General features: G+C 36.8%; 1 pseudogene; it reads left to right on the forward strand.

Annotated features, from left to right (window-relative positions):
* The first annotated feature begins 851 nt into the window (after positions 1-851).
* On the forward strand, positions 852-33903 carry LOC119234717 (inorganic pyrophosphatase-like; annotated as a pseudogene).
* The last annotated feature ends 38186 nt before the right edge of the window (positions 33904-72089 follow it).

Raw genomic sequence — 72089 nt, forward strand, 5'->3', positions numbered from 1 at the left:
TTGTGGTGGTCCAGCAGTCTCACCCCTTGGGGCCACAGGTCACTGCCACTTTATCTTCTGAGTCACCACTGGGCAGGCTTGAAGCATGGGACCAGCCTTCTCCTCCTCTCCTGAGGAGGAACCTGGCATCTCCGGAGTCGCAGGTTGGTTTGCCACCACCGGCTGTGACTTGGGCAAAGGGCCAGCCTCCCGCTCCTCCTCTCCTGGGAAGGAGTCTGGCATCTCTGGAATGGTGGGTTGGTTTCGCCAAACTTCTTACTCCAGAATCCTCAAACAGTGTCGTAGTATCCACATCTCTTCCTGCATCTCATCACGTACTTGCTGGATTCTGGATCGCTCCTTCTGCCTACACTCCCACAGAGCTGTGAGAAACCCATCCCATGGCCCCTGCTGCATCGCGGGCACTGTATCTCCCCTGGGTCTCTTCTATTTTGTATAGGGCCTGTAGCAACTGCACCAGGGATCCATCTACCTCTGGCCATTCCTGGGGAGGTGCCCACTGGAAGAGAAGATAGGCCATCAGGTACCATCTGCTCATGGCTGGCCACCCGGAATCCCTCTCCAGGTTTCTAAGGGTTCCATACCCATTTGCATCCAGCCATCCTGCTTTGAACCATCCTGCCGTCTACGCCAAATGTTGCGCAACCAACCCATCCCAGATAGGTCCATTACCGGTTCTAGCAGGCATGTTGGTGTCTTCATGCTCCCCGCTTTTAGTCGACGTTGTACTCTGCAGCGCTCTGCCACTCCACTCCCCTCCTCCGTCCTCGGCACCGCACCACACTGTACTGCACTGCGCCACGCAACGCCACCCACACATGCCCGCCATGCATGCCACGCCACACGGCGCCATGCCGTTTGGCTGAGTGCACATGCGCAGTGGGAGGGTAGAAAAGCCTGACGCTTTCTCCCCTACTTATCCTACAACCTGGTTGCTACATGTAGGGTAAATGGTTTTTCAGACTTTTCTGCCCTCCCCCCATTAAGATTTCCCTGCCTGATGGGGCACCTGCAGTTGTTACATTGCTGCAAACTATCTTGTTTACTTCTGTGGGCCATGGGAGGAGCATTGAGAGAGAGTCACGAAGAGAAGCAGAAGCAGGAGAAGAAGAAGAGAGAGATACAGGAGAGAGAAGGAGAGAAAGAGACCAGAGAAGCCCAGAGTGAAGACTTGCCTGGGGCCTGGAGGCCTCCCAGCCTCCGAGAAAGCCACCGAGAGTTTTAGGATGAGCTTCCATTACTGAAAAAGAAAGCTAACTGAATTATTTTTATTGTGGGTAAATTAGGGAGTATTGTGGTCTCAACAATACACTCTTGTGATCTTTGGACCTGCCATACATTTCCATTTATTTTAGGTCTTCCTTAATTTCTTTCAACAATATTTTGTAGTTTTCACTGTAAAAGTGTTGTATTTCTTTTTAAAATTTTATTCCTAAGTATTTAATTCCACTTTTTTTAAACTTCAACTTCATTGGAAAATGATCATGCTCATTTGCTCACCTGCTTTCTGCGCTGCTCTTGCTCTTATCAGAAGCCAGTGGAAACAGACAGGGTTTGCATACCCCTTGTCTAGAAGAGGCCTCCTGAAGATATTCTTTGCGTATTGTAGAAATTATTTTTCCATGAACATTTTGAGAAATTTAAATTTTGTTTGAAGTTACAATTGAGCAGTCTTTGTAGTACATAGTTCTCCTTTTTTATTTTTGGGTCATTAGTCTCTGCAATTCTAGTAAAACTTTTGTTCAATTCTAGTTAAATTTTTTCTTGGACTCAAAAACCCATAAACTGCTAACCTCTGGCTGTTGAGAATTTTAACCCCTGAATGACACAGTTATATGTGAGAAAAGTTGTAGCACTGGAATCCTGATATTATTAGCCTCATAAAACAGTGATAGTAATCACCACCTTTTGACCCAATACCACAGAATGCAATGTGAGGGATGTCAAATAATCAGAAAACAATATTTTGTTAGGAATTCCACTCAATATCCATGAATTTTTTTAACTATTTGCTGCTTCTGCTGGCTTGGAAGTCATTCAACACATGGAAATCCAGATGGTGATTAAAGACCTGACCAAATTAACAAAAATCTCCTTCAGCTCATTATCCAAGCTTGTTATTTCCCTAAGTGCTTGCTATGTTTATGACTGTTACATTAAATGTCGCTATGGGTACAGGAAAAGGAAATGTTCCTTCTGTTAAATAATAGGAAACAAATAATAGTAATGAAGACAAACAAAAATGATATTATTTTTTTATTTTAAAATATGTTTTAGCAACAATACATATAGATTTCAAGAAGATTGACTTATTTTTCGTGAACATTTTGAGAAATTTAAATTTTGTTTAAAATTGACTACCTTTAAGAGGTAGTCAATCAGCAATATGTATGAGGGATAAAATATATGAAAAAATGTGGAACTGAAACAGATGTTGAACTACAAATTAAGTTTGGCAAAAGCACTGATTGTTGAGAATTTTAAAATTTAAAGACTAGGCTGGAAAAGGATCTCAAAATATGCATATTTTGGAATATATTAATAATTTGGTTTGAGAATTGTTTTGTGATAGCACCATCTTGTGGCCAGAGTTGAAATAGCTTTCCATTGTAAACTCAGGTTTCATTTTTTTTTTTTCTTCAAAGATTTATTTATTTATGCATACAAGTACTGGGGTACATACAGGGCAGAGGTTTGGGCGTTGAGAAGATTCACCAGAGACAGAGTGGGGAACAAATCAGGCAGATGTATTGAAATACACTGCTGCGGGGGGCAGTGGGTAAGTCAGGAGGGTCTGCTGCGCCATGTGGGTAGCTCCCTGGCCAGGGATCAAACCCGCGCTGCAGTGGCTGAGGATTGCTTCATAGGTTGCATCTTAACCCCTTGAGCCACCAGGGAGATCCTCGTTTTATTTTAAATATAAAATTTCCTATGAATAGCCTATCACATTACACTTACACTATGTTTTAATTGATATTACTATCAATTTTAAAGCTGGTTTTTGTATTGCACTTTTTAAAGCAAAGCTATTAAACTAAAATTAACTGAATTGTAGTTAATTAACTGAATTAACTGAATTTTAAAATTAACTGAAATTACAATACATTGAACAAAGAAAATGCTACTTATGAGGTATTACATCTAAAAACACATTTGCAAACAGAGAGTTTTATTATGGGGCCTCCCTGGTGGCACAGGGGTTAAGTCTCAGCGTTACCACCTCTACTGCCTGAATTCCATCCTCAGGCACAAAGCTAACCCACATATGGCACAACAGACCTCTTCTGTCTCACCTGCTGCTCCCCTCAGCAGTGCATTTCAGTACATCTGCCTGTTCTGCTTCCCACTCTTTCTGTGGTGAATCCTCTCACCACCCTGCCCACCCCCACACACTTTTGGCCTACATGCCAGCTGTTCTATGCAGAAATAAATAAATAAATCTTTTTTAAAAAATAGAAAAATTTTACTATAAATTTTTTTAAGATTCTAGAATCTAGAATGAGTCAAGATTCATTTAAACATTCCAGATGCTAGAATAATTCCAGAATCTAGAACCCTTCTAGGATCTAGGTCTATAAAGATTCTAGAAGAAAATATATTATCATTAAACTTAAAATATTTTAAATCTTAAGGGCTTCATAAGATAAAGAAAATATTTAGATTACAGGAAACATGGCATAACTATAAAATTATAATAGGAAAAATGATGTCAAGATTTGTGTTATTCATATTAAGTGTGGCTGTGAGGGACAATTCCTTCCTACTCCTGAGCTCTTCTTGGGCTGACCATGCAATCAGATTAGTTTATACAGGTTAATAACAGAAAACAATAAATTTAATTACATATGTGTAGGGTAAATGGTTTTTCAGGTTTTTTTGCCCTCCCACCATTAGGATTGCCCTGCCAGATGGGGCCTGCAGTTGTTACATTATTGCAAACTGTCTTATTTACTTCTGTGGACCAGGAGAGGAGTATTGAGACAGTCACTGAGAAAAGCAGCAGGAGAGAGAGCCAGGAGAGAGGAAAGAAAGAAGCCAGAGAAGCACAGAGTGAAGATTTGCCAGGGGCTGGCCTCCTGGCCCTCTGGCACCCCTGCTTGCCGTGTACCTGGTTGCTGCAATGCATGTACAGCTCAATAAAAGCCTGAGAAAGCCATCGAGGGCTACAGGACTCTGCTTTACCAGCCTGCTGGATCAGAAAACCTGCACAGTGCCCATCCAGCCCCTATAGTATGAAAATCTACAAGAATGTGGATTATAAAGTTAGTGAAGCAAAATGGAAGTGTATATCCTGAGCTAGGGTCTAGGATAGGGGCCTGGGCCTTTAAGGAGACAGGAGAGGGACTCGCATGGTAAAGAGTGGTGACTCATATGAAGAGCAGCACATGCTCTGTAATTAGATGATTTCCCTGAAGCACAGATAAATATCAGATGGAAAGGCTGTTTCTGGTAATAACCCAAATTCTGTGTAATATTGCACATTTTGATTATAAGAGGTAGTTAAGGGAATAGTGAAAGTTTTAGTGAGCCTGCATGGCCTAGGGTGATCTCAACTCCAAATAATCCACTTGCCAAAGTGATACATAATAGGAAGGACCTTTCTGAACTTCTTGGGGGTGGTTTAGTCTTCAGTGTTAATAAGTATGCAGCAAATGTCTGCCATTTTAGGCTCCTATAGTCTACTCCTTTTGCTAGAAAAGGGGAAATTCAATTTATTTTTTCTCAGGAAAAATATCATAGTACTTAATTCCTATTATTCACAACATTATAAATCCAATGTGAATTTTTCTCAGTAATATAAAAATTTCTAATTATTGATGATGGGCTTGTCTGCAGGAATATGCCTCATTTCACTCTTCTTCCCCAGGAGGTAATGCCTGTGGCTGTTTAATTTAAATTATGAAGTTCCTTTATTAAGGATCATATCCAGTCTCTGTCTTAAGGTACAAAGTAAGCTAAGAATAAAACTTTGAATTGTTGCTCTGAAAGACAATGTAGTTATTCCACTTGCAACCAGTTGGTTGCCTAGGAGAAATTTTAGACCCCAAAAGTGTCAAACATTTTCTAAAATCAATAATGTTAGGCTGATTAACCAAGGGATAAATACTTTATCTACTGAGGTATCAATATTCCTAGCTAAATTATAATTTATTAAAGTTTAATATACATATATACACATACACACACATGATATGGACCAATCTTCTGATAAAATGTTTAACAGTTGGGCTTTCTCAATGTGATGCATCGCTAATGAAAATAAATTACATAGGTGCTTTACATTTTACACATCCCAGAAATTTCAAAAATTTGAAAATTCTGCTTGAGACTTCTACCTTGACTTATGGGTCAGCAGAAATGTGTTATTTCGTTTCCCAATGCAAGGGATTGTTCACATATGTTTTCACTATTGTTTCTAGTTAAATTCTGTTACAAAATCTGAATGCATTTTCTGTGATTCTATACTTATATTTCACTAAGGTAAGCTTGATGGTCCAGAATGTAGTATATTAGTGTATCATGGTGAATGTTCCATGTGCACTTGAGAAGTAGATGTATTAGGCTGTTTGGGATTGGAAAAGTCTATAAATAGCAGTTAGGTGATGTTGGTCAACAGCATTATCCAGATCATCTGCATTCTTAACTGATTTTCTTCCTACTTGTTTTATCAATTACAGTGTAAGCACCGCTGAATTTTCCAACTGTAACTGTGGCTAAGTTTTTTTTTCCTTTTCAGTTATCCATTCAGTTGTCTCATCTAGTTTCCCTGTGGATGCCTGGTAATGTTCCTGGAGGAAAATTTACAAAAAGTGTGAATTACCCCTTTGCTGCAGCCACCAAGGCTTCATACTCTCAGCATGGCTATACTCAGTCTTTAGCCAGCCATGAAATGTTTTTAGCTTAATCTGTTCACCAATTTACAGCAACACCCAGTGGCATCTGTCCCAGGTGGCTAATACTGTAGGTTTCTGTCTACAGGCCCTCTCTCCAAATATTAGCTTTTTCATCCTTCTATGAGTGAATTAAAAAATATATTCCTTCCATATTTAAATGTTTTCCTCCTATGTTTCCTCATCAAAATCTCTGATACCAGAGTTAATTTAGCCTCTTCAGTAGCATATTTTATTACAGTGCCCAATAGGCGCCTCAGAAAATGTCTTTTCAAGGGTGAATAGCAAATTTCTGTATCAGATCTATCCAAAACCTATCCAAAACCGGTGAGTGATGCTGTTGGATTTCTCTGACTTCTGTTGAGGCGGCGCGTGGTTTGGGTCTCAGTAGCCACTTTTGCAACATCAGAGGGGCAGGATTCTCACAAGGGCCTGGGATGGCCTTCTAGGTTCAATACTTTTGAATTTCATTCAGTGCCTGTTGACTCCTACTTGTTCAAAAACACCCTTTTAAAAGTGTTCACTGGCATATGGGCCCCAAGTGTGCATCTTCAAGTAGGATTCTTCCAAAATCCAAATAAGCAAACCACTGCCAGAAATGCACACAGCTCTCCTGTCAAAAGTTTGTTGCACTGATGGGAAGAGCAGGCTCAGACTCAGCATTCAAGGGCAGTGGTTCTGTTGGCACGACTGGTGGAGAGATTAGCAATGCTGGTCATATTACATGTGATTGCAGCCTTTTGATTTGAAGCGTCTTACCAGAGTTGTTACAGGTTCAGAGGATATCACCTGAGTGGGGGCCATTCCAGACTGCCTTTGGTCTCGATATTTTTTTACTAAAGCTTGAGTAATTCAACATGCAGCTTGATGAGCAGGTGAATCTCATCAAGCTTGCATTATTTGATTCTAAAGTATAAGGTATCAGACTTTGCTATATTAAGAACCGCATGTAATTTATTCAGTGCATTCATAATCTGTTTTTCAAAGTTGACTATTAGGCTGTAGGTCAAAAATTTCTCTGTTTTGGAGCCTTCTTGGTGGCGCAAGGGGTTATGTTTCAGCACGATCAAGCTATTGCCAGCCACTGTGGCCTGAGTTCGATCCCTGGCCAGGGAGCTGACCCATATGGCACAGCAGACCTCTCCTTTCTTGCTGTCTGCTCCCCTCAGCATCGTTTTTCAGTAGAGCCACCTGTTCTGCTCCCCACTCTGTCTCTGGTGAATCCTCTCACCCCCCACATCTCTGAACTACACCCCAGTTCTTTTTTTTTTAAATAATAAATTTTATTTTTATATTCCCCCATACAACTGCACATGCCCCATTCTGACCCCAATCCCGCCCCTCCCGGCCCCCACCCCCCAAAAAGTGTCTCTGGTTCATAGTTTTTTGTTGATTTTGATTTTCACTTTCTTATAGTTATTCATTTTCCTGGTCCCTTATTTAAGTTTTCTAGATTCCTGCTATGAGTGAGACCATCCGGTATTTTTCTTTTTCTTTTTGGCTTATTTCGCTGAGCATGATCCCTTCCAGCGTCATCCATGTTGCTGCAAATTGCATGTGTTTATTTTTTTGAATGCTGAGTAATATTCCATGGTATACATGTACCACATCTTCTTGATCCAGTCATCTATTTTTGGGCATTTGGGCTGTTTCCAAAGCTTAGCTATTGTAAATAGTGCTGCTATAAACATAGGGGTGCAGTACACCCCAGTTCTTATATGCATAAAAAATAAAAATAAATCTTTTTTAAAAAAGTTCACACACACACACAGAGTCAACTCAAAATAATCTTTAATATGACAAAACATATTTCATCGAAGACAAAGCAGCAGACAAGTTAAACAATGCAAACAAGCACATAACCTGTTTTAGATGTTTCCAGGGGAATTTGGTTGGGATTTAGGTTTAAAGGTAGGAGACGGGTTGATGGTAGGTGACTAACTTTTCTCCTGTGTATTTTTTCAACCATTTTCTTTATTATAGTTAGGAAAATATTTGTATTTTTTAAGATTCATTTTCATTTATTTATGCATACAAGAACTGGGGTGTATGCCAGAGGTTCAGGGGGTGAAAGAATTCACCAAAGATGGAGTAGGGAGCAGAAGTGGCAAATCTACTGAAATACACTGCTGAGGGGAGCAGCAGAGAGACAGGAGGGGTCTGCTGCGCCATATGGGTTAGCTCTCTGGCCAAGGATCGAACTGATGCCACAGTGGCTGACAATAGCTTGATAGTGCTGAGACTTTAACCCCTGTGTCAGCAGGGAAGCACCGTCAGGGCAACATTTGTAAGATTCAATTAAATAATGTTTTTCTCTGGAACAACAGATCCTTGTCACCTTTGGATAAAGCACCATGAAAGGCTTTGTAAGATTTGCCATTGCCCACTCCTGAAGACTTTTTTTTTTAAAGATTTATTTATTTATGCATACAAGAGCTGGGGTATAGGCCAGAGATGCCGGGGGTGGGGTGGGGGGGTGAGAGAATTCACCAGAGACAGAGTGGGAAGCAGAACAGGCAGACTGACCAAAATACACTGCTGAGGGGAGCAGCGGGCAAGCAGTTTGCTGCGCCATGTGGGTTTCTCTCTGTCCAACCAGGGATTGAACTCATGCTGCAGAGGCTGTGGATTGCTTCATAGTGTGGTGCTTAACCCCTTGTGCCACCAGGGAGGCCCCACTCCTGAAGACTTTTTCATAGGCTCCCCTCCCTTCACTCTTCATGCTAGTTTTATGTAAGTTCAACTTTTTCTTGTTTTTTTTTTTTTTTACTCACCTCTAGGCCTCATAGCATGCAGTTCCTCTTTGTTCCACTGTCTATTTGGCTCGCATTCTCTCTTCAAATCTCAGCTTAATTGTTGGCTCTGTCTCAGCTCTCAATAATAAGCAAGCCCACTAGTAGACACCCCCACACAACCTTGTGCAGCAATTGGCACAGTTTGAATTACACAGTTAATTGTCATATCTGTATGTTTTCTACTAAACTAAATGCTCCAAGAGGTAGGTATTATGATTAGTTATTTGCCCCTGGCATTGAATACAGTGCTTAGAAGATGTGCAATATTTGGGACTGATTAAGTGACTAGAATTGTGCTTTTGAATGTGATACTAAAAATCCCAATTAATGATACAGTGTTACCTTTCTTGGTTCATTCTTATGTATAAATTTCCCTTTAGGGATTGCTGAAGGAGCTTGCAGGGCAGAACACTTACTTTTCCCCAGCCAAATAGTATCATGATTTAAAGTTAATTGTGCACCATTCATCACCATCACTTAAAATTCTGCTCATTTTTCCTTCTATATATGAATTTTTTGCCCATAATTAAAATCCATTTCACTAATGCCAAAATACTCAATATTTTGTAAAGAAATAAAGAAGACAATTTTTCTTCAGGTTTTCTCATAAAATGGGTTCAAAGAAATTCAAAATATGTACATTAGGAACAGAATATTTTAACTGTTTTCAACATATTAAGAATTTATTGTGTGAAGTTTGAATCCATACCTCATTAGGTTTTTTTTCATGTTTTATTAAAATCATCCATGTTTTAAAAGTTGCATTGCAGATAAAACAAGATGCATTTTAGGTTGAATTTCAATGAGCAACTCAAGTGTGCCATTAGAAATTGCAGTTTGAGCTCAATCTGTGTCTAAATCCAGGATATACCACTGATTCACATAAGAAATTTTGAAACAGAGGCAAATTTTGCAGATATGATGTGGAGTAATTTTTCTTAGTAATTTTTACTGTTAGTAGCTGATTTAGACATATTTATAACAAAATGATAGAAATGTTGATTTTTAACCCATACAGGAAACAAAAAAGGAACTTTCAAATTATTACCTTACCACACTTATAGACAACTCTATAGATATATTTTCTTTATTGTTAGAAAAGAAAAGTGAAAATCATTTCTCTAAACCTTGAAAATAAATGCTTCAGTATGTCAGTACAATCAATGCATGCTTTAAAACTTGAAACTAAGTGTATAGTTAATATATAGCACTTTTTTTTAGTAAATTTTGGAATAATCAAATGTTTCTCTAATGAACATTTCTATATTTAAAGGCTCTTATAATTCATATATCTAGGTAGAAGGAAGAGTTAGATCTAAAAACACCCCATACTTATTTGCTCAGAAGGGGATGGGTATTGGGCCTCCCCGGTGGCGCAGCGGTTGAGCGCTGGCTTGCGAAACTGCCCGCGGCCTCTGCAGCGCTGGCCACCGGAGGAGGGTCCCACATGGCGTGCAGACCTCTCCTGCGGCCTGCTGCTCCCCTCAGCAGTGTACTTCGGTCCTTCTGCCTGCTCTGCTCCCCGCTCTGGCTCTGGTGAATTCTCTCACCCTCCCGCACTTCTGACTGTACCCAGTGCATGTATAAACAAAACAAACAAATAAATAAAACATGCCTCTAAAAAAAAAAGAAGGGGATGGGTATTATTCAGATTTCAATTAGGAGTCTGTTATTTGAAATCATTTCTTTTCTTTTTATGCCCTTGAACTTCACACTAACTAAAGATACCTGAGCACACTAAGAGTTTGCTCTCTTTGTCTTTGCATGCAATGATGGCCTCACCCTTTTTGAATAGGCAAAACAGGTTTTACCTCTCTTAACAGTTTGGGGTCCTTGGGTAACCCCTGCTCTTATGAGGTTTTACTAAGTGGAACCTAGTGTATATTTTACTCCCTGCAGCAGTCTGATACCTGCTTGGGTCTTATGCCTTGTGAGAAGGCACTGGCGCCTAAGGATCTTGATTTCTATAGCTGGGTTAATGATCATGTTATTTCCCTCTACCCCCTCTTCCCCCTGTGTGAGTCAGGTTCTGGTCTTGTGATGCTTCCTTTTGGTTTTCTATTCTTTCCCCGATCAATAACAACAGCATACTATTCTTTATAACTGTAGCCTTATACTATAGTTTGAAGTCTGGGGGTAAGACACATGCACTGCTTTTCTTTTGTTGTCAGGATAGTTGTGGCTGTTTGGAGTCTTTTGTGGTTCCAGGTAAATTTTAGTAATATTTGCTTCATTTCTTTGAGGAATTCCATTGAAACCTTGATGGGGATGGCACTAAATCCATGTACTGCTTTAGGTAAGATGGACATATTAACAATGTTAGTTCTTCCAATACCTGAGTGTGCAGTATCTTTTCATTTCCTTATGTCTACTTCTAATTCTTTTAACAATGGAAGACAGCTAAATTCTCATTTGCCTCTTTCTTTACTCCAATGCAATAATGACATCATACAGCTCCTGAAAATCTCCACTGCACACTTGTAAGAGTGTGGGAGTAAAACTGGCAAATGCCATTGCAGCATTATTTTGAAAGTATTTTTTACTTCATGGAGCTCAAAGGATCTTCTAAGATCTATGAATCACACTTTGAGACTGGCAAGGCTAAAGTTTGGGTTCTTGTAGTTGTTGCTGGAGAAGATAGAACCAAAGATAAACACAGTGTTCACTTGTTTGGCTAGAGATTGCCCTGTTCAAGATAACAATATCTTTAGACAATGATATTGCTTTTGTTAATATTAGATGTTTTCATATACTTCATTTCCTCTGAACATTTTCAATGTTCTTTCTTCTAGTAGACATTGTTAATATCTACATTTACGAAGAAGTGTAATGAAATTCAAGATGGTATGTACTTATTTTGCATGCATAACAAAAGAGCAGCAGAAATTATCTCCCACGTCTGTATGTTTTTTCCATAACGTTCATGCTCTTTCCTTAATCAATAATTAATAAATACAGATATAATTAGGAATTATGGGAAAAGGAAAATTAGCTGTGAATATAGCACATATAAACAACTGAAAAGATTTGTTAAAAGACTTTTGTAAGGAAGATGCAAATGAATGGAGGTCATAGGTGGGTTGTAAGGAAAACAGAATTTTGTTTAATCTACTGAACAGTAATTATAACACAAATGCTGATGTTTACTGAGTAAAATTAAAATTATATGGGGAGCAACTTCTGGAATGGGTAATTAAATTACACAACAATTAAGGGGGTGACAGACACAAGATAATAATGTATGGTATAAATAAGCTTTGTTTTAGAGGAACCAAAAGAAAGGAGAACTCAGATAGTAAGATGAGCGATAAATATTAGATTATAAGAGAGTTGGGGCCTCCCTGGTGGTGCAGGGGTTAAAATCTCATCACAATCAAGCTATCACCAGCCACTGAAGCATGAGTTCGATCCCCAGCCAGGGAGCTGACCCACATAGCACAGCAGACCTCACCTGTCTTGCCTGCTGCTCCCCTCAACAGTGTATTTCAGTCAGTCTGCCTGCTCTGCTCCCCACTCTTTCTCTGGTGAATCTTCTCACCCCACACACACACGTTAGGCCCACACCCCAGTTTTTGTATGCATAAATAAATAAAAATAAATCTTTAAAAAAAAGAAGATGGAGTATACAGACATTTGGGGGAGCAGTGGTTGGAGTCATTACAAGACTTTAATGATTTGTGCAATTTATTTAAATTCTGTTGAAGTAAAAATATATATGTATATATATATATATCTAAATATGTACATATATGTATGTATCTATACATACCTAAATATGTACATACATATTTAGAAATACTTTTTATGAAGTTTTTTTTTAGGTGAAATATAAGATTTCAAGTGTGTGGCTTATCTCATTTCATTATTTTTGCTGCCAGATTCACTTTATTTCTGCATAAAATGGTGACACCTTGGGTTATTGGGTTAGTTTTTCCTTTGTAAATAACTCCAATACTTTCCTCTGATAGGCAATTCCGGTTATTACTTATGAGGGCCCATCAAGCTGTAGATGCATTTAGCTACATCAAAAATAAAATACCCATTGCCTTACAATTCATGATATGTCCAGAAAGTTTAAATATTTTCATGCGTATAATACATATTGTCACTGTAAGTCACTTTCACAACTGACTGTGCAAAAAGTTATTAGCTGGTTGCCAATATTTTCTGAAATTTGAATTCACTTGCATGTCACTTGCCAAACAGTTTCTGAGGCTAAAGCAATTTCTACCATGTGTGTAAGAATGGAAATAAATGTTGTCTACAACTAAAATGAAACATGTCTGTAATTCTGGGGCTTATTTTTTTTAATCATTTTATTACCACACATGGCATGAAGACAATAGTTTCACACTTATCTATGACCATAATGAAATTCATTTAATTCTTCTTCTTGAAGATGAACTGATGGGGTATTAGAAGGGAGAAGATAGCAATCTCAGTGTTTGTGGGAATAGATAAAATTTCATCTCTTGGGACAATTATCTTCTGGTCCTGATTGTTACAATCCCTTTATAGAGGTAGAGAGTATACTGTTTACTGTCCAACAGAATATTTAATTTAATAACCATGTCCATTAATTCCCTCCTGGTGCTGTAAAAAATTACCATAAGTTTATTGACTAAAACAACACAACTTATTACTTTATAATTTTGGAAGTCAGAAGTCCAAAATGAGTCTCGAGAGGTCAAAATAAAGTTGTATGTTTTTTTCTATAGCCTCGAGGGAAGAATTCTTTTCTTTGCCTTTTCTACTTGCTAGCGGTTGCTGCATTTCCTGGCTTAGTGCCTTTCCCTCTGTTATGGAGTGCATCACTGTAACTCATCTTTTCGCACAGATCCTCTTGCTTCTCTCTTATGAGGACTTTGATTTTACAGGATCCATTCTGATAATTCAAAAAAATCTCAATAGTCAAATTTAACCAAATCTAAAAGGTCCCTTTTGCCATGGAAGGTAACATAATCACTGGTTCTAGTAATTAGGATGTGGACTTCTTTGGAGACTGTTATTTTGTCTGCCATACCAAGGGACTTGAATTTCCTCAAATATTTTCATGTGCCACAAAACATTTTTTTTAAAAGATTTATTTATTCATGTATACAAGTACCGGTGTACAGGCCAGATGTGTGGGAGGGTGAGAGGATTCACCAGAGACAGAGCAGGGAACAGAATAGGCAGATCAACCGAAGTACACTGCTGTGGGGAGCAGCGGGCGAGGCAGGAGAGGTCTGCGACGCCATGTGGGTATCTTGCTGGCTGGCTAGGATGGAACCTGTGGTGCAGAGGCTGTGGACAGCTTCACAGAGCTGCACTCAACCACCTGTGCCACCAGGGGAGGGCCCAAAACATTTTTTTCCCCAAAACATTTTTTGAATGCTTACTTCCTGCTAAGGTTTTTGCCAAGATTAAGACATAGAGTTAGTCCTCAAGTACCTTACAATCAAGCCTGTTGTGACAAGTCTGATGCCTAATTCAATTACTTTAATGGCTCATGAATAATGAGCATAGTGTGTTCTAGAGCATACAGTAGTTAATTTAATCTATGGTGCATGGGAAGGTTTCTGGAGGTGACAGTGAACTGGATGTTGTGGCACAAAGAGAAACTGGGATGCAGAGGCTAACAAGAAGCAGATCTATTGTACTGGTACTGGCTTAGCAGATTCACATTCCAAAGCTGAGCCCCATTTACAAGAAATCATGGCTTTATATATACTTTTAGTTTCTATAAGGTTCCGGGTGTATTTGCATTGGCAGTTGTACATGGTCAGACAAGTTGTGGCTAAATACCAAGAGGTGAGTTGCATACGTGAGTAGCATACCAGGAATTGAGCAAAAGGTCAGTTGTCATGGAACTCTCTAGTCCATTTTGCTTAAAGAACAGCTGAAGGATGAGTGCTCTGTAGCCATTTACATTGTAAATGGTGTGAAGAGAGGAAAGTGATGCATGGATTCTAGAACTTACACTCACATGTCTATCTGGCTTTAGATCCTATGGGAGCTATAATCCATAGATCCTACTCCATGTTTATTCTCCCTCATTCCTTCATGCAATGACTGACCTAATCCATCTTAAAAGCAACAGTTCACCATTATAACCAGTCTTTTTGTATCTACTCACAACATATATCTCTCACCTACAAGATACTGATTTATTTCAACTCTGTGACACTTCTGGACCTGCATTTGTGCTGCTGAGTGAAGCAGGAGAAAACCACACACATCCATTGGCTGTTAAAATCAAGGTTAAATTAATAATCTTGAATTTTGTGTTGCTTGTGATGCCACTTGGCAATTCTAATATAGTCCCTTAGTTTACTTACTCTTGTTTCTCCAGGCACCTATTTCACATCTCCAGTTCTCCCCTCAAATCCCCACCAACTCGTCTCTCTTAAGCTGATGATTTGGTCTTTCTTCTCTCTCTGAAAACCAAAACAATTGGAAATGAATTTCTGTGAACTGTCTCCAGCACTACTATTCCTATGCCTAAAATGTTCAAAAATCATAAACTCTGCTTTCTTTTACTTAAGTTGAACTGTTTGCATTTCTAAGTCTAATATTTCTACCTCTACAGCAATTCCCACATTTTCTTTACCTCCTCAAGGACATAATTTCAGTTCTATTAACTTTCTCCTGCACTGAAAAATTTCCCTACTAAAATGTTCCATTAGCATAAAAGCATGTTGTTATTTCTCTTGCTTTAAAAATAAAAACTCTTGGTTTAATATTGTTCTCTATTAACTCATAATGCTATTTTCCATTATGTTAATATAACTCAAAAGAAAACATATAGTCCTTTCTTGGTAAATTTTCATTAAATTTATTCCAATTAAGCTTTTATTTGCTATAAAACTGGTTATGTAAAAATATTACCGTTAACAGGCCACACTAGTATGTTGCTAGTTGACATAATTTACTAGACACTATAAGAACTATTCTAATCCTCACACAAGCTGCACTGTCACTAGTAAAATGTGGAAATGGGATTAAAATCCAGACAAATGTCTCTGAAGTATACACTCAGTCACTGCACTAAATTACCTCTCTAGCTCACAAATCTCCATATTGCTAAATCTCATTATCAATCATTGGTCTTTATTTCCTTTTAACTTTAAGCAGCATTAACAAATTGATTCTTTACCAAAATTGCCTTCTGGGACTCTACAGTCCACTGATTTCCTTCCTACCTTATCATTATAGTTCTCAAGAGAGTAGGTAAACAAAAAAAATACCTGATTTCTTGCCCTTAAGAGTGTGATATTTAATTATGCAGGGGATAGACTGGTGATCAAGTATCTTACTGCAATGCTTTAAGAGAGTTAAAAAGTGCTATGATGTTTAGAATTAGAAATTGTTCAAAATCCTACAGAATGTGGGCATTTTCATGGAGAGGTACATTGTGAAGCAAAAATAGTGCTGCTGAATTGAGAAGGTGCATAAAATTGTCCCATACAGACTGGAAGTGCACGTGACCAGCACATAGAGAAGTATGGATGTTAGAGAAATAATAAGAAACACAGTACAGCTATTTTTACATGCCCCCCGCCCCACCACTTTTATTTGATTTGGAATTAGTGCACTAGAAAAGTAGGTTAAACTGTGGACAAAAACAACACGAGGTAGAAGTACTTTTCTAACTCTTTTCAGTCTCAAGCACATTAGACTAACCTAGTGCACTGCACAAGCATATTCACAATGATTCTAGTCTAATTTTTCTCAGATGGGACCTGGATATTGGCATATTTCCCTCTTGGGAGTCCAATGTGTAGCCAGAGTTGAGAACCATCATGCTAGAATAACACTGTTGGGGAAGACGAGCTAGAAACCAAGTCTGGAGGTCAAAGCCAAGACTTCAAGGCCTTTTAACCTGTGCTAGAGAAGTGAAAATTCATCCCCTAAACAAAGTGAGGACAAAGATGGTTTTAGGCAAGATCATAATGTGATTAAATCAGTGTACTCAGAACAAAAATAACTTTAGAAAATAGTATGAGTTGAATGAATTTCAGAACTTTCTCAGTTATCTTTAAATAGCAAAATTTCTTTGAGGACTTCTAGTCACAAAACTGCGGAAACTGTTCAGTAATTCATGTTATCAATTCTACTATAATAATATTTTTTAAAGAAATTTATATTAAAGGCTCAGACATTTTCTCTATCTGTTTGGGGCACTGTTTCCCTTGTTTTGAGAGAAGGGCCCCTTATCAGTTTCTTCTCTTTCCCCATCTTGATTTTCCATGCTTCATCTCCTAACTTATTACCTACAGGATTTTTTTTTCCCTCACAGGGACTGAATTGCAGGCCAGGAGAGGCAATAAAAGGACTGGTAAAGTCCTTTTATAACAGATTGGTGCTCTTTTGATCATGTGGCATCCATCTTCCTGAACAGAGCAGATGTTTAATTTTATTTTCTTTGCTTCTTTCATGGGATCCATTCTTGGCAGCATCTCACCTTACTTTGGATTCTGGCTTCATTTGTGTTAGTGCCGTCACTGAAAATGAGATAAAAATAGTTCATAGAGAATCCTGCTCTCCTTACCACTATTTATTACCCATGACACCCATGAATAATTTTACTTGTGTAAAAGGGATGAATTTTATGCTGAAGGATGGAATTGGACTTTTAGTGATGAACTTAATGTGTGTGTGTGTGTGTGTGTGTAGATAGATAGATAGATAGATAGATAGATAGATAGATAGATAGATGTTGATTTTTGATCCTCCACACTTGTGATGCAGTTACAAAGGACCGGTCTCTCTTCTTGCCCTACCAGATAAGCATTCTACTTCTCCTCCAGTCCTGTCAGATAAACATTAACAAGTTTGTCTCCCTCCTATCTCTTGCATTTTCCTTTCTTGCTTAACAGGTTTGTCTTCTTGCATTCTAGAGAAAAGGAAGTTAAACATCAGGAGTTGACAAATTTCCATGTGCCTGCCTCAAAAGGACATGCTGACCTTTCCTATCTCCCTTTTGCAGACCCTTGCCCATCTCCCCTCATTTTTCCCCCTTTGTATAAATATCCCTGTACTCTGCCAAAGAGCAAGATGGTGGTCTTTCAGACAGGAGTCTGCGGCCCTCCTCATATATCGACAAATTAAACCACTTTCCTTTTCCTCAAACTCTGTTTCCTTTTATTGGCTAAGGAAAACTGAGACTGGTGTTGGGTGTCACCTGAAATGCATATAATGTTATAATATAATGTTGCTTCAATAAATTGTATTAAAAATAAAAAACAACACATTTGGAAAATAACTGTATTCGATAGGAACAATTATCTCTTACTGTATATAACATCCCAGCGCCTGTATATGTTAGGTGCTGCAGGGATGTGTGCATGAACTAAAGCTCCGCTGTAGATGCAGTTAGGTGTTTATGGTGCCTTCTTTGCAACACTGAATGTGGATTTGTTTGTCGTCTAATTCTGTTAGGGGGAAAAGGATGTCCCTATAACAATTCTATATTGTAAAGGAATGCACATCTGATTTTGTCAGTCTAATTGGTATAGGACTTAGGACTATAGGTGATCCTGTACCTCTCAATCATATACAGAGTTTAAAGCAATATTACCGCAATTAAAAAAAAGGCCACAGCTACGAGAAGACCTATTGGCGTTGCAGGCACCACTTCCTAAATGGCTCACACTCATAGCTGTTGGCAAGAGGTCTTAGTCTCTTCTCAGCAACTGCTGGAATGTGTCTGTTCCTTACCGATTTGACCCCACCGTATGTCTTCTTGAGTGTCTCCCTGACATGACTTAAGAGCGTGCCAAGACAGAAACATAACACAAACATGTGTTAAGACCTATCCTCAGAAATAACACCCAATATTTCCACAATATCCCATTGTCTACATAGGTCAGATACATTTGATATGTGAAAGGATGACAAACAATGAATGCAAAGAAATGGGGGTCATTTTGAGCTTGGCTACCACAACATATGTACCAGCTTAGAGTCCTTTTATAATTCTTCAAAAAATTAAGAAAAATATTAAGATCAATGTCAATAATATCTCTGTGCACCTCAAGTGTTTGGGGGAAATTTAAAAGTCTGTTATTTCTAATTTAAATCGACTGTCTATTATTGTGATAATATAGTCTCTTATTTTTTTTTTTTAAGATTTATTTTTATTCATTTATACAAGCACTGGGTACAGTCAGAAGCGCGGGAGGGTGAGAGAATTCACCAGAGCCAGAGCGGGGAGCAGAGCAGGCAGAAGGACGAAGCACACTGCTGAGGGGAGCAGCGGACGGCAGGAGAGGACTGCGCGCCATGTGGGACCCTCCTCTGGTGGCCGGGAAGCAGTGGGGATTGAACCGGCGCTGCAGAGACTGCGGGCAGTGTCGCAACCCAGTGCTCAACCGCTGCGCCACCGGGGAGGCCCTAGTCTCATATCTTAAATGGTATTTAGAATAAATATTACAAAAATAGTTTTCAGACTGTGAAGCTTTGTTTACATAAATTAACTTTTCTCCCTACCCACAACCAGGTTTTCTCTTCTAAGTGAAAAAGCAAACTGGGTCCTCCTTGTTGGCACAGGGGTGAAAGTCTCAGCGCTATTAAGCTATCACCAGCAACTGTGGCATGAGTTTGAACCCCGGCCAGGGATCAACCCACATGGCTCCGCAGACCTCTTCTGCCTCGCCTGCTGCAGCCCTCAGCAGTGTATTACAGTAGATCTGCCAGTTCTGTTCCCCACTCTGTCTGGTGAATCCTCTCATCCACTGCACATCTGGCTTATACCCCAGTTCTTGTATGCATAAATAAATAAATCTTTTTTAAAAGATTTATCTATTTATTTATTTATACAAGAACTGGAGTACAGGCCAGATGCGTGGGAGGGTGAGAGGATTCACCAGAGACAGAGTAGGAAGCAGAACAGGCAGACTGATGAAATGCACTGCTGAGGGGAGCAGCAGGCGAGACAGGAGAGGTCTGCGGCGTCAAGTGAGACTCTCTCCAGCCGGCCGGGATCCAACCAGCGCTGCAGAGGCTGCGGACAGCTCAACCGCCTGTGCCACCAGGGGAGGCCCATAAATACATAAATCTTCAAAAAAAAAAAATCATTATCTTTTTTTTTGCAAATAATTATTTTATTATTGTGCACAGGCATATAAAATAAATTTTTATTGATGTAATATTATATAAGCCTCAGATGTACAATTTTGTAATTCTACATCTGTAAATATTACATCATTATCACCTTCAAAAATCTAGTTTTAAATCCATCATCATGAACTTGACCCCCCCTTATGCATTTTACATGACCTCCAATTCCCTTTAATAACCACCCATCAGTTTTCTGTATCTAAGAGTTTGTTTCTGTTTTATTTGTTCATTTGCTTTGTTTCTTAATCACCCACATGAGTAAAATTATATAGCCAGATCATCTTTGAGCTCAAGTAACACATTGTGTTTCCCCTAAAATAATTTTATATTACTTAATTTTGTGCTACCAATATTTTGAATGTGCTATCCTTCTGTTTCAGACCTAATCTTAATTCATATGATTTTTTTTATTTTCTATAGTCACAGTTTTATGATAGGATTCATTAATGATTAATACAAACTACCCAGGTTACATGAATATGAACTCCCAATCTTATAATACCCCCAATATTGGAACATTAGTGGTGGGTGTGAGATGGAGACATATGCCGAAACAGCTGCGAACACCTTTATCATAAACAGTATCGTAGAACAATGCTACCTGAATAAAAACTGATATGATTAAAAAATAAATCTTAAAAAAATGATGCGAACTAATATATAAGTTCTAAAATGTTTACTCAAGACTTTTATGTACTAAAGATTTTAGTGAAATAGGTATACTTTAATTTTATCCTTTCTGCTAGCCAATTCCCATAAAAGTAAGACTTAATGAATAAATACTCTGAAGTGGTTTTGTCCACAAAATAAACATCTTAAAAAGATATTCTTTATAATCATTTTTTTAAAGATTTAATTTTTATTCATACAATAGCTGGGATACAGGCCAGAGGTGCTGGAGGGTGAGAGGATTCACCAGAGACAGAGTGGCGAGTAGAACAGGCAGACGGACTGAAAGCACTACTGAGGGGAGCAGTGGGTGTGATAGGAGAGGTCTGCCACACCATGTGAGTTCTCCCAGGCTGCTGGGAATCCAACCCGTGCTGCAAAGGCTGCGGACAGCTTCACAGCACTGTGCTCAACCAGCTGCGCCACTGGGGAGGCCCTCATTTACTTATTTTTAATTATTTCTTGTTTTTCCTTTGTTTGGGCAAACTTTCAAGAGAATTCAAACTGGGTTAACGACATTTACAAGCTCAAACTTTTCAGAAGTAATAAAGCTCAAGTAACTTAGGTATATATTAATTTTCTTTTGTGACTCTACCTATGACTTTATTATATGCACATAAATATTTACATCTTATTTCAGTTTCAGAGAATGAAAATATAATTTCAATAAACAGGAATGCTTATTTAAGATTGATGAAAAGTGCACAGTAGAAGATTAAAAAGAAATGTTTGCATGATTTATGATATCCAGATAAACATATTTCCAAAACAAGGTCTGGCAGAATATGTTTATGTGTATTCAATCCACAGGTGAAGTAGCAGGAGTAGAAAGAGTCCGTACCAGGAAAATGCTGACAGATGGCAGATTTGCTGTTTCCTTTCTCTCATAATGAAGCAGGATGTTCAGCTAGAGTAGCAAGCCAGACAATTCATTTTTCATTTACTAAGGCCAATAAGGTTGCAATGTGTAATATTTCTGGCTGTTGTAAGATAGCAGACACTTTATTCAAATATTAGATTACTAAAGGTGTAGAAAATGACAGAAAAACAAAATTAATATAAATCCGCAGTACAACATTAAAAAAAATCATGTCAAAGATAGTTAAAAGATACAAGTTTTTTTAACCACACCCTAAGGAGAGCCTCTGTAGTAAATACATTTCATATATATGTATCTACAAATATATACATGCAAAAGTTACACGCCACACAAACAATTTTATATAAGAAGAGTTTTTATGAGTCAAGTATACTATAAGCATTGTACATAATGCAGGTTGTGCTGGTTATTAAGTCCAATAACCAGATGTCTCTCAGATGTAACTGTATCCTTTTGTACTTGGCTTTGTGAAACCGGGCTGGAACTCTGCAAACCCCATTTCAGCTTTGCCAGATGTTTTCCTGGTAAATTCCAACAACAGAAGATGCTAGAAAGAAACTGGAGGTTTGGGACTCATTTCTTCCACTTCATTTCTCACACTTCACGTTCCAGGGAAAACCACACTAGCAGTTCTTTCTGAGAGCATTGGCCTATCAGCAGCAGCAGCAGCACCAGCACCACCACCAGCAGCAGTGCCTGCTTGTGGCAGCATCTGGTTTGCAGTTTTTCAAATACACGCAAGACTCCCTCATTGCAACTTCCTCAGTCATTCCCAGTTTAGAAGTCTGAGGCCCTGTCTTACAGGGTGCCTTCTCCACAGCGAGAGATACAAGCACCAGCCCTTCTTCATTGCAGTAACCCAGGGTCACTGCCCCATGCTCCTAAGCTGAATAACTCTAAGTTCCTTGATTTGTTTGACCAGATTTAGGTGTGCTGCTTCCTGCAAGTGCTCCTCCTCCACATACTTCTTTTTTACCTTTTTTGTTGCCAAGTTAACAACTTCTCATGGAGGTGCTTTTTTTTTTTTAATTTTAATTTCCTCCTGTTAAAATAACCAGTATAATTTCTCTCTTCTACTGGACTCGGATACAGATACACAAAAAACTCAGACAGTTTATAGCATATTTAATGGAAAATGCAATTCTATTATTGCATATGTAGACAATGAAATTTTTCTTTAAGTTCAACTGTTTTCTGAGATGATCTAACTTATTTATTCACAAGAATAAAAGGAAATTATCAATGAAACATGTATCTAGTTAAGATGATCTGCATCAATCCTCAAGCACTACTTGAAAACAAAATAAAGTCCAGACTTGCTGCCTGCTCTGTCAAGCCTCTAACCCCAGTGGAGACCTAGCTTACACCTTCATTGGTAATTTAACATTGAATAGTTCTGGAAAGATGAAGCTGATTAATACCTTATTATTTATTCTCTTTGTCTTATTTCTTGTTAGAACATTATGTTAGTCCCTTTAGGGTACCTATCCTTCCCCCTAATTCTCATCCTTAAAAATCTTCTGTGATAAAAAAAAAATCCTCTGTGATTATTTTCTTAAGATTTGTTTTATTTATTTACACATACAAGAGCTGGGGTGTAGGTCAGAGGTTGGGGTGGGGGAGAGGATTCACCAGAGACAGAGCTGGAAGCTGAAAAGGCAGATCCACTGAAATACACTGCTGAGGGGAACAGTGGGCGAGACAAGAGAGGTCTGCTGTGTCATGTGGGTTAGCCCCCTGGCCAGGGATTGAACTTGTGCTGTAATGGCTGCCGATAGCTTCATAACGCTGAGATTTAACCCTTTGCGCCACCAGGGAGGCCCTGCTCTGTAATTCTTATCTCACCAAACTCTCATTGTTCTCCACTCTCCAGGACCTTTTGATTGCGACCTCTACAAAGTTCATATATATCCTTCACTTGTTCATAGAATGTTGACTAGACCTTTTTGCTTTTAGCTCCACTCCCAAAGGCTCTGCTTCCTAGCAGGGCCCTAGATTGGAAGGTGCTCAGTGTTTAAACCTTAGGTCAGATGCTTTTCTGTGGCCCCAGTATGGATTAGGTCATTCCCTGTGTGCTCCTACCTAACGTGATGCTAACTGCATCCTGTGTGCCTTCAAGTCTGGCTAGTCACTGTGCCCCTCCCACCACCAAAGCACCCATAGTCTTCCACCACAGTTCATTGCGTTCCCCCAATTCCCATGTTTTCACCCATTTCTTTCCCACCTCCTTCTCTGAAAACTGAAAATCAATTGTCAGTTTTTTAAGAGTTTGTTTATAAGTTTGTCTTTATCCTGACCCTTTGGTTTTTCTATATTTCACATATAAGTGACAACATACGGTATTTATCTTTCTCCTTCTGGTTTACAATTATTGGCAAAAATTTGTTGACTTATGACACAGAAGCTATTGTTTATTATCATTTTAGTCACAAAGCCTATAAGCATCATAACATCATGTGATATATTATCAATACGTCAACATATTATACTTTATAAGAATGGATTTTTTTTTCATTTTTTTAATATTACATTTTGAGCTAGCATTTATGCCTATAAATTTGCGTGCTGGCATTAATAGATTCTAACCATCTATGTGATTTTGCTTTTCTAAACAGTAACTTCTAGATAACTTGCTTCTTGAATCCTTCACTGATTTGTTTCTCAGTTTTATTTTAAAATTTCAATACCAATTTAAAATTATCAGCGGCTTCACTTCTCAAATGCTGAGATGTTTACTTCAGCAGCTTTACAACTTGACTGGAGTCTGTGGCATCTCTAACTTGTTTGCTACAGAGAGCACGCAATGGGATAGGAAAACATGAAATAGAGGCCTTTAATATACAATAATAAGTAGTTTTCATTGTAATAAAGGATTTATTCTTTGTCCTCTATTGCAATAGTGCAGTGATAGTACTTGAAAATTATAGTTGTTTTTTTTTTTTTCAAATATTTATTTATTTATACAAGCACTGGGTACAGTCAGAAGCGGGGGTTTGGGGGTGCGGGGGTGCTGGGGGGTGGAGAGGGGTGAGAGAATTCACCAGAGCCAGAGCGGGGAGCAGAAGAGGTAGAAGGACCGAAGTACATTGCTGAGGGGAGCACCAGGCGGCAGGAGAAGACTGCGTGCCATGTGGGACCCAACCAGCGCTGCAAAGGTTGCGGGCAGTTTTGAAACCCAGTGCTCAACCGCTGCGCCACTGGGGAGGCCCGAAAATTATAGTTTTTTTAATCTCTAACACTATCAAAATTATTCATCGTTCTTGACCTAGAATTCTTTTCTTCCATTTCATTGGCAAAATAACATGAGACAATCAGACATGTTTGCAAAATATTAATACTAATAAAATTTACAGTGAAAAAAACATAATAAGAAAATTAAAAATATGAAACCTCACAATACAATTTACTCCTAATCTACGTAATCCATGTTTTTGAAGCACTTAAAACAGCTGGGTTCTTTGTGATTGAAATTTCTGTTATCAATAGTTTCTCTCATCTCATAACTCATCTAATATTTGGCTGAGAATGGACTTGGCCAAAGAAACACGGTCTTTCTGTAGACTGACTGGCAAGTAAGCCTGAATGTTTTCCAATGCAATTGTAAAGGGGCATATACTGTGCATGGCTGGGATCACTAGTGTCATGTGACATGTAAAGTTAGAATTGTTTTTGTTTAATCATGTTCTTTTGTGGAGACACTAGTGACACCTTGCTGAAAACTAAGATTTTTTTTTTTTTGTTTTTTTTTTGGTAAACAAGAAAGAAACTTTTTATTTTTCACCAGGAACAACAGCTTTTAAAAAGACAGTGTGGTACAAAAACTAGTTCATATCTTACAATTATAAATAAGCATTTGATAACAGGCATCTATTTTTTTATTTAAATATTTTATTTTATACAATTCTTACATATTTTTTCATCTTTGCACAATATATGCATTTTCATTTTGGTTATATTCCCCATACAATTGCACACCCCCCCCCTTATTTTGACTCTAGTCCTTCCTTTCCCCGTCCCTCCCTCACTCCCTCCGCCCCCAGTAGTGTGTCTCTGGTTTATAATTGCTTGTTGATTTTTATTTTTACTTTGTATTGATTAGTCTTTTTCCTGGTCTCTTATTTAGGTTTTCTAAATTCCTGCTATGAGTGAGACCATCCGGTATTTTCCTTTTTCTTTCTGACTTATTTTGCTGAGCATGATCCTTTCTAGCTCCATCCATGTTGCTGCAAACTGCATGTGTTTATCTTTTGAAAACTAAGTTTCTATAGAATTCTGGCTCTATCTAGACTATAATTTGCAGATGATAGACTAATGATTATAAATGTGATTAAACAGTTGAATGTAACATCTGAAACCATAGATACGTCGAAGAAAACAAAGATAGTAAGCCCTTTGACACCAATGGTAGTGCAGTTACAGTAGATGATTCAAAACACAAGGGCAACAAAAGCAAAAATAAACAAACGGGGCTTCAAACTAAAGCTTCTGTACAGCAAAAAAAAAAAATCATCAAAATAATAAGGCAACCTATTGAATGGGAGAAGATATTTGCAAATCATATGTCCAACAAGAGGCTAATATCAAAAATATACAAAGCAACTCACAAAGCTCAACAATAAAAAAAAACAATAGCCCAATTTAAAAAAAATGGGCAGAGGATCTGAACAGGCACTTTTCCAATGAAGATATACAGATGGCCAATAGGAACATGGAAAGATGCTTATCATGGACTATTAAGAAAATGCCAGTCAGGGCCTCCCCGGTGGCGCAGCGGTTGAGCGCTGGGTTGCTGTGGTCCTCGGCTACTCCCCGGCCACCAGAGGAGGGTCCCACATGGTGTGCAGACCTCTCCTGCCACCTGCTGCTCCCCTCAGCAGTGTACCTCGGTCCTTCTGCCTGCTCTGCTCCCCGCTCTGGCTCTGGTGAATTCTCTCACCCTCCCGCGCTTCTGACTATACCCAGTGCTTGTCTAAATAAATAAATAAATAAATAAATCTTTAAAAAAAAAAAAGAAAATGCCAGTCAAAACCATAATGAGATATTACCTTACACCTGTTAACTATTATCAAAAAAGCAAAAATCAAGTGTTGGCAAGGATGTGGGGTAAAGGAAACCCTCATATACTGTTGCTGGGAATACAAATTCATTTAGCCACTGTGGAAAACAGTATGGAGTTTCCTCAAAAAGTTAAGACTAGAGGGCCTCCCTTGTGGCACAAGGGTTTAAGATGCAACCTACGAGGCTATCCGAAGACACTGCAGCACGAGTTCGATCCCTGGCCAGGGAGCAACCCACATGGCACAGCAGACCTCTCCTGGCTGGCCCACTGCTCCCCTCAGCAGTGTATTTCAGTCAATCTGCCTATTCTGTTCCCCACTCTGTCTCTGGTGAATCCCCTCACCCCCCACACCTCTGGCCTGTACCCCAGCTCTTGTATGGATAAATAAATAAATCTTTAAAAAAGAAAAGTTAAGGCTAGAAATAACATAATCCAGCTATTCCAATTCTAACATTTTCCTGAAGAATATGAAGTCATTGATTTGAAAATGTGTGCCCACTGGATTTCACATTTTCATTTGGTTTCCTTAAGATCATATTGAAAATAATTAGAATTTCGTGTGTGTATACACACACACACACACACACATACTATTTTAATTCATTATATAGGGGCCTCCCCCGGTGGCGCAGCGGCTGAGCGCTGGGCTGCGAAGCTGCAAGCAGCCTCTGCAGCGCCGGTTTGATCCCCGGCTGCAGGGTGAAGGTCCCACATGACGTGCGGACCTCTCCTGCCATGCCCGCTGCTCCCCTCAGCAGTGCACTTTGGTCCTTCTGCCTGTTCTGCTCCCCGCTCTGGCTCTGGTGAATTCTCTCACCCTCCTATGCTTCTGGCTGTACCCAGTGCTTATATAAATAAATAAATAAATATTAAAAAAAAAACTTAATTCATTATATATGAGTAGTATATGTAATGCTATATATAAAGCTGTATATGAATGCATTATATAATTATAAGGTGAATATATATGTACTAATAGTATATAGTGTGTTTTGGGTTATATGTGTATTTATTACAGGTAAAACATTAAATATGTATAAATGTGTTGACCATAGGCATGAAGTAGTATATTATTTAGATCTTGTTTCTTTATATTATTGGCAAACATACATTTCAATTTAGGAGAAACTATAACTTCTGGGTGTTCAGCTGACTGTGATGACTGTAAGACTGAGTAACTGGATTAATGCTTCTAGATAGTGCCTTCCACTATTATTTAATGGAGAAAATTGAAACACACTATCATATTTTTCCTCTTATTAGGGGAGAGGTAAATATAAAGTTAAGCTAATACATAATATTATTTTAATCTGTAATCTTCACAAAGTTTAAAAATGGTTCACAAAGAGATTGTGTTGATACATCTGACCTTATTCAATTTGTTTCTCATTAGGCGGAGGTGGGTGTTTTACTAAAAGAGTGACCATCTGTTTACCATAAAATTGTTGGATCTTTCTCTAAGAGAAGTAGACTAGTAAAACTGTAATTGTGACATAAGTTCACTTTTTAATGTTCTAGTTATCAAGGGTCTCTGCTTGGATGAGAAATGGTAAGGTTGAAGGTTTTATAGCTGACTCATTTACAAATACTCAAAACTCTTAGCAGATAATAAAACTGTGTGCCAGGTCAATCGTAAACTGCACCTGCCTCTCATATTTTTGGTAGCCAAACTTACAGAGCTTTCAGAGAATTTTTATTTTTCTCCCTTTTTTATTCCTTCTCTTAATATTCAAGTCTATTTTTGAATGTTTTTTTTTTCTGTGATACCCGTGCATCTCTCCTTTGATAATGTTGTTTGTTTTTATTTTTACAGTTGATATGTGTATTTAAAATATCATCAAATCTTGAAGACCAAATATATCCAGTAGTGTCTTCCCAGTTCAATTCATACTAATCACTCTCTAAGTCTGATTTGAATGTTGACCCATATGTACATGTGTGGTCACATCTTAAACTAAGTCTACAAATCCCTTTAACTCTGCATTTTCTGGGGCCTCCCTGGTGGTCAAGGGGTTAAGATGCAGCACTATGAAGCTATCTGCAGCGACTGCAGCACAAGTTCGATCCCCGGCCAGGGAGGTGACCCACATAGGGCAGCAGACCTCTCCTGACTCTCCCACTGCTCCCCTCAGCAGTGTACTCAGTAGATCTGCCTATTATGCTCTCCACTCTGTCTCTGGTGAATCCTGTCACCCCCTGCACCTCTGGCCTGTACCCTAGTTCTTGTATGCATAAATAAATAAATCTTTTTTAAAAAGCTGCATTTTCTAGCTTTTCTGCCTGGCTGTAACCTAAACTCACATCTCTTGGAATGTTGTAGTGGTTTGCTTCCTGGCATCCGTGCCTTTTTTGGGATCTCTTTTCCAGCCACTCAAATATTCCTAAAGCACAATTATTGAATAAAATCACTTTACCTTCTGGTCTACACCCTTCTGTTAATTTTCACTAAATGTTAAATCAGATTCCTTTGAGGACAGGCACTTAGTGGAATATATAAAATATGAACTCCGTAACTGGACATGAATGACCGTGTGCATTGGTAAGTTTTTGAAACTCTGAAGTCCCACTTCATTCATTTGTACTAAAACCTACAGGATGATTATGAAGAAAACATGAGATAAGTTATGTGAGGTATAGAGAAAACTCTCTGATGGATTGTTGTCACTCAAATTAATATATCCTTCTTTCTGTCTTATAATAGCCACATACCAGTATGTCTTTTTAAATTTCCAGAGCTCTTCCATACTGTCTTTCTTGTTTCCTTCAAAGATTAAGAAGTTTTCCATTTTTTTCTGTTTCTTTGGTTCCATGAACTAGAATATTCCCTGTTATTTTTATTATAAAAATCTTTTCTGATATTCAAGGGTCATCTGACATTAAACTCTTGCATGCATTCTTTTTCAATTTCTTCCCACTGGAATGTTGATTATTTCCTTTGAAAATCCACAGAACTTTATAGTTGCTTATGATATTTGGCAAATTCTACCTTGTATTATGTTAAATTTTGTGGCAAATTCCATACCATATTATTAGCCAGTTCAGAGACTTACATATCCTAAAGCATCCAACAATTTCAATTGCTTAAATTGAACAAGTATTTATGTAACAGACTACATATTGCAAACATGCCTTCCATCTACATGTTCTTATACATTGTAACATTGGTTATTCCCTATCAAGTAGTGTATCTTTCTCTATCCTTTTGAATATTGGCAGATATTGTGACTAAGTAATGCTGTTAGGGTGGAAGTGCCTCTTGGCAGTGGCAAAGGAGCTCTTTTTACTACCTTATTTTAAGTCTCTCCACTTGATACTGTCTTACAGTTTTCATCTTTGCTGAACGTGCTCATTTGATCATGCGTACCATCCACTAAAGCCCTTAACACAATACTTAAATAGTTATTTTAAATTCACTAGTATTGCAGTATCTGAATCACATGTGAATGCGGTTCTATCAATTGCTTTGCCTCTTTATAGTGTTTTTGTTATTGTTGTTATTGACATCTAGTTACTTTTTCTAGGATATGGAGGCTCAAACAGTTTGAGCTATAAATTCATCTGCCTTTTCTCCTACTAGGTCCTTAGTGTGGGAGTTTGAAGTCAGCTGGGAGTTTAGTAGAGATTTCTTGTTGCTATTATTTACCCTAGTGTTGTACAGGTCTCAAATATTTCTAGTGTTACCTATCTTTAGGGTTGACAGTAGTTTGCCAGCGATTTTTTTCTCGATATATATTCCACCCCGAAGTTTAGGTTTTTCCTTTGTGCTGCTTCTTAGAGAGGACTTCTCCACCTTCTGACCATTAATTCTACAGTTTATCATGTGATAACTGCTTGGTCTTTGCTGCATTGTCTCATGATTATACGGCAGTGTTGAACTATATAGAAGACACAAAGAAAGGGAATGTATTTTGTGTTTATGGATCAGAAGAATTAACATCAATAAAATTGCTCTATTACCTAAAGCAATCCCTATTAAAACAACAACATATTTTCTGATGTACCATAATATATTTTTTAAAAAATATATATATGTGTGTGTGTGTGTGTGTACTTCCTTTTTGTACAATGGATGCTTTCTCCTCTCAGGTGTAGTCCCCGTAAAGTTCCCACCACCGGTCACCCATGCATCATCACCGTAGTCCCTTGTGTTCTTCCCTCCCCTGTTTTGATCCCTCTCCCTTGCCCTCCCCTGCAGAATGTCTCTGATTTATAGTTGCCTGTTAATTTCATTTTTTCATTTATTATAATTATTTTTTTCCTGATCCCTTGTTTCCCCTGCATTCCTCCTATAAGTGAAACCATCCTATTTTTTTCTTTTTCTTTCTGCATAATCCCTTTCAGCTCCATCCATGTTACTGTAAATGGCATGAGTTTATCTTTTTTGATTGCTGAATAATATTCCATTGCTTATATATACCACATCTTCTTGATCCGGTCATCCATTTTTTGGGCATTTGGGTTGTTTCCATATCTTACTTATTGTAATAGTGCTGCAGGTATCCTTTTGAATTAATGTTTTTGTGTCCTTTGGGTAGAGTCCTAGGAGTGGAATTGCTGGGTCACATGGAAACTCCATGTTTAGCAGTTTGAGGAACCTCCACACAGCTCTGCATAGTGGTTGATCCAGTTTGCATTCCCACAGCATTGCTGGTGGGTATCCAATGCCTCTCTTAATAGAAACAGAACAAGAACAATCATGCAATTATTTGGAAGTTTACTACTAAACTTTGGTATTTCAGAGTTCATAGGAATCTCCTATCTCTGGCTGGTCTGTAACTCTCGACTTATCCCCCTATTGAATAATCTCTGATGCCTCTATCTGGCTTTCAATCTCACAACAGCCATTTTCCAGTAGTCCTAGCTGAGTCTTGCCTTGCACTGTGGCCTGACCCTTACCTAAGGAAACATGAGGGTCCCCATTCTGCAATTCTTTGTCTCCTCTAGACCCTGAGATTTTTGCCCTCTCCCTCCAAACTTACTCTCTTCACTGTTCTATGAAAAACATTTTTAAGTAAAAATCCTGTCCAAACATTGGTCTAAAATTGTGTTTTCCTTATTCCATCATATTCCTGCAATGCAATTTTTTTTTTTTTGCCTTAAATTATCTGGTTCATAGTAGCAGGAGGCATATTCTGTACTATGGTAAATATGAGAAATTCCAGATCAATACTAGTGAGCAATGGTTAACAGAAACCAAAGTTTGTTTCTCCTTGTATTTGTGTTTTGCAATAGTGTTTTGACATCATGCAGTTCAGGTAGTATTGCATGAATACAAATCAGACTCTTGCTAATTTTATGTTTGATCACTAGCTTTATGATTAATATGCTGATGCTAATCACCCCATCTTAATTTAAAATGATAAGAAATAACAGGCAATATCAACCCATCTCTTGGAAGCTACTTATTGGGTAAACAATTGCTTTAGTTATTGTTTAAAAAGTAAATAGCAGTTTCTAAAGGCCAAGTTTGCATTTCTTTTTCTGAAAATAGTTATGGGAACCACTGATGCCCATTTTCACCGATTCAATGAGAAAAAAGTGACAATTGGGGAAGTCTTCTTGAATTTACACATTGATTCCCTTCTCTGCTAACATACACACACACACAACTATTGGAAATAATAATACACTTTTGTTTTTCAAAATATACTTTTTTATCATATACTTGCAAAAATCCACTGTCATAATGAATGATTTAAACTTAATAGGATTCAATATAGTGAATACTAAAGTTGTAATCAAAATGGAAATCAAAGGTTATATAAAAGGTAGAGCATATATGCCCTTGATTATAAGAAATTGCTTTCTAGGGGCCTCCCAGGTGGTGCAGCGGTTGAGCACTGGGTTGCGAAGCTGCCCGCAGCCTCTGCAGTGCCATTTTGATCCCCAGCCACCGGGTGAGGGTCCCACATGGCATGCAGACCTCTCCCGCTGCCCGCTGCTTCCCTCAGCAGTGTATTTCGTCAGTCTGCCTGTTCTGCTCCCTGCTCTGGCTCTGGTGAATTCTCTCACCCTCCCGCACTTCTAATTGTACCCAGTGCTTGTATAAATAAATAAATAAATAAATCTTTTATAAAAAAAGAAAAGGGCTTCCCAGGTGGCGCAGCGGTTGAGCGCTGGGTTGCAAATCTGCCCGTGGCCTCTGCGGCACCGGTTTGATCCCCGGCTGCTCCCCTGCAACCGGAGGAGGGTCCCACATGGCGCGCAGACCTCTCCTGCCGCCCGCTGCTCCCCTCAGCAGTGTACTTCGGTCCTTCTGCCTGCTCTGCTCCCTGCTCTGGCTCTGGTGAATTCTCTCACCCTCCCATGCTTCTGACTGTGCCCAGTGCATGTATAAACAAAACAAAACAAACAAACAAACAAATAAATAAATGAAAAACATGCCTCTATTAAAAAAAAAAGAAAAGAAAAGAAATTGCTTTCTAAATCTTATACTTAGGAGAGATTCGAGCAGCATACTATGAAATTAAAAGATTATATTAGAAAATTTCAGTTAACTATTAAATTAATACAATTTCCATTTTTAAAAGAACAATTTAAAATCATTTTTACTTTGCTAGAGGGCATGTGAGGGCTAGCAGTTCTGTGGTGGTGGCTGTGATTCCTCCTCAGAGTGCCCTTCACTCTTGAAAACTGAGTGTTCTTCAGAAATGAAAAAGGACAGTACATATCCCCATTTCATGACATTCCATGTTATGCAGATAAGGATGTGCTCCACACAGTAGTTGAAGTAGCATGCAGGTCTAATGCAAAAATGGATTGCTGTAAAGAACATTTTAGAGTCAATTAAACAAGATGTGAAGAAAAGGAAAACTCCATTATGTTGCAAAATTGTTCCCTTACAAAGGATATTTTTAGAACCAATGGTCATCCCTCAGAATTGGACACAAGGACAAACACAAGACTGTTGTGATGACAATGATCCAATTGATGTTTGAGATGTTGGAAGCAAGGTGAAGTGATCAGGATGAAAGTTCTGGGCATACTGACTATGATCAATGAAGAGGAATCTGACTGGAAAGTCATTGCCAATAATATGGATGATGCTGATGCAGCCTTATAATACTAATGATATCAGTGACTGAATCCTAACTACCAGGAAGCAACTGTGGACTGGCTTAAAAGGTACGAGTTTTCTAATGGAAAATCAGAGAACTGGTTTGTTTTTGATGCAGAATTAAAAAATAAGGACTTTTCAAATACATTATAGAAAACACACATGCCCATTGGAGAGCATTAGCCATCAAGAAAATTAATGAGAAAGGAATCATTTGCATGAAAACAGAGTCTGAGAGTCCTCTCAAGTGTGATCCTGGAGCTGCCACAGCCATTGTGGGTGCTTTATCACCACCACATGAGTCTGCGTTCATGGTACCAACAGATGTGGGTAAGTGGTTCCATCATCAGAAAAACCAGGAAAATTTCTCTGAAATACAGACTGATATTGCTGCATCCTATATATCTGGAAGTATTAGATACAAAAGTAGAATCTTTTCAGGCCTTTAAATATACAGTTTTAAATTTATAGAACTATTCTAAAGTAATTTTGCTGTGACCAATCCAATATATTCAGAATATTAGCCACCTAGAAGGATTTAGCATGTCTCGACTAAGGCAACTTTTAGTACGTGGTTAAAATCAAAGCAGTTATAATTTGGAAGAGATTTGTGAGTAAATGTGCAAGATAAGTACACATTGGATGTATGTTTCTATGTGTTAGGAAATAAAATCATTTGATTGAAAAAATTAAAAATCATTTTTACTTTGCTGGATTATTCTACTTAATTATTCCAAATTTACACAGCACATCTGATTGACTTCTACTCTTTTTCATTTAAAGACTACATATGAAGTTCAGTAAAGTGGCAGGATACAAAATCAACACGCAAAAGTCAGTAGCCTTCCTATACACAAACAATAAATCTGAAGAAGAAGAAATCAAAAAGACCATCCCTTTTGTTATTGAAACAAAAAAAATCAAATATTTGGGAATAAATCTAACAAAAGAGGTAAAGGACCTATACAAAGAAAACTATAAAACACTGTTAAAAGAAATAGAAGAAGACACAAAGAAATGGAGAGACATCCCCTGCTCATGGATTGGAAGAATAAACATTATTAAAATGGCCATCCTACCAAAAGCAATATACAGATTCAATGCTATTCCAATCAAAATTTCAATGTCATTCTTCAAAGAAATAGAACAATTATTGATGAAATTCATATGGAATCACCAAAAACCCCGAATAGCCAAAGCTCTCCTGAAAAAAAAAGAAGGGAATGGAGGCATCAGACTCCCAGACTTCAAACTATACTACAAAGCCATAATCATCAAAACTGCATGGTATTGGAACAAGAACAGATATACAGACCAATGGAATCGAATAGAAAATCCAGAAATAAACCCACAGATTTATGGTCAACTAATCTTTGACAAAGGAGCAAAGAATATGCATTGGAGCAAAGAAAGTTTGTTCAATAAATGGTGCTGGGAAAACTGGGTCGCTACATGCAAAAGAATGAAGCTTGACCACCACCTCACACCATACACAAAAATCAACTCAAAATGGATTAAAGAACTAGACATAAGACCTGAAACCATAAAATATATAGAAGGAAATATAGGCGAAACACTACGGGATTTGCACATCAAAGACATCTTTACAGACACATCACCCAAAGCAGTGATAGTGAAGGCAAAGATAAACAGCTGGGACTACATCAAATTAAAGAGCTTTTGCACAGCAAAAGAGACAATAACAAAAACAAAGAGAAACCCCACCAACTGGGAGAACATTTTTGCACCCAACACTAATGATAAAGGACTGATCACAAAAATCTGCAAAGAGCTGATGAGACTCAACAACAACAAAGAAAATAATCCAGTCAAAAAATGGGCAGAAGAGCTTAAAAGAAACTTCTCTGAAGAGGAAATTCAAATGGCCAACAGGCATATGAAAAAATGTTCAACATCACTTGTCATCAGGGAAATGCAAATCAAAACTACCATGAGATACCATCTTACACCAGTGAGAATGGCACATATTAAAAAAACTAGCAACAACAAATGTTGGCGAGGGTGTGGAGAAAAAGGAACTCTTCTGCACTGTTGGTGGGAGTGCAAACTGGTCCAACCACTGTGGAAAGCTGTATGGAGATTTCTGGACCTACTAAACATAGAGCTTCCATATGATCCAGCAATTCCACTCCTAGGTATTTACCCAAAGGACACAGAAACATCAATTCCAAAGAACACCTGCACCCCTATGTTTATAGCAGCACTGTTTACAATAGCTAAGCTTTGGAAACAACCCAAATGCCCAAAAGTAGATGACTGGATCAAGAAGATGTGGTACATATATACCATGGAATATTACTCAGCACTCAAAAAAGATAAACACATGCAATTTGCAGCAACATGGATGGCGCTGGAAGGGATCATGCTCAGCGAAATAAGCCAAAAAGAAAAAGAAAAATACCGGATGGTCTCACTCATAGCAGGAATCTAGAAAACTTAAATAAGGGACCAGGAAAATGAGTAACTATAAGAAAGTGAAAATCAAAATCAACAAAAAACTATGAACCAGAGACACTTTTAGGGGGGCGGGGGTGGGAGGGGAGGGATTGGGGTCAGAATGGGGGGGCTGCAATTGTATGGGGAATATAACAATAAAATTTATTAAAAAAAAAAAAAAAAAAAAGAGACAAAAGAATAAAGTCACAATTAAATTCATGCACCTTATTAAGAGTTTAAGATGTGTATACCCCATGCAAAAATTGTTATCTTAAACATAGGATGGATGAAAGCTATATTTAGAGATCACCCAGAGGAATTGTCTCATTTCATAAATAAAAAGAAGTTTACATAAAAAAAAAAAAAAAAAAAAAAGACTACATATGAATTTCACTAATTTGTTGTGACTTTAGACTCCATAAAAAAATTAAGTGTGAGATATTTAAAGTGGAAAATATGATTGATAACATACTATAATCTATATTCTTAGTAACTTAGAAAGAAACCTATCACAGCCTGTCTTTAAATCTTTAAGAAAGGTAAAAAAGAGTCCTCTGTTACTATTATTTATCACCACTTATTACACAACATAATATAAACTTGTTTCATATGTATTACAGGTAATATATTTCCTAGTATATATGACGAAAGAATGAAAAACAGTCGAGTTTCCTCTGAGCTGACATTTTGAAAATGTCATAGTTTATAAGGAAATAATGAAAACCCATATTATATGACAGAACACTCTGACCTTTTGCTCAGAGATTGATACAAATTCTTGGGCAAGCTCTGTAAAGAAACTCAGAGGTAAAATTCACTTACTAATAAGAAATTGAAGATTTCAAAGGTTACAGCTCTAGCAATAAATTGGTTTACAAGCTAGAACATGGAATAAATTTATTTTCAAATATCAATTTTCTTTCATGTTATTTTAAAACCACCAGGCTTGTGTAGAATATATTTTCAGCTGCTTTGGGTATTGGTTTCTAAAATTATTTAATGGCTTTATTGAGATGGACTTGATAATACACCTCACCATAAATTACACATATTTAAAATATGCTATTTGGTAAGATTTGATATTTGTTTTGATATTTGATATTTGTTTACACCAGTGAAGCCATCACCACAATCAAAATAATGACCATCACCATACATCCCAAAATTCCCTGATATATATGTGGTCCTTTTTTCTTATCCCTTCCCTTACCAATTATGAATCTGCTTTCTGTCCATATAGATTATTTCACATTGTTTTATAAAATAAAATCATACAGTATATTCTATTCAAGCTCTGATTTTTTTCATAATTTTCATCTATTTCTTTGAGAAGTCAGTCAGCGGGGTTCTTCAATACTATCACACCCAAAAGCCAATCTTTAGGAGTTCTAGTTTATAACTGAGGAAAGTTTTGCTTTTCAAAAAGTTCAAAGTAAAGTTGACAATAGGTTCACATTATTAAGACGTGGTTTTTACCATGGTTTTAGTGGTATTATTTACTTTGTTATTTTTATGCTACATTTCAAAGCTTTAATAAAAATAGCAAAAAGTACAATGAAAGGATAAGCCACTAAAAGGAATGTGGTACTACCTAAATTATTTGCATCTTTATTCAAAGTGTAAAAGATAGACCATGATGTAACAGTGTTCTTCAAGTTGTTAATTCATCAAAAAAATACTCCTTATTCACATGTAATTTCTCACTCCCCACCTGAGTCTTCCTTCACTTATTCTTGGTTCTCATTGTCTACACAATCTAGTCCACACTGATGAGCAAGGTATCTGCATTTTTCGCTATCAGTACCCAGTCTACTTACCCCCTTTACTTTCTCTGTACAGCTCTGGTCATCAAAAAATATTTGATGCTGCCTTTCCATTTTTCTCTATTGTTTATTTTTTCTCAGATTGAAAATAACTTTCTTCTGTCTGCAGAAATAGTAGTTACTTTCTGGGATGGATGCCAATGTTACTTTCTTTGTAAATAAAATTAGTAGCTACAAACACTGAACTTGTAGAGCTGTCAGGAAGAATGCATTCAACTCCAAATTTGATACCTTATCTCTAAAGAAAGATATTATTGCCCCCACCAGTGCTTTAATAATAGGTGAACAGAACCAAAGTCATAGTATCAGAGGCAGTTACAGGCATTTCTGACCCCATAGATTGTTCTTTCCTCTAGAACTTTAAGGTTTCCTTGACATTTCCCTCCATCACACCCTCATTTCACTTTCCACAAACAATGTACTTTATTGCTCCTTGCCTTTCCTGATACTGCTCTTTATAATGGTGTATCATGATTCAAAATTCTAAATTGTCAGTTATAATTCCCTTGATAATTGTTTGTATGCATGCATAACATTTTTAATAAATTATGAATTGAGACTATTCATTTTTTGTTTTTGTTATCCTCAGAGTCAAGAAACCAAAAATGTCATAAGGAAATTATGAAATATTCACAGAATCCTGAAATTTTATGATTCTTGTTTTAATAATACATAATTTATGAAAGTTTGGGATTTATTACTGTAACAGTGTTTATCTTTTTATTCAATTAAAGTTAAAAATGAATCCACAGAGACCAATAAAATATTATTAGGAAGGGATATATAACATTCAGTGGAGATCAGGCATTACATTTTAGCTGCAGTCTTAAAAATGAGGCTTGAAATTTTCTGGAGAGAAATCAAATTCACAAGGGCACATATGAATAATACAAAACAGATAGTTAATATAATTTGGTTGGAATTCTACTACAGTGTAAACATATTTTACTTGACTTCTCATGTATTAGCTATGACAGATATGAAATTTTCTTCAAACCCTCGAGATGTTCAATTTTTCAGTCTTTTGTTTCTCTCCTAATCTTCAATAAAATATTATTTTAAAAAGTCATGCTAGCAAAACATAGGGTAATGGATGTCAGAAGACATTTATCTGAAAGGACACTTTCCTAATAATTATCCTTATGCCATCTGAAATGCATCTTGCTGCAATTGATCCAGGATTAATTGATTATAATGCTCAGGCAAACTGATGTTCCATCATTTTGATCAAAGGCAAAATGTGAACCTGTGTCAAGAAACTGGAGGATTTGCCTTTCATAAATGTAGTTTTAACTTTGAAAATGCATTTCTACTTTCATTTAGACTTCCCGAATAGCAATGAACCTGTGTGTAACCTATGTGCAAGAGGGATTTTGAGTATATATGATGAAGTCAGAGACAAATTCATTAATACTTTTTTTGTTAAATCCCTTGTCTTACAAATCTCTTCTTTTCCTCTTTTTCACAAGTATTTTTTATACTAAGTTAAAATTGTTGGCATATTTCAAGTGACATCATAGGGCTCCCCTGGTGGCGCAGTGGTTGAGCGCTAGGCTGCAAAGCTGCCTGCAGCCTCTGCAGTGCTGGTTTGATCCCTGGCTGCCAGCAAGGGTCCCACATGGAGCGCAGACCTCTCCTGCCATGCCTGCTGCTCCCCTCAGCAGTGTATTTTGTCAGTCTGCCTGTTCTGTTCACTGCTCTGGCTCTGGTGAATTCTCTCACCCTCCCGCGCTTCTGACTGTACCCAGTGCTTGTATAAATAAATCAATTAATTTAAAAAAATAGAAATAACAAGTGACATCATAAGCTTCTCTAAAAAATGCAGTCTTAAGTAGAGCAATGTTCCCAGTAAGTTTTATAATATATAATGCTGCTGATAGTATTTGATATTGTGTGTGATATGTATATGAATGCTCAAGTGTGTATGTGTTGAGTAGTAGTGTTAAATAAGATGGGACAATGAATGATTCTAGTATCATTTAAATATATTCTGTATCATACAGCTATATGAGAAAAATTATCAGGAGAATGATGTGCATCTAAAAGTCAACAGTTTAGAAAAATATGATTATTTTCACTTGTTTTGTCATTTTCCTGTACAGCTTTACATACAGACTTAAATATTGATAGAAGTAAAATTTCTGTCACTTTGGTGACAGAATGGAAATTGTGTTGTTTTCAGTACAGAAAGCAAAAAGACCTATGATAAGGGGAATAACTCATGAATACAGCACTGTTACATCAGTGTCACTTCAGTAGAACAACTGGTATGAATCCACTCTGATAAAAAGTCCAACACAGTTCTCTTTGGATGCCACTTGCTTCCTTCCTCTCACAGCAGGTGTGATTTAGGGAGAATGAGTCTTAGGGAGATGTTAAGGGGGGTGTTGGAATAGGATTAATGAAAGTGTTTCTTACCTACCTATTGAGTGTCATTGAGTAGCCCTAGTCTGCCTAGTTCATTTTTAGCTATTACTTTGGCCAATCAATGCCATCTACACAAACACCATGGAAAAAGAGTGCTCACAGGTCCTATAGGAAAAGTACTGATGACATCAATTGAGATTTGCTATTTTTTTCTTATATGTGATCTCATTTGATGTTCATAGAACTGTGGGACAGATTTTTGTTCTATTTTATATATAAAAAATCAAACTCTTAAAAGTTGATGTCATACACAAGAATAAAAAAGCTAATTGCTTTTAACCAGGACTTACACCAAAATCATATTGTTCCCAGTCGAAGTCCCTTTGACCATATTACACATATTGTGGAAAAATTAATAAGCGCATTGAAGGTGCTAGGTAATTTACAAACATTATCTTCTTCTCAAACCAAGCCTTAAGTTTCATTTTAGTATATCTAGTTTTCAGAAGCAAAACTGTGGTTGAGATAAATTATTTACTCAAGAATATATTTTTTGAGTTATTGAGTTAGTTATGTTAACTTTAAACTATACAGCTAGTCAATTAAAAGATTATTCTAAAAAAGTGGAAAAAGGAAGAAATAAATAGACCAAAAAAGAAGAAAATATTATCTTTTTTGACCACTAGTTAAGGTTATTGTTTTCCTAAGACTGAGGAGATGAGTTTTTTTCCCCCCTCCAAATTCCTGAATTATTTCATTCAATCTTTCATGTTTGTGTGTATGTGTACTTTTGTCAATTTAGCATATAGTTGCGAGAATATGTTTATATCTGAATACTCACCATCTTCCACAAAAGGAATTCTCTACATCATGGAGAACAACAGAAAAGTATTTCATTTTATTGTTAAGCATGTTCTGGCAATTTTTTACTGTTAATCCATAATGGTTTCCTTTATCAGGTATTTCATTTTAATTTCCCCACACTTCATTGAATCAATTCTTAATATTCAATCTCAAATAAAACATTGCAAAATCCACAGATGAAGTCGAGTGTCTGCAATATGCCTTCACCTTATTAGGTATGCTGCCTTTATATATAATCACAATTAAATTTTTTCATTTATTTCTGTGGTAATTCAGTTAATTCCTGGATCTCTTGCTAATATTTTGCTGTGAACAAAAGGGAAATTTCCCCTTTGGCCACCTTTTATCTTACAGTGCTCAATAGAATGTCTGGAACATTGAATTTGTTAATATATTTGTTAAATGAAAAAACAAGGTCTATTTACTAGTTTTATCATTTTTATTTCTTAAGCTTATAATAAATTTATTCATTTTAATATGTTTAATATGTTAATATGTTATTCATTTTAAATGTCAGGTATAAAATCTATAACACTTTTAGAATACTTATAATACAAGCTCCTTATTTAACTATGACTCATGTTAGATATTCATGTCATATTTTAAATTTCTTTCTGACTTTACCTTTCTAATATGACATTGTAGTAGTATAGTCTATGCTGTTATGACAATTTTATAAAGATAAATTGAAAGTATCTTAGTAGAGTCATACTGATCCAGATTTGGATCTATGTTGTCATTTTATTATTATTATTACTATTTTGCTGTGAAGCCACTGGGAAAATTATTCAATCCCTTGATGTCTCTTGTTACTCATCTATCATATGAAAATAATTCTCATCAGTTCATATGTTGGGGTGGGAATTAAAATAACATATATTTGTATATTTGTGTGTGTGTGTCCTAGCAAACAATTCACTTTTGCAAATAGCACAAATAATTGGCACCAGTGTACTAGTAATGCCTTAAGTAATAAATTAGCATTGATAGTAATGTCATAGAAAAGAAGATATTATCATATTTTTACAGGACAGGGTAAGGGGGGCACCCCAGAGTCCCCAAACCTGTCTGCTCTGTTCTGCCATTGGCCACATCAAGACAAAACATACTCTAATGCATAATACCTTTAATGAAAAGGAACTTTAATATAATTACTATGTGATAAAGAGATGAGAAGCAAAAAAGTAGATAAAATAGTTTTAAATCAAGCACTCAAATTTACCTACCTCCTCATGGGTAAATGTCCAGCCAAACAGGTTTTGCCCCAAGCAGGACAGCTGAGGCCCAAAAACCTGCCACAAATCTAAGGCACCTCCTGGTGGGGCCCTGTAAGAAAGGGGCAGAAGGGGCCCAGCATGTCTAGAAGGAAAAGAGCAAAATCAAAATCAAAATCAAAACTGCCATTGTTAACTCTGCAAGGGTCTCTCACCCACATCTGTTCCAACCAACCCAAGACCAAGAAGCAATTGCAGCTTCTTCACACGTCTCTACTCCATGAACCTTCTCCAGGCCTCCTTACTCTCCATCCTTCTTCCTCCTCAGTCTCCTCTCTAGCTTCTTCTCCCTGCTCAGATCCACCTTCCTTGGGTGTGGCAGGGAAACTACAACCTCCCCTGTTCCTGGGGACCACCCTGTTACAAAATCAGTAGTAGATAAAATTATTAAGATCTACTCTTTCCTCACCTACATGTACATGTGTGCACACCAACCCCCCATACACACACACCCACACACACACACACACACTGTTAGGTACTAAGGGGCTCATAAAGAATGACAGTGCATATTGGTTAGGTTTTAAAATTTCCTGTAAAAGTTTGCCTTGTCAATATTTGAAGCCAATTTTGCAGTTGAGCTGTTTTCTCTATTCAATAGCCTTAAAAACATAGGCACCTCTTCAGTCCTTTTTAGCTGTAGGGGATAATTAGCATCAAGATGCAAATTAAGGTTAGCTTTTAAGGTTGTCTTTCTCTGGTTCTTAGTAAAAGAAATACAAAATGATGTAAATTAGGGCTTCTTAGTTAGATGTTTTTGTTGCAATTAAGAAGACAGACAAGTGACTGAGGCTGTCTTTCTATTCTTTTTGGTCCATAAAGCTCCTAAGCATTTGTGATTATTTTCTGCAGCAGGGTTCCTTTGTCCATGTCTGGTCTCCTGTGTATACAAAGGTGGTTTTGGTGGCTGTGCAGTATCACTGGAGTGTTTACTTATGTTCCCTAGTTCTTAGAGGGCTGATAAACAGTGTTGTATCTTTAGGGCAACCTCAGGGATGACTCTGATCTGTTCTCTATATGCTCATGGGATTCATTCCAAGATACTTAGTTCATGTTGCATAAAGAGTCACATTGGAAATATGTGTGGTAATTTTAACAACAGAAAAGAATATTTTTATAGATATTGCTATAGAGATCATAAGGGAGAATGTAAAGAATTCAGATAAAAAATAATGTGAAGCTATTGGAGGTTTCAAGAAGAGGTGTGACATAAGCTGGAAAATTGGCTGGGAAACTAAAGAAAATTTGTGGAAAGACTGATTATGAAGATATTTTGTTAGTCTAAGATAAAGGTGATTCTAACTTGGATTGGGGTATTGGTAACAGTGGATTAGCTGAAAGATGAAGAATCTTTATATAATTGTTTTTTTTTTTTTTTTTTTTTTTTTTATAGAGGCATGTTTTTTATTTATTTGTTTGTTTGTTTGTTTGTTTTGTTTATACATGCACTGGGTACAGTCAGAAGCGCGGGAGGGTGAGAGAATTCACCAGAGCCAGAGCGGGGAGCAGAGCAGGCAGAAGAACCGAAGTACACTGCTGAGGGGAGCAGCGGGCGGCAGGAGAGGTCCGCGCGCCATGTGGGACCCTCCTCCGGTGGCCGGGGAGCAGCCGGGGATCGAACCGGCGCCGCAGAGGCCGCGGGCAGCCTCGCAACCCAGCTCTCAACCGCTGCGCCACCGGGGAGGCCCATCTTTATATAATTGTTATTCAAAGTTTTATTACCTCTAAATTGAATCAAAGGAAAAATACCAGCTTTAACCAAAAATGTAACCAAACCACATTTCCCCCAGAATATTGTCATGTGCATTAAATCAAAGCAAATGAAAAAGTAGATTTATTTCTATTCTACCCAACTTCATAGTGAGCTCAAAATTCCCAAACTTATTTCGCTTGAGAATAATAATGGCATTGAAACAGTTTTTTGTTTTTTTTTTTTTTTTTTTATTTTTTTAAGATTTATTTATTTATTTATTTATACAAGCACTAGGTATAGTCAGAACCACGGGAGGGTGAGAGAATTCACCAGAGCCAGAGCAGGGAGCAGAACAGGCAGAAGGACCGAAGTACACTGCTGAGGGGAGCAGCGGGAGGCAGGAGAGGTCTGCACGCCATATGGGACCCTCACCTGGAGGCCGGGGATCAAACCAGCACTGCAGAGGCTGCAGGCAGCTTCGCAACCCAGAGCTCAACCACTGTGCCACCGGGAAGGCCCAGAAACATTTTTTTTTTAAAGCAGGGGGCAGATGCATAATCACAAATCCTCTTCAACTTTGCAATAATGTAATTTTTGTTTGTGCAATGTTTATGGAGAATAAACCTCTTCCCCCCACCCCCAGTTTTTCTGATATTTTTGAAATGTCTTTGAAATCCAACAAGCTGGATTAAGAGTGCTGAAAGCCTCAGGTGTATAGGGAGTTTGTGTATTGTAGCATGGAGACTTTGCTTGTCAGATGTCTCAACTATAGTGAAAGGTAATACTGGCGTGACAAAAATGGGACTTGCTGATGTTCATAATGCCCCTGGGGGGAGATGTCTAATGCAAATAAACCGCACAATTCCCTCATTGAGTAATTTGTTTCTAACATCAATGCTTTCATGAAAATAGGCATTTTTTCAATGGACTTTTTCTGAAAGTTCTAAATAAATACATAGTTATGGAAAGTGCTGAGAATGCTTTAGCACATTTAACTTACACAAATAGATATGCGATCCTTGCTTATAGAATATGTCTTCCTTTTATTAAATAGGAGTAATATCATTTTAAGTTGAGGTGCTGAAATGGTTGTTAATATCTTTGCCAACATATATTTACTGTCATTTTTTTCTGAGTGCTAATATTTAGAGTATATTGAAAGATGACTGCTAAAGCCTATGTGTTGATTACACTTTATTTATTTTTTTTATAGAGGCATGTTTTATTTATTCATTTATTTGTTTGTTTGTTTTTGTTTATACATGCACTGGGTACAGTCAGAAGCGCAGGAGGGTGAGAGAATTCACCAGAGCCAGAGCGGGGAGCAGAGCAGGCAGAAGGACCGAAGTACATTGCAGAGGGGAGCAGCAGGCGGCAGGAGAGGTCTGCGCCCATGTGGGACCCTCCGCCGGTGGCCGGGGAGCAGCCGGGCCGCGGGCAGCTTCGCAACCCAGCACTCAACCGCTGCGCCACCGGGGAGGCCCATGATTACATTTTAAAGAATGCATTTAAAATATGTTTCTAAAGTGGTTATCTAGGAGCATATGATCTTGTATGTATGTTCATCTTGATGATAAGGGACAATTAAAAAACAAAATAAACAAAATAGTGGTTTTTTTTCATTTTTGGGGTGATATGGAGGAATGGAATACTAGATCATTTGGTTGATCTAATTTTAATATTTTAGGAACTCTCCATACTGTCTTTCTTAGGGATTGAACCAACAGTGGGTTCCTTTATCTTCACATCCTTGCCAATATTTGATGTTTTTGGTCTTTATGATGTGGGCATTCTCACATGTGTGTGGTAGTATCTTATTGTGGTTTTGATCTATATTTTGCGGATGGTAACTGATGAACAACATTTTTTTTATGTGCCTGTTGGCCATCTGTATGTCTTTAGAGAAGTATCTATTTACCTTTTCAGCCCACTTTTTGATTGGGTTGTTTTCTTTTTCATTGTATAAGTTTTCTGAAGATTGTGGATGTCAGTCCCCTGTCAGATGTGTATGGTGTGCAAATATTTTCTCCCATTGAGTAGAGTGGCTTTTGATTTAGTGATAGTTTCATTTGAAGGGATGTATGCACCCCTACATTCATTGCAGTACTATTTACAATAAGCAAGATGGAAACAATCTAAGTGCCCAAAGACAGATGAATGGATTAAGAAGATACAATATATATACATATTAGAGTATTATTCAGGTATAAAAAAAGATAAACTCTTGTCATTTGTGTCAAAATGCAGGGAACTGGAAGGAATAATGCTAAGTAAAATTAAAATTAATCAGGAGAAAGCCAAATACTGAATGATGTTACTTATATGTGGAACGAAGAGAAAAAAACAGAGGGTCAGGTTTAAATTAAAACAATAACATACCCTAGAAATCTGACTGTAGAATTGAGTCCAAGAGAAAGGAAATGCAAAGTGGGGAGCAGAGTGAGGAGGGGCACAATGGACTATGGTGTAGGACTATGTGTGCTTTGGTGGTGGTTACAGTATAGTAAAATATAACTTAAGTGTATAATCCTATACCTTTAAATGTTATACAGCATTGTAAATTGATGATATCTCAATTAAAGAAAGAAAGAAAGAAAGAAAAACAAGATATGAGAATTTGGAAGGGTGGGAATTTTAAGTCTAAGGATGTTTTATTCTGTCCAGATTTAGAAAACAAATGTTTACTTTTAGAGAACATTATTTGTAAAGATAAAATTTTAGAGTTTGTAACTTTTTGTTATTTTTGGACTTTTAAAGTTATAGGTATTCATTAATACATGGACATTAAATGAGGATTGTGTTGATTCAGTAAGACTTGTAAATACTAGTTCAAGAAGTAACACATTGAGTATTTCCAGTATTAAGCTTAAATCTAGTAGTCCAGGGTTTCCTTAGTTGGTCAGGGATGTTGTTAAGGATCCAAAGCTTCTAACTTTCTGTCCATATACTCATAATGTAGTTTTAAGCCATGTGCCCTCAGGATGTTCAAGGTTCTAAGCATTACCTTAAGATTACAGACAGGAGAAAAGGAAAAAAATACAGAACAACAATAAAGCCTCCAATACAAGACAAAACAAAACAGAAAACTAGAAAGCCTTACAAGTTGAGTCCTATCTTTTTAGAATGCTTTCTTAAAGTCTCTAGTGACTTCAGATTTTGTAAAAAGGATCACACATGGCCAAAAGGTAGGCACACATTTATTTTATATTTGAGTATTCTGTTCTAAGGGAAAGTTTGGCAAAATTAGGCCTGGAATTAGATTTGAATGACTAATCCACAGTTTGCCACTGTATCATTGTACTTTTTCTTCAGACAAAAAATGGACAAAACGCTAGTAAGTAGATATTTATCCAACATCCAAAATGTGACACTATGAAAGAAAAGGAGTAGAAAACCACAGGAAAGAAGATATATCAATAAAATTCTACACACTGAAAAATACAAAAATGGGATGGTCAATTACTCCTCAGTACATAGAATCTGAAATCTAACCTGGTAGGTATAAAAGTCATCAGAAATAGTAAATTGTGGTTGAAAAATTGCAGATAGTCTCAGGAATTAGAGTCACAGTAACTTCAGAACATGAATGAGAAATGGTGAAATGAGATGTTGTTTAAACAAAGTTAAAATTTTCTGTTCTTCCTGAATTTTTCAGCCATGCCTAGTAGTAGACTGGACGTTCTATCTGAAAATTGATCCAAGTACCTCTGACTCAGGAAAATGGCCCTACTAGAACTTGAAGGACAAGTGCTAGAATTAAAAAAAAAAAAGAGGGCATAAATGAATGTAGGTATGTTGAGTAAAAATATCTCTTAAAACTCAATTATGGATACTTCTGGTTGAGTTGTAATTTGGTATGAAAGAATCAAGAAAAACCTGGTGACACAATAGTTTCTACACTGAAATGCAACTATACAACCTAATGCAACTTGTTTGGTATACTATATATGCAGTTATTTTCAAATAAATCCTGTTTCTTAGTTTTATGAAATTCTTCATAACTGAACCAAATTATTTTAGGGATAGTTACATAAATTGGAAAGATGTACTTAAGAATATCAAATATCTTATATCTAACATGAAGATCAGGACACTGAAGTCCTCACAAAATGTTCATTGAGTAGTTTTCAGGTTTTTTTGAGCATTCTATTCTTTATATGCTGGATTTATATTGCTATTGCTTTATTCCTTCATGGTTCAAGGCAACTAAAGGTACTGTAACTAAAGGAATTATTCCCTCCCAGTTAATGTACCCTGTTGAGGTCTTCTGAAATACAGCTATCATATGTCTCTGTCATTACTCATGTTTTCTTGTAATTGACTATATATTTCATAGACTGCTGACTTTCCGCACAAGGAGAACAACTTATGGGTTCAGTACTACTGAAATTCTCCCTATTTTATGGTTCTAGTGTTTTTGTAATCAAATTTCTTTGATAGTCAATACAAAGAAGATAAACATAAAAGATAGAACTCATAAAGAGAAGCAAAGACTTCTTTATAAATGATATATAAGTTCTGATGCAATGACCTAGAAATACTTTGGATGAGCATGGATTATATACCTTGAAACACAAAAGCTCTTATTCAGAAATAGCATGCAAATTCAATATTAATTTTCTATTTTATTTGTTATAAAACAGAAATGTAATGAATTTATTTTCTTTAATACTAAAATGCATCCAACTTCCCTCCTGCTTATTTTAACATGCCATGCCAACATTACTCATTGTTATGCCATTATCTTGTTAGTTTGGCTGCTATAACCAAGTACCATGGTACTAGGTAGTTTAAGCAACAAAAATCTATTTCTGACAGTTTAGAGTCTGAGAAGTCCAAGATCAAGGCGCTAGCAGAGTCAGTGTCATGAGAGTCAGCACCTTTTTCATTGACAACCATTTTCTCATTGTGTCTTTACACAGCAGAAGGAGATGGAATCCCTGGGATCTCTTTTATAGGACACCAAACCCATTCATGAAGATGGACTTAACCATCCCCCAAAAGTTTCATTTCCAAATACAATCACATTAAGGGATAGGTTTTAATATATGCATTGTGTGGTGGGGACTTAAACATTCAATTTATGGCAGCCACGATTTAGAAAAGTTTCAGAATCCTTGCACAAGGAAACATCATAATCATCGATCATAACTCCCAGTAATTTGAAAATTATGACAGGCTACTTTGGCAGTTAATATAAGAAGCACATTCAATATTTACAAAAATACACACTTTTAACAAAGTGACCCCTGAGAGAAGACTACTGATAAAACCTTGCATCATGTATGTTTTACCTTTTTGTACTGTGATACACATTCTGTTACAGAAATACCTGTTTGTCATGTTTCTGTACAGTAGCTTCAAAACAATCAAATATTTAGGAAAGATTTGGCAAAAGATGTTCAAGACTTGTGGACTTAAAACTATGAAACATTTCTGGGAGAAATGAAAAAGATACAAATAAATGGAGACATACACTTTGTTCATGGATTATAAGATTCAGTATCAAGATGTCAATTTCCTTCCACAAGAAGTGGTGTTTTGGTTTTTGTGTTTTTTTTTTATGAGTGGTAAGCTGATTCTAAAATTAATATAAATACGTAAATTTGGAATTCTTTGTACTCTACCTGAATCTAAGAATTATGATAAAACTAGAGTAATCAAGACAATGTGGAAAGATTGATAAATAGATCAATGGGACAGAATAGAGAGTATAGAAACTGACCCATACATAAAATATTTTATGTATAAGTTAACTGGAGGCAGTTAACTGAGAAGGCAATTAATTGGAGAAGGGATAGTCTTTTCAAGAAATGGAGCTAGAACAATTATTTATATATGTATAAAATAATTAACTTTGAACCATACTGTGGCAAAAATTAAGTCAAAATGGATGCTAAGCCTAAGTGAAAAACCTAACATTATAAACTCTAGAAGAAAAGAAAACTTTGTGGCTTTTGGATCAGTCATTGATTTCTTATATACAATACCAATATAAAATAAGATGATCCATAAAACAACTCATTTACAAATTTGACTTTTATATAGTCAGTGTTAAGAGGATAGAAAAGGAAACCTCAGACTAGGAAAACTCTATGACATATATAATAAAATGCATGAATCCAGAATATCTTATGAAATCTCAAACTTAATAATTAAAGAGCACATTATTTTAATATTAAATGAGCAAAATATTTGAAAAGACACTAAGTCATATATACTGATGGCAAGTAAGAATGTGGAATGATATTCAACATCAACATTAATGATGGAAATGCAAACTAAAACCATGAGATACTACTACAAACCTACTGGAAAGGCTGAGGAAATACAAAAACTAATATCATGTGTTGACAAGGTGTGGGTTACTTGGGAGTTCTATACATTATCGGTGGGAATGTAAAATAGCATAACCATTTTGAAAAGCAGTCTGGTAGTTTCTAAAAAAGTTAAATGTTCACTTACCATATGATCTGGTTATTTTACATTTAAGGTCTTTCCCAAAGGAAATGAAAAATAAGACTTGTACACAGATAACAGATGCAGCTTAAGTTGTATAAACCCCAAACTGGAAACAACCTAAAAGTCCCTCAACAAGTGACAGGACAGGGCCTCCCTGGTGGCTCAGGCGGTTGAGCGCTGCACTGTGAAGCTGTCCGCAGCCTCTGCAGTGCAGGTTCGATCCCCGCCAGCTGGCGAGAATACCACATGGCGTGGCAGACTTCTCCTGCCTCGCCTGCTGCTCCCCTCAGCAGTGTATTTCATCAGTCTGCCTATTCTGTTCCCCGCTCTGGCTCTGGTGAATCCTCTCACTGCCCTCCCACCCCACACCTCTGGCCTATACCCCAGTTCTTGTATAAATAAATAAAAAAAATTGAAAATAAAAAACCAAGTGACAGGACTAACAAACTGTGGTACCTACAATGTAATGAAACATAAAGGAATTAACTGTTGATATACATAAGAATATGGATCAGTCTCAATACAGTTATATCTAGTAAAAAAAGCAAGATTTAAAAACCACATATTTTGTGATTCATTTATATAAAATTATGTATAATGCAAATTTGCCTTTAGTAACAGAAGCAGTACTGTGGTTGCCTGGGAATGGAATGGAATGGAATGAAGAGGGGTAAAGGAAAGTTTTATAAAGAGAGAGATGGAAGTATTTGGGGAATGATGAACGTGTTTATTATCTTGATTATGATCTCAAACTTGTTGAATTGTATATCTTAAACATATGAATGCATTGTATTTCAATTACACCTCAATAAAGGTCTTGCATTTTTTATAATAGTCATACTTTGCTAGAAGCTACCATAGCAAAGAGTACAGCTCAAGAACTTGACCTTTTTTCAAATCTCACTCTCATCATCCTAGAGTAGAATTGCAACTCTTTTATGTAAACAGGATTTTACAGTCACCTTGTTATTTTCTCTGCCTCCAGAAATGTTTTCTTACACAACCAACTTCCTGCAATAGAGCTCCTAGCATGCCTTTCCCATAGTTATAAACTTCAGCATTTCCTTTTGTTTATAGATTCTCTTTAGACAGCTGAGTTAGAGATATATAGATACTTATTATTCAATATTCTTATTACACACACACACATATATATATATAATTATATATATATATATAATTAAGGCACAAAGGAACTGTGACCCAGAAAATCAATGGTAAATAAATTCCTGAAACCAAGGTCAAGGTCTTTGGGCATTTTGTTCAACTTTTCTTTTCTTTTTTTTTTAAAAAGATTTATTTTTTATTTATTTATACAAGCACTGGGTACAGTCAGAAGCGTGGAGGGTGAGAGAATTCACCAGAGCCACAGCAGGGAGCAGAGCAGGCAGAAGGACCGAAGTACACTGCTGAGGGGAGCAGCGGGCGGCAGGCGAGGTCTGCGCACCATGTGGGACCCTCCTCCGGTGGCCGGGGAGCAGCCGGCAATCGAACCGGCACCGCAGAGGCTGCGGGCAGCTTCGCAACCCAGCGCTCAACCTCTGCGCCACCGGGGAGGCCCTCAACTTTTATTTTTGATTGTGGTTTTTATACTATTGATTGTGGTTTCCAATACATCTTATGCTTGCTCTATCCTAACTACCCATCTAATCTATCCTTTCTCTCAAACATTCAACTCTGCCTTATGTGTTACAATATCAGGGTCACACCTGGTTCTGACTTAATTATTGTCTATCTTACCTATCATGGACACGCATTCCTGTTTTGTGCCGTAAGCTTTTGCCAAACTGAAATGACTTTTCTCCCAATGTTTGTCTCATAACAAAAATCTTATGCCCCCCCAAAAAAGACTTGATGAATCTCATTAAATATGTATGTTATCTTTTCATTTCTTTTTCTACTCATATTTTTGATAAATGGCAAAAATAAGTCAGTTTTTAGAAGATAAATACAAAAAATAAATTTCAAAAAGAAAAGGTATTTGATGTTAGGGAACATTTTGAGATATGTTTTATATCATTCAGGGCAAAATCATGTAGGATAGTTCAAGAAGTTGTTGATTCAATGGTCTGTGGAATTTCATCAGCTTTCTACCTCATATTGATGTTAGCATCTTGCCAAGATGATTCACATAAGAAGCCATGCACATAATTTCAAGTCTTGCAATTCTGAGCAAAGTGATAAAATATTATGAATCCAATCTTATCAGTAGAAAAATGGAGAATATTGGATAGGAAATGAACATTAAATTTTTCATTTATTAATTTCATTTATCATTAATTTAAGTGATTATGACATGCACTATGAAAATTTTGCTTTAATTAATCAAATTATATTTTAGCCAATGAAAATACTTTCACTCCAGCTGCATGAAGATTATAGAAAAAAATCTCAGATTAAGTAAATGTAGCTCATTCACACATTTTTTTGGTATCATTGACTTTAAAGAGAAATTAGCATTTAAAAAGTTCTTAATAGTTTTTATAACCCCTCTTCTTAAGACTCATAAACACTTTACAAGCAGGTTTTTATTATCTCCATTTTATAGATAAGAAATCTAAGTATCATAGTTTAAGCGATTCATCAAATGCAAACAGGTAATACGTGATTTAGCAAAGCTATACAGTTTTTCTCTTCAGGCTCCAAGTAGTGTGCATGTTTTTTCCACCACTAGTATATATTCTTGAATTTAAAGGAATATAAATGAGAATAAATTTATAATCATAAATTCAGGATTGATTAGTATCTTTAGAGCCAAAAGAAAATGGAACTTGAGAAATTGTTCTCTAGGACAGTACAGATTGGTATTGATGAACCAAGGTTGAAATGATAATTCTATGGCAGGTGTTCTTGGAGAAGAAAGTGAAAAATTTCTCAGAAATGATTTGAAACCCACTGCCATTGGTTTCACATACTGATGGTAAATAGTTTAGCTTATCACCTCCTCCCCCATGTCTGAACAGCTCCAAACATATAGAAACATTTGCTAAATTAATTTTTACTCACCAGCCTCCAGCATATTCTATGTTGGAATGGATATGATCAACATATCTACTGTGAATAGTGTCATTCTAGCGCCTCCCAGGAGTGACATTGAGAACTCTTAGGCTAGTTCATTTCTAAAATGATGAGTTTCAGGACTCAGAAAGGTGATGTCTTACTTACCGAGTGTTCCGATTACGGCTGCTTCTCATCCTGATGCCACCTGGGAGAAGATAAATGCTTAAATTGCTGGGGGAACAGCAGCTTGAGAGAACTCTTGGGGAAGAGAACTGGTGCCCTCTAGTGGCCGAGGAAGCACAATGCCGCCACAATAGTGGTGAGATTTTACTGACCTTTGTTGGTAACCACCCACAAAGTAATAAAGACAGAAAAGACAAAAGTGGAGGTCAGATTGAAAAGACCAGTTAGTTCTTATTTAGAGCAGAAAAGGTGTTCTTACTCTCATGTTCAAGGCAAGTCTCTCTTTAAAGTGCTTAAACCAGGAAACCAATGAAAAGTGTTTGCTTGGCTATATGTGGTATTACCTGGTGGGGATCAAAATCCACCTCACAACTGCTGAAATGAAACAATGGCCCGTCATAGTTAGGGTGATGGTGAATCTTCCAAAGGAGTCCCACAATTAGTGGGGAAGATGGGAATGTCCTCCAAAAGGGACTTTGGACCCCAGACTACGTATATCTTGTTGATATGAACTTTTTAATGACTCGGAGGGCTGCCCACCTGTAGGGTAAGGTAAAAGTATCAGGTCTTTCTGCCCTCCCGCCATTAGGATAGATGACGGAACCCTGCGGTCCTGAATGCATGCCTGATGGTGGCACCTGGAGTAGGGTGTGGGTATAGGTAGATGGGATTCACCCGGACTAAGAGTGGGCTTTTTAATGGCGGCGTCATGGGGATGCCAGTGGAATCAGAGAGCAGAAGTCGAGAAGCAGAAGCAGAATCATGAGAGAGAAGAGCAGGAGAGACCACCAGAGAACACTGGAGAGCCCAGAGTGAAGACTTGCTGGGGGCTGGGAGGCCTGCCGGCAACCCTGCCTGCCATGTACCTGGTAAATCACAATAAAAGCCTGCAAAAGTCACTGAGGGCTTCAGGACTCTTTCCTCCTTTACCCCAGTCTGCTGGATCAGAAAACCTGCGCTGTGTCCATTCCTACCCCTACACCACCCTATATTAAACCTCAGAACAGCCCAGACCTTAGAAGAGCCCAGGGATATATTTGGTGAGGCCAAAGATCATCTCCATCAGCTGGGGATGCTGGAGCTGGCTTAGATGGCAGCAGACACCACTCAATGTGATGGTGCGTGGATCTGGAGGAAGCCTGAGTATCTCGAGTCCACATGGTTGTTTTTCAGGAGGTCATGACAAAAGGGCGTCCTTCCTGGCCATGATGAAAGATGCTAAAGTGATTCAAGAGGTTGCCCTGGATTTAACCAAAACCCACAAAAGACAAACTCCAAATCAAATGTCTGTTAACTACAAAGAGTACTCTACCTGGCCTACATCAATATTACTATCAAAAGGGAGAAGGGTCTTCCAGCCTAAGTCAAACAAACATCTCAAGCCAGCAACCCCCTCCTCCCAATAAAATATGAAATTTATTTATTTAAATTAAAAACTTTAATATCAAAAAAGAATAATTTTGCTGCTAGAATCAACAGGCTGAATGCTTATTTAAATTCACTAATGAATTAGAGCTAAAATCAAATAACCTGTGTGAAAATTTTAACATTACATGATTAAATAGTACTATTCTGGTATTTTTCAGTATCAGTACCAGTATTCTGGTATTCTTATCTAATGTTCTTGCTATTAATATTTTTTGTTTGTTTGTTTCTGTTTGTTTGGTTATTTTGGATGGGACAGAATAGAAAACATCATAGCAGGGGATAAGATTTTTAATTTCCTTATTTATATGTATTTCTGTTAAAGATGGTGACTCAATTGAACATCAGGTTTAAAACTCACTTTTGCCTTTCTGTCTATAGGGCATTAACAACTTGTTATGTGATATAGAGACTATAATAAAAACTGTGTCTTCAGGGAAAGGAATTCTAACAGAGTAATCAGGACAGAACCTGCTGTTTAAATGATATTCACAATATTTCTGAAATTGAACTGTTCATTTGCAATCTTAGATGTGCAGTTTTGACTAACAGAATGGAAAAGCACTGAGAAAATTCTCAACTATATAAAATGTCTGAATTGAATAAATGTACAAATTGAGAGAAAAAAGACATAACCCATATTTTGTCTTTGCCATAATGACACCAACTGCACAAAAAAGTCACTATTCAATTTGGTTAACATAAATTTTATATATTTTACTTGGTGATGAATAAAGATAACATGTATGTCATTGAGTATGTAAAAGATAATATGGAAGTAATCCTAATTCTTTAAAGATAATATGATATAAAATTAATGATGTACTTTGATATGGGGTCTATTATTTTTTATGGTAAAATAGGTATTATTTGATAATGGACTGGAACTTGCTTATGCTCCTTTGTACAGTCCTCTGAAAACTTTTAAGGAATTATATGAGCTAGTTAACTAGTTGACATGCTGTTGGTCACTTGAAATTGATCAAGGGGTGGTATTTGCATCATAGAAATGGGCAAGCATTACTTCCCATGCCTTTCCCCGGCCTCTCCTTTTCCTGTCCAAGAGCTGGTTGACCAGCATATCTCAGGAAATTGATTCTGTATGCTTGGTTATTGTTCCAACAAATTATTACTATGTTATAAAGTCACTTCAAAATATAGCAACTTAGTACAACAGCTACCATTTATTTTATTTCATGTTGCAGTGACTGATCTCACTGGGTGGTTCTTCTCCATGTGGCTTCAGCTGAGACTGTAGTCATCCATAGATTGGACCACACTGCAATATCCAAGATGACTCATTCTCAGAGTTTGGAGTTGATGTGGACCATTGACTGGGAGTTATCTATAGGAGCACTTAGATTCTCTTCCACTTGTATTCTCATATGCCTTGGGCTTCTTTTGGTACTTTGTTTTTTCTTTAGTAAGTTAGCATTGGTTTACAAAACTGCATGTAATTTAGGCTCACACATCCTCAGTTGTGTGTTACCAACTCCATCATCATAGCACCCACAGTCTTTTATGCTAGGCCATTGCGCTCCCTCTGCCATTTGTTCCACTTCTACCATTGTTGGCATAAGAACATCTATAGTAGTGTCTTTTGACCCTGTGTATTTCTGTGGTGTTACTTCCCCTCTTTTCATTTCTGACTCATTAGAGTTTTCTTCATTTTTAGTGAGTCTAACTAGAGGTTTATCCATTTTGTTCATCTTCTCAAAGAACCAACTTGTGTTTCACTGATCTTTTGAACTGTCCTTTTGACTTCCATGTCATTTATTGCCCTCCAATTCATATTATTTTCTTCTTTCTGCAGATTTTTGGTTTCATTTATTCTTATTTTTCTAGTTTCTTAAGGTGTAATGTTAGATTACTTATATGAGCTCTGTCTTGTCTCTTAATGTGGGCCTGCAATGCTATGTACTACCTTCTTAGTACTGCTTTTGCTTTGTTCCATAGATGCTAGTTTTCATTTTTATATGTTACAAAATATGTTTTAGTTTCTTCTTTCATTTCCTCATTAATTCAGTAGTTACTCAGTTGTGTGTGGTTTAATCTTCACATAGTCAAGATTTTTCCTACTTTCTTTTTATATTTGACTTGTTGGATCTTGTTATGATCAGAGACGATCATTTAAATGATTTCAATACTCATGAATTTATTTGAAACTTGTTTTGTGGTCAACATATGGTCTACCCAGGAAACTATTCCATGTGTACTTAAGAAAAATGTAAATTCAGGGCCTCCCTGGTAGCACAAGGGATTAAGCAACACACTATTAAGCAATCCACAGCTTCTGCAGCATGAGTTCGATCCCTGGCTGGCCAGGGAGCAAGCCACATGGCACAGCAGACCTCTCCTGTCTTGCCCGCTGCTCCCCTCAGCAGTGTATTTCAGTCAGTCTGCCTGTTCTAGTTCCCACTCTGTCTCTGGTGATCCTCTCACCTCCCGCATCTCTGGCCTGTACCCCAGCTCTTGTACGCATAAATAAATACATCTTTAAAAAAAAAGAAAATATATAATCAGATTTTTTTAGGGTGTGTTGTTTTCTAAATGTCTAAGAGGCCCATCTGGTCCAATTCCTCATTTAAGGTTATTGTTTCCTTGTTTATTTTCTGTCTGGCTGACCTGTCTATTGTGTAAGTGGGATGTTGAAGACCCTGTGTTGTGGTTAATGTCTGTTTTCAGGTTTATTAATAGTTGTCTTATGTATTTTGGTGCTCCTTTGTTTGGTGCATATTTATTGATGTGTGTTATATATTCTTATGTATTGATCCCTTAATCACTATATAATGTCCATTCCTGTCTCTTATTACATTTTTTCAAAGATTTATTTTATTTATTTATGCATGCAAGAGCTGGGGTGTAGGCCGGAGGCACAGGTGGAGGGGTGGTAAGAGGATTCACCAGAGACAGAGTGGGGAGCAGAACAGGCAGATTGTCTGAAAATGCACTGCTGAGGGGAGCAGTGGGTAAGATAGGAGAGGTCTTCTGCATCATGTGGGTTAGCTCCCTGGTTGGGGATAGAACTCATGCTGCAGTGGCTGTCAATAGCTTCATAGTTCTGAGACTTAACCCCTTGTGCCACCAGGGAGGCACTTTTTAACTGGAAGTTTATTTTATCTGATGTAAATATAACTGTGCCTCCCCTTTGGGGGGTTCCATTTGCTTATAGAAATGTCTTCCATTTACTTTGAATCTATGTTTGTATTTGGAGTTCAGATGGGTCTCCTGGAGATAATAGAAAATTGGGTTTTGTTTTTAGAGTTTTAAAGCTGTATATGCAAAGGTAAGTTTGTTGTTAGGAATTTGCACCAACAGCGAGACTAATTTGTATATTCTGTATTTTTTAAAAAGAAACAGTAACTGAACTTTGTCAATAAAAAAAGTTTACTTGTATTCTCTTGTCTTATTCCCTATACTTCTGTTCCACAAGAAATGATGACAGTTTGCTTGATTTATAACATTTTTAATTGGTCTCCTTGGTGACATGTTCCATATGTTTATTATTCATTTAGTGAAACTTCTCTCTGAATTTAATACAACACTTGAATGCTAATTTCTCTACTTTCTTAATCTTTAGCATGTGTCTTCCCCTTTTTAAAGACATAGGTAGTATAAAGAATTTCTTTTCATCATTTTCAGAAACTCCTTTCCTGACTTTTCACATTGTTTTGCAGAATTGTTAGTAAAGATTTCTCAAATAACACGTAAGTGCAAATAACACCCTTCACCTGGAAAAAAAAGTAAATAATTTGGTTGTTCTCATGCATGAGAAACCATTATAAAAGTTATGTTTCCTAAATAAAATGTTTAAGCAGTTCCTTAAAAGTCTACATTCTACACAACTCAAATTAAATTAGTTTTATGCCAAAATTAACACACAATATCAAGTATCAATTCAATTTGGCTTGTATCAAACACCAATTTATTTATCTATTTTATTGTATTACAGTCTTTTTGAGTAAAAATCATAAAACACATCTTAAGAAATATTGCACCTTTACAATACCTCTAACTTTCCTTGTGTTGCTTCTCATCATCTGGCCATGTTACAGAATATAGTCAATGCGTTAATTTGTGCCATGCACAGTTAAAAAAATAGAGTTTAGACAACATGAAGAACGAGTACTGATACCATAACATCATAATATTTTAGATAAGAGTCTAACCTTTTGTCAGTAAAAATTGGCAACAGCCTTTGTAGTTTTTTACACTTCATTTATTTAAATTCAGATCCTTCAAGATGGTAGTCAGTATCTGGGTTGGAATAGATACAGGATAGTGTATATATCTGAAAATACTTAAAATTGGTTTTGTACCACTCCACATATCTTCAACCAAATTATCAAATGCTTTCTTTAACTGCTGGAGAAATTTTGATGGTGTTACCATACCTCTATAAAATTTAAACACTATAATTTCCACAGCTAATGGTACTTGGGGATCATCATGTTACATGGACATTGTCACTTTCCTGAGGACATGTGTTACACTATTTTAGTTCAAACCCTAAGCAGGATTGTCATTGCCTTGCCAAGGGACTTGTATGTACATTTTCCTCACAGGTTAAAACTAAAACTCACTAAAACTCAAACAGATGGCCAGCCCTACTCATTGACATTCAGCATCTAGTCAGGCACATTGGAGGAAGGTGAGTCATTTCTTCAAGACACAATGTTTAGTATAAAATGTTATACTTCAAGCAAGGCCAAAAGCAATATCCAGCACACTCAGATACAAAGAAGAAAATGTATTTATAGGCCATATTGCACTGGGTAAAAACTACAAAAGGCATGCCAGGTAGGATCCAGACCAGACCAAAATGATCATTTCAGGCCCATTCCTTAGTAAGGAGGAAACAGAGATTGATAATTCATTGTGTGTTTACGTTCTTGGTTCAGAATGCAAGTTCAGTTAATAAGAAAGTATAATACATTTATTTATTTATTTATTTTAAAAAATTATTTATTTATTTAAGCACTGGGTACAGTGAGAAGCACAGGAGGGTGAGAGAATTCACCAGAGCCAGAACCGGGAGCAAAGCAGGCTGACTGATGAAGTACACTGCTGAGGGGAGCAACGGGCAGCAGGAGAGGTCTGCGCGCCATGTGGGACCCTCGCCGGTGGCCGGGGATCGAACCGGCACTCCAGAGGTTGCGGACAGCTTTGCAGCCCAGCGCTCAACCACTTTGCCACCAGGGAGGCCCTATATATATGTTTTTAAATAGAACTTATGTGGATATTTTTACATATGAACATCTTGAATGGTGAGCCCTACACAAGTTGCTGTCAAGTCACCTGGAATACAAAGCACAGAATTCCAGGGAAGCTGTCCCTTTTAGGTAACTAGGTGAGCTCAGTTACATTAAATTTTCACTTTGCTCATGATCTGTGTGAAAAAAACTGAAAAAAAAAAAAAACAAAAACAAAACCAGTTGAACTTTGAAATTTTAAATCTGCACAACAATAAAATGAACTCCTTAATAAAACAGTGAACTTCACTCTACTACAAATGTATAACAAATTGATCCTATTTCTGGGATATTACATTGGAGTGTTCTGCTTCAGTAGAAAGGATTTTCCCACTCCAATAATGAAGGTTTCAATTAAATAAGCTTCTCCTATGAAATTTTGATAGGCCAATAGATTTTTACATTGTTATAATATTACTTTTCTTTAAACATTTTTTCTTTGATCTAAGTACATATAAAATAATGTGTTGGAATGACAGGAGGGGGGGAGGAAATATAATTTGTCTCAAATTGACACTTCTTATCTGTGAAATTTATAGAGCAATTTGATTTCCAAAAATTAGCAGAATTAGGGCCTCCCTGGTGGCACAAGGGGTTAAGCACAGCACTGTGAAGATAGCTGCAGCCTCTGCAGTACGAGTTCCATTCCCAACGGGCCAGGGAGCTACCCACATGGTGCAGCAGATCTTTCCTGACTTGCCCGCTGCTCCCCTCAGCAGTGTATTCCATAGATCCACCTGTTCTGCTTCCCACTCTGTCTCTGGTGAATCCTCTCACCCCCTGCACCTCTGGCCTGTACCCCAGTTCTTGTATGCATAAATAAATCTTTAAAAATTTGTTAAAATTCATTGATAATATTGAGAGTATATGGAAGGAAGATCAAGATAGGAAAATGATTCAAGACACAATTAATTTGTAATATGGAAGCTAGATTGAGAGTTGGAAAAGAGGTATGAATGGAAGAAATATATCCATAACAGGACTGAGAATGTGTCCGAGACTTTTGGAATTAGATTGAGAGGTTCATTGTCCCTGAAATGGTGTGCCTAAGTGGTGACTATAATTTGTAGAGGGTTAAAAATGACAAAGATTATGGTTCTGATAAATGACTTAAAATTTAAATTGATGTTTTCTTTAATATTTTGTTAGTAGACTAGCTTTTGATTTTATGCTATGAAAAGTTTTTTGCATGCCACATGTCTAATTATATATTTTAGGAGCATCCTCTCCTACCTGCTAAATTTGAAAGATGATATGACTAGAATAAAGATTAATATTCATAATTACTTAGATTGTCACTTTGTGACATCTATCGGTCCAATAAAATGTTTTTAATGACTTTATTAAGTGAAAGAAAATAGCCTTCCTAAGTGATCTGAACTTATTAGTATGCTCCACAAACAGCCTCACTTGTATGACAAGGTGTTTATTAAAGAAGAAAATTATTGCCAAATATACAGATAGACATCATTCAGCAAGAGAAATGACTTTCCTTGCTGATATCTACTGGAGTGAAGAAAATTAAAATTAAATGAGTGAGTTTCTGGATTTACAGTTAACTCTCATATTTTATGAACTTTTTAAGAATCCATTTTTAATTTAAATTATCCCAGAAATACTGCAGGGAGAATATTTTAAAACATATCTGGTAGAGTAAAACCCATGTATTGAATTATTATGCTATTTAAACATCAGCTATTAACAGAAGGCCCAAATCCAAAATTATGGCACAGAGTTTTCTAACATGCTCATGACAAAATTAGCTGTAATACTGTCTTTCACTTTCTATTTAAAATGTAAACAACAATGAGTGACTCTGCATATATGACTCTAATAAAAGAAATATTTGGAAGAAAATTTTTCTTGGATCCTACTCTTCTAAATGATGGACTAACACACAATACAATTATATGGTATTTTGAACAACTCATGTACATTTGGCTCAAAATCAGACAGATGTTAAAATATTGTGTAGCAAAACAAATATGAAATGATGAATGATCAGTTGTATAGAGACTTTGTCATATTGTTTCAACCACTCTCATCTATCAAAAATTTCAGTCACAGATTATATTTAAAATACTCCCTCCCTCAAATTTATAATTTCTTTAGATCATTCCACATAATTTAATACTTAAAATTAGTTTTTCCTTGCATATTTCCATTTACACATAAAAATACTCATGCATTTATATTTTATACTCTCTTTTTTTAAGATGTATTTTATTAATTTATGCATATAAGGACTGGGATGTAGGCCAGAGGTTGGCAGGGGCGCGGGGGGAGAATGAGAGGATTCACCAGAGACAGTGGGGAGCAGAACAGGCAGATCTACTGAAATACACTGCTGAGGGAGCAGCAGGTGAGACAGGAGAGGTCTGTTGTGCCATATGGATTAGCTCCCCTGGCTGGGGATCAAACTCATGCTGCAGTGGCTGGTGATAGTTTGCTAGCACAGAGACTTTATTTATTTTTTAAATTTTATTTTATTTTATATATTTTTACATCATTTTTTCATTTTTGCACAATGTATGCATTTTCATCTCGGTTATATTCCCCATACAATTCTCATCCCCCTTATTTTGACCCTAATCCCTTCTCCCCTCCCCCTCCTCCCACCCTGTAGTGTGTCTGGCTTATAGCTGCTTGTTGATTTTGATTTTTACTTTCTTTTTATTTTTATTTATTTATTTATTTTGGTGGGACCCTTGCCGGCGGCCGGGGAATGAACCGGCGCTGCAGAGGCTGCAGGCAGCCTCGCAGCCCAGCTCTCAACCACTGCGCCACCAGGGGAGGCCCAATTTTTACTTTATTATAATTAGTCTTTTTCCTGGTCCCTTATTTAGGTTTTCTAAATTCCTGCTATGAGTGAAACCATCTGGTATTTTTCTTTTTCTTTCTGGCTTATTTCGCTGAGCATGATCCCTTCCAGCTCCATACATGTTGCTGCAAATTGCCTAAGTTTATCTTTTTTTGATTAGCACAGAGACTTTAAATCCTGAGCCATGAGGAAGGCCCTATACTCTTCCTTTAATTCTCTTGTATATCACATCATGTAACTAGTGAATATGTTATGATATATGTTTAAATATAATTATTTATTTAAAAATTTATTGTATGGTAAATATACTAAACTGTAAGTTATATAATTATAACCTATAATAGATAAACAAGTTACTTGACCTCAGAGAACTTTAAAAAGCCTTTGTTATCAGGTGTGTTAGGCATAAGTTCAGATAAAATTCCCTGAATTTGAGTTAAATTGGCTCTTATATTGTGAGCTCTTCTGCAATACATTTTATTGACATATGGACAAAACCATATACTTCATAGTCCCTTCATTTATTCAAAACAATATGTTTATGTAGATTTTAGATTATGAGTTTCCTAGCAAATGAATGCAAGTAGTAAATTGGATTAAGTGAAACATGCTATTTTTTCCACCCAATTATACTTCTTAAAGATCTAAAAGAGAAACATCTGTTTCAACTAGTTATAGAGCTGGTTGCTGACTGAGAACAGCAGGAGAGCTTGCACTTAATCATCTATACTTCTACAAGGAGCCCTGCTCACCAATGTGAATTACTGTGGAGGGTTCCCTGAAGGATAAGACACTACACTACACAGTCTCCATGTAGAAAGCAGTAAAAGTCACAGCAGGGAGAAATGAGAATTGGCACTTGAACAAAAGAAGGAGTTTTTACCAGTTATATTGGTAGCTCAGATATTTGTATCAGTACCACTTTTGAATACATGGAATAATAGCTGCTGTACAGTAAGATATAGCAAATAAATCAGTATATTTACTGTATTTTAATAAGTGGTTGACTTGAATAAACAGTATTTTCAATAAGTTTTCTGTTTAATTTGTGTCAAAGTATATTTTTTCTATAGTAGAAATAATTTGTTTATTAAAAATTCAGGCTCCACCTTTCTATTAAATGTTATTAATGGATATAAACATTTATGATATCTGTATTATAAACATAAGTTATAAAAATGAACTAAAGGAGGACCCTCCCTGGTGGTGCAAGGGGTTAAGCATCAGCACTGTGAAGCTGTCCACAACTACTGCAGCATGAGTTTGATCCCTGGCCAGGGAGCAACCCACATGGCAAAGCAGACCTCTCCTGTCTCGCCCGCTGCTCCCCTCAGCAATGTATTTCGTCAGTCTGCCTGTTCTGTTCCCTGCTCTGTCTCTGGTGAATCCTCTCACGCCCACCCCCACTCCTCTGTCCTATACCCCAGTTCTTGGATGCATAAATAGATGAACCTTAAAAAGAATGAACTAAAGGAAATCTAAGTACATGCTATACATGCCTCCCTTCTGTCATTTTTGGGTTCTACATATACATTTTCAGTGCTGAGATTCAATACCTTCCACCCTCCCTCCTTCCCTCCCTCTCTTCTTTCCTTCCTTCGTGCCTTCTTTCAAAGCTTTCTCCCTCCTTCCCTCCCCAATTTCCTCTCTTTCATTTCTTTCTTTAAATTTCACTGGAGAAGGAATTTTTATGTCTTCTTCAAAATCACAGTTCCGTTTAGCTTTTATAGGATAAGCCATCAGCATGGTTTTCAACTTTCTCCATCATTTATATTTACTGATACACTAACAGTCTGGATTGCCTTTTACAGCTTTCTCAGTTCTATTTTAATATTTTGTCTCTAAAAATCAAAGTGTTAACTGAATTTACTGAAACTAATGAATTTGCCACATCATTTTTGTTTTCAGAATTGTAACCAAAGACAGGATCACATCAACAAAATCACAGGTACACATTACCACATGGATGACAAATGGAGGCACTGATTGAAATATATCAAATTTTGATTAGGTAACAATCAAATCTGTAAAGAGTAGCAGATGGACATTTTGAAATTCCTGTATTTGTTCCTATATCTTTATAAATATGATTTGAAGTTCTGTTTATTATTTAAGAATCAGAATATATTTATACAAGATAAAATTTGTATGTCTCCAGAAAATAATTTCAGTTACTTCAAAAGATTAATGGAATTTCTTATTTTGGTGTGTTACTCCAACACATTTACCAACTGACTCAAAAACCTGCAGTTTCGAGTTGGGCCTGGAATAATAGAAGGCGCTGCAATAGGTCCAGTTTGCTGTATAACAACCTGCTTTGACCCTTGTCCATGTGGCTCAGCTGATGGTGCTAGAAATGTTGGCAGCAGATAAGGTATACTGACTGGAGCCTTGAGAAGACCTTACAGAGAAATCACTACTCAGACCATTAGGATTTTGGAACAAAATGCTGTGGATAACTATATTTGAGAAATCATTCTCATCTATTACTGGGCTTTTGTAGAATCTGAAAACTTGACTAGGTACTACCAAGTTACCAGACAACCTAAACTGCCCATCAGGAACTGAGTGCTATCTGACCCACCACAATACTGCCTAGTCACACAGCACTTCATTATCAAATAGCAGTGTAGATAAGGTGAGGCTTGACAGGCTCTGAGGTCACAAATATGTTGCACAGGGCAGTGGTCCAAAACACACAGTTCATACTCCTGCTATATCAGCTTCTATTTCCCAGTTCATACCTATGAGAAATTCCTCATGAGAAATTCCTAAAATCAATTGAGGGGGAAAAAACCTTCTTATAAAAGGACAGCTGTAGCACTGCCGTCCCACACTGGGGTCCCAAAAAACTCTGGTGAGATCTTTCCAACAGGAAGAACTTGAATTATGCACCTGGTTATTTGTTTGCTTGAAAATGCCAGAGGTACAGGTTTATTGTGACACACAGGCCATGGTCAATTGTTTTGGTTGAATGGACCAAGGTCTTGAAGGATGAGTTGAAAAATTGGTGAAAAGAAGCACATGGAGATATTTCTTCAAATAGACATAAGATGTAAACCTGTTTATGCCTGCAAATGAAGAGTCACTAGAGGTTGATCTCAACTGAAGAGGATTTTAAAAATCACGTTGGTAGAATGTTCTATAGACATCAATAACTGCTTTCCCTGGCTATTCCTGTCTGACCAATGGGCTTAGGAAATAAGCCAACACTGATGACAGTGTTGGATATTTGCATGGCTTCCACTCACCAAGGCTTCCTGGCTATAGGCTGCTGACTGCCTGATCTGTCAACAAGACTACCTTCTCTGTATTATAGAATATATTATCACAGCAATGCTATTCCCTGTAGCATCACTGTTGATCAAAGAACTGATTTCACAGAAAATGAAATGTGTCATTGGGTCCATTTTCATGGAGACAATTTGTTTAATCATAATTTTCCTCACAGAACAGCTGATAGAACAGCAGCATGAACTTTTGAAGACACAGTTATGGTGCTGACTAGGTGTCCATAACTTTTAAGTCCAAGGAAATACCTCAGAGATATTCTGTGCTCTTAGCATATATGGTCAGAGCTCTATCTCCCACAGCCAGAGTTCATGAGGCAAGAAATCACGAAGAGAAGTGGGAGAGTCTTTTTCACTATTACTGCTAGTGATCACCCAGGAAAATGTTCACTTATTATACCTATGATTTTAAGTCTGATTTTATAGATCTTAGTTACCAAAAGTGATGCTTCTGCTAGGGAATGACTATGATTGATTTCTTTGAACTGGAGGTTGAGACTTTGATCTAATCAGATGAGTTTTCTGAATTAACGGGAAAAAATATAGTTTCCTTACTAGTCAGACAGATTCTTCAATGGAGGTGAAACTGTTCTGCTACTAAACATTGGGAGTAAAGGAGACAAATATGGAATGCTGTAGGCTCTCTATGGTGCCTTTTAATGCTTCAATCTTGTCCTGTGATTAAAGTTAGTGGAAAACTATCATAAACCAATTCAGCCTGGATTGCTAGCTGTATAGAATTTTGTGGAAAGAAGGTCTGGGTAACTTCACAAGACAAGAGAAGTGCTTGCTGAGGGAAAAAAGCTACAGAATGGTAGTGAAAGAATAAGGCAAAGAATAGTAATGCTCTCACATGTTAAGTTCTAATGTATTCTATTTTAAATCAGTATTTTATGTGCACATTCCGGTGAGGTTTTGGCATTATCTTAGTATATTTTACATGTACAGAGACTATTTATAGCTTTCTCTTTATTTTTAATTCAAAGTTCCTTAACACATTTTCCTTAGCAGTAATTTTTGCTCATTTATGTTAAATAATATAACCTTTTGTAAGCCAGTGGTGATTTTGCCTGAAAGGCTGTTTATAAGAAATATTCTGTGCTATTGATTTGGCTGAGTCTTTTATGACAGAAGGAATACAACAATGTTAGGATTGGGCTTCAGGGATAACTGTTGACTTTAATATCTAGCTCTGTTTCTCACCTGCTCTCAAACCTTTATTTGTCGTTCTATTTCTTTGGTTGGACTTCATGGAAAAAAATCATTTGTATTTTGGAAATGGATGATAATACATTATTTTTTAGCTAAATGAGAGAAGGAAATATAATATCACTAATTTATCCTTTCTTTTACTCAACATTCAGAATTACAACTGCCATTTTTTTCTGAAAGTCTGGAGTAGCACATGCCATGACTATTGCTTATCTTATATGCTAGCAATAAAGCAATAATTAAGAGCATAAAATGTGGGACACTTAGAATTCAGGAGAAAAACAAATGATTCACAAATTACCACCGAAATTGTTAGTCCTGAAACATTCAGCAAAGACTAAAACGTATTTTCCTTTTTAAAAATAGTAACAAGCTTCCACCACAGAGGGGCGCTCTAATACTTGGTTCTCCAATATTTGCAACGCACTATATTTTTAAAAGTTGTGCAACTCTTTTTTTCAAACATGGTGTTAAAAATAGGCCATTTTGGTTTAAAAATGATTATATGCTATAACATGAAAACAAATAATTCAGTAGTCTTTAAAAAAACAATAGTTTTCTTGTGATAAATTCTTCCTCCTCCTATCCAGCAGGCATCATGGCAAGGAACAATAACCCTCTAGTATGTTGAGTTTGTGATGTACAATGTTTTAAAGCAATATTTTATGTGCACACTTTGGTGAGATTTTATCATTATCTTAGTATATTGTACATGTACAGAGACTAATTATAGCTGTCTTTTTATTTTTCATGCAAAGTTCCTTAAGACAATTTCCTTAGTGGTAATTTTTGATTATGTTAAATAATATCACCTTTTTAAGCCTGTGGTGATTTTGCCTGAAAGGTTGCTTATAAGAAATATTCTTTGCTGTTTATTTGGTTGAGTCTTTTACGACAGAGGGATATAGCACTGAGGTCAGGCATCCGGTGTCAGGGATAACTACTGACTTTAATATCTAGCTCTGTTTCTCACCTGTTCTCAACCCATATCCTGAATTGATATCTTTGTACCTATTTTTTCTCATTTGTTAAAGTGAGATGATAACAAAATATCTGTGTACAAGTTTTGTTTTGCAGAACAAATGAACTGTTTCACAGAGCCCTTCAAATAATATCCAGTTTATGGTAAATGCCTAGTAATTGTTAACCACTATTGTTATATCTTCTGAGCTTGCTAATAAATTATGTAAACACATGGACCTCAATGGCAGGCTTATAATTGACAAAAAAAAAGGAGTAAAGATCTTAGTCAATAAAAGAAAAATATTATCTCTTTTAAATATAGGCCTCTACACACAGATATTGCTAAAATAATAAAAGTCTGACAAATAAATGCACTTATCTGTTTTATAACTAACGGTTAGGTACTTAACTCTATGTAACACTGAAATGAAATTGTTTGGTGCAATATATTTCCTTCAATGTTTTTCCAAGTTTTCTTTGAATTTGTGCAGGGCTAAAAGATACATGCAAGTACTATTAGATGAAACACTACTTTTCAAAAGTGGGAACAGCACGTAATTATCTCTGCATGATATTTCTTTGGTAATTGCAGATAAATTGATACAAATATCTCGACTACTAGGAAAGCAGATTATTGATTGCAATTTATTAGCGTCTAAAAAAAGTATTTTGTCTCTCAAGTTTTAATATAAGTACTTACTTGTTTTATTTTATGGCAAATACCAACTTTTCTCAAAATCTTCATAGAAAAACCGCATGCTTTCAAATCCTCAACACTAACCCTCTATTTCATCGTGCAAGTATATGCCCATTCTTTATTTCCCTGTTGAGCAATTCCTAAAAAATTATATTTCTTATAACTGATAACTTTGTTCATTCTGTTAGTTTATTTCTTATGTACAAACCTTTCAGTACTTCCTAAACATATTTTTTATAGAAAAAAAGCATGAAGATTACACATTCTCTTTTTCTCTTCAACGTTTCTTAGCCACACATACACTGTCACAACATATTTATTTTGTATCTTACAAATTCACAGAGAAAGTCATTCCAGTTCTGTTTTCATTATTACTTTTGCTTTTGATGACACACAGTCTCCTTTAAGGAAACTTGATTAATTCTAAAGGAAAACACTGCATTGTATTGATTTTAATTGGGGGATGGACTATTGGATACTCCATTGAATTTTGTTTAATTATTTACATTTTTCATTTCTTCCTTGAATTGATCTCTAGGAAATGTGTGTTCATTGATAGTTCATTTATTACCAATAGTTATTCTGAGAATACTAGCATGCTATACATTTAGCTCTAATTATAAGTGCTTCACCTAAACAAAAACACTTATTTTCTCACTGATTTTTGGGTTTTGGATTTATTACAGATTAGTAACAAATATCAAAGTGAAACTCAGTTAGCTTATAGAGAAAAATGGGCTGTTGTACTTAACTGAGAAAGTTTGGTGATGACATTTGTTTATGACAATGCCAGGATAACATTGGACATCTCTGACATGATCCCTCTGCTGCACAATTGTTCAGCTCTTAGGAAGTAGTGTGAACATCCAGGCAGCATAGTCTGTTAACTATGATGACTCACCACCATGCATACTGTCCCTAACATCTAGGGGTGACTCAGTTCCATGGCAGAATCAGGTCATCCTGAGTAGTTCTACACATGTAAGCAAAAGTTTCACAGAGGAAATTAACATCACCTTTTAATCTGTCAAGGACTATACATCAAGGACTATAAATCATTTATTTCATTCTGAAATTAGTTGACAAACATTTCCATTTAATGATTTCCTGGAAAACATATGTAAGTGAGCATAATGGTATTAAATAGAAAAAAGTTTGAAGCAGCTGTAAGGCAGAAAAGGTAATTAATAATGTCTAAACATTGTAATATTATTCAAATGTCTTTCTGACCTGTAATCCCTTTTCAATTATAAACATTTTCTGAACTATATTCTTTCAAGCCAAAAGCACCTAGAATGCCTTATGTAAGAAGTAGTTAGTGGCAGGTTTACTAAATGGCATTATTAAGTCAATCAGTTGATGCATTATATAAAGTCTGAACTTTTGAACAAACTTCAAATAAAGTGTCCCACAACATGTGGGGCAAAATGGTGCCTTCAGTTTCCTTATCTTACCTTTCTTGTTCTCTACTATAACTGGAAAAGACTCTTCCTTAGCATATGAACTCATTAAAATTAGGCTGTCAAAGACTGAATAATAAAAAATTAAAGTTTTTTTTAAAGATATTCCATCTGAATAATCTGAACAAAGCTGTTATTCCTGTGGAATAAAGAATAAAGTATTTTCTATTGCCTTCCTCCTGGAGTAGAGGCAGGGATTAAATTCTCCTTGACTCTAACTTGGTAATACACTGTAAAAATGAAGTCATGCTTTTCATGCAGTGGGTGATATGCCAGCAGGGAGAAGTGTCAAGACAGTTAAAGAAAAAAACACAAGCCAAGACTTCCGCGTGAGACAGACTCTCTATGAACTCAAATGCAAAAACTTTCCTTTAATTTAGGTCTGTAATGATATGGCATCCTTTCAACTGAGTGAAATACTGGAATGGTACTGTTCCTCCAAGAACTGTGCCTGTAAGAAAACTAACTTCAGAACTTGTGGTAGCAAATGAATGGAGATATAAATGTGATTACTCTTTTCTAGGCCTGACCTACAGAAAGGCAGTACTTTCTTACCACCATTTGTTTCCCAGCCCTTGCTCTGGGGGCAGGGAATTGATGGCTCAGTAGCACTCTCCTGTGGCAGGAACCTGTGCCCCAGTTCTCATGTAGTTTAAGGAATCCCTTATCCCTGTCCTTAGCATAGTAGGAAAGGCTACCAATGTATGTGACATTCCCTCTCTCAATTGTGACATATATGAATTTCTGGAGATTTCCATAAGGAGACTTTTGGATGTTGAAGGGATGTTATGAGCATCTTTGTGTGGTACCAGCACAGGGAACTTGAACACTTAACTATGGTTCTTGAGCTACCCATGTCAGTTGTCTGTGAGAAGCCGTGGAACAGGACTCATTAAATTGAAGGAATAGGGCTTGTTGAATGCCAAAATAAAGGAGCCTTATTTTTATTCTCCACTGTTCATCCCTCTAAGTAGTGAGGTTCATTTTTCCTTTGTTTCTCTTTGATGAAGAGTTGGGCATATCCCACACCTGTTAGGGTGACTTTCAGGTAACAAGAATCTTCAGGTACCTCCATTTCCCACACACCATTTCAGTTCAGTAATTATTTTGTTCTATAAAGTGTATTAATTTAAACATGATGAAATTATTTAAAGTTTAAATTTTCCTCCCCATCAAAGGAGAACTTTTCAATTTGCAATAGTTATTGAAAGATGGTATCAGAGTTCTTAATTGATTAATAATTTTGGATACGTGCTTGGTAGACATTTAAAGTTGACAATTCTCACAAGGTCAGGGGTTCTTCAGAGTTCACTGTCCCATCACTGGGAAACTCTCACTCATGGTTCCCATAGTGAGGGTATCTCTATTCTGACTGGTTACTTTTGGGCTTTG

This window comes from Talpa occidentalis, unplaced genomic scaffold (assembly GCF_014898055.3).
Source record: "Talpa occidentalis isolate TD23 unplaced genomic scaffold, MPIMG_talOcc4v2.1 talOcc4.8, whole genome shotgun sequence".
NCBI classification, from domain to species: Eukaryota; Metazoa; Chordata; class Mammalia; order Eulipotyphla; family Talpidae; genus Talpa; species Talpa occidentalis.